The sequence below is a fragment of the Plectropomus leopardus genome, chromosome 9 (genome assembly GCF_008729295.1).
Source record: "Plectropomus leopardus isolate mb chromosome 9, YSFRI_Pleo_2.0, whole genome shotgun sequence".
Lineage (NCBI taxonomy): Eukaryota > Metazoa > Chordata > Actinopteri > Perciformes > Serranidae > Plectropomus > Plectropomus leopardus.
The window spans coordinates 3,704,241-3,776,329 of NC_056471.1; the positions used below are offsets into that span (position 1 = coordinate 3,704,241).

At 40.6% G+C, this 72,089-nt stretch overlaps 1 protein-coding gene across 3 annotated transcripts; it reads right to left on the reverse strand.

Moving 5' to 3' along the window:
• Positions 1-5,830: 5,830 nt before the first annotated feature.
• On the reverse strand, positions 5,831-34,019 carry pcdh10b (protocadherin 10b). 3 transcript variants are annotated; one of them, XM_042493821.1, is made up of 5 exons: positions 31,201-34,019; positions 29,343-29,401; positions 29,119-29,225; positions 13,590-13,952; positions 5,831-7,254 (listed from the first exon to the last, which is right to left on the reverse strand). In XM_042493821.1, exons 1-5 carry the CDS (start codon positions 33,547-33,549, stop codon positions 7,235-7,237), a joined length of 2,898 nt encoding a protein of 965 aa, XP_042349755.1. In that variant the 5' UTR covers positions 33,550-34,019; the 3' UTR covers positions 5,831-7,234. The 3 variants fall into 3 exon arrangements, with proteins under 3 accessions (XP_042349755.1, XP_042349756.1, XP_042349754.1); XM_042493822.1 differs by having other exon boundaries at positions 13,795-13,952; positions 31,036-34,019; XM_042493820.1 differs by having other exon boundaries at positions 31,036-34,019.
• Positions 34,020-72,089: the final 38,070 nt, after the last annotated feature.

Here is a 72,089-nt window from a genome sequence, read left to right on the forward strand (position 1 = left end):
AGCAGACAGCAGGACACGACAGAGAGAGGACAGAATGTGAGGATGGTTCTGGAAGAAAAAGTCATGTGGGAGACTTTTCAATTTTGTGATTTTTTCTAAAAGATCTTTGATAGGCCACATATAGAGTGCGCCGGGGATAAAGTTTGTCTGGAGGCTGACGCAGAATTCATCATCATGCCTGGTTCCCTCATAAAAAAAAATCTTTGGGATTTTTTCATTCTATTTTGGATTATTGCCCTAAATAAACTCTGCGGCAAACAAACGTTTATTATATTTACATCTTTCTTAAACAAGATTAACTTAACAATTGAACACCACTTTCAGGATTTTCAAAGCCTGAGTGCATAACCAGAAGTAAAAAACTAATGGTAGCCTTTAAACAATCTACACTACAGTCACATAATTTAACATCGCCACCAAAATGAGGCTGTAAAACCATGTTCGTCGCAGTTAAGCATGATGACCTTCGGTAGTCTTATTCAGCCACTTGCTAGCAACCACCTTTTTTAACCCCTTCAAACATGAATCAACATCACTTTTCTTGTGCTGCATTCAGACACCATCACAAGAATTTAAACCTTCAGAATCTGAGCAAATCAATGCGCTTTCTTTTGAAAACATGGGGGGGGGGGATGCAATGAGCAAGAAATTAGTAGGTTTGGAAGACACGTTTTTAAAAAAGATAGGGAAAAATATCTCAAAAGTTATAAATGTCATCTTTTTTTTTTTTTTTTTTTTTACAGAATAATTATTTTTTAAGCATGTTTTCAGATCTATTTTTTTTTTTTTTCAGAACCTCAGGGGCGTGTCCTGTGGTGTCTGGCACTAGGCTGTTGGCAATGGATCCTTTGAGTCCTGTGGGTTGTGAGGAGGGGCACCAGAATGTCCCTTATGCTCCATCAGATTGGGATCTGGGGAATCTGGAGGCCAGGTGGATACCTTGAGCTGTTTGTCATGTTCCTCAGGCCGTTTCTGAGTGCTTTTTGAGGCGTGGCATGCCATATTGTCTTTTGCTATTACTCCACCTCACAAACCACAGTATTCAAATGATCTGCCACCAACATCCTGATGCCAAATACACCCCCCAGAGATCCTGTGTCCATGCCTTGACAGGTCAGAGCCAGGTACGATCCACAAGGGCCCCACAGTGGATCGGTCTTGGCTCTGATGTACCATCACAGATACTCGATTGGATCGGGATCTGGGGAATTTGGAGGACAGGTTGATACCTTGAGCTCTTTGTCACATTCTTTGGGCCATTTCTGAGAAGTTTTTGTGATGTGGCATGGAACATTGTCCTGCTGGGGGGACCACTGCCATCAGGGAATGCCGTTGCCATGAGAAGCTGCAACAAACAAACATTGCATTGTAATGAGATGAGCAATGTTATTCATATCACTGGTCAGTGGTTTTAAGGTTGTGGCAGAGAGACAGTTTTGGTAAAGTCCTGTCTCTCCAAACTTGCATAAAGTAGCTGTGTGCTAAACACTCTTTCATTCATCTGCTGTAAAGGTAAGCCAAAATATTGAGACTCTGTGTAATTATGGCGAGCAACAGCCAAATCATGCAGTGTATCTTGGCATAACCATGACTTAATAGGAAACAATCAGACATGAAGTTTGCAAGTTACTGTAACAACTTAAAATACCTGCCAGGGCCATTTTCTTAATTGAGCCACTTCAAACCAGTGGAAAGACAAAGACAAAAACACAAAGACAAATCTTTTGTGTAACTACTAAAACTGTTCCAACTTTCCAACATATCATCATAGAAAGCTTCATATGATATGAAAATGCATAAACAACAGTTTGGATGATATCCCTCAAATTAATGCCCCACAAATTATGTTTTATCCTTAACATAGTTAAGTAATTAAAGTAAATTTATGGGCAATTGCGCAAAAGGGTTGTTTGTAATTTAGTAATTCATTCCATAACTAAATTAAAATGACCAGAACTGAGACCCCTCCCACCCCCGTGCACTAGGCTTTGTCTCAAAACATAACTTAAGGTCAGTGAGTCACTGCTTGTGCTGCTGAAGCACCATTGCGCACAAAGGGAAATCAGGATTCCAAAAAAGAAAGACAGAAAGGAAAGAGAAAGAAAGCAAAGCAACTTTGTAAAAAACAAAAAAGAAACAAAAAAAAGTTCATAAGAGAGACACTCAAGTTGGAAGGGTTGGGGGGCCCACAGAGAGCATGGCCCAGAATTTGGTGCCATACCTCTTCACACATGCACTTACATGCACGTGCAGCCGGGGCCAGTTTACCGCAACAAACAACAGAGAAACTCAGATTACAACCACAGACAAGATTAGATTACGACATGCACAGAGGTAATGTGACTGCCTTCTCTGCTCAGGACACCATTACTCCACTACATCTTTATAGCAAATAATGGTTTGCTGTTATCTTAACACTTTGAATGTCACATAAACAACCTTTTAGAAACCAAAATGGGCAGCAGAACACAGTTTGCTCTCTAAATTTCCCATTCTGTCTTTCTGCCTGAGATTAGTTCAAAGTCCATCACTCAGTCATCCACATCTGAAGAGCTCATAATCAACCTTCACGCACACAATCCACGCCCGCCCGTGGCTTTATTTCCCTCCGCACTGACCAGCGGGGAATTCAAGCACCAATTCACCGTGATGACGCTTTTTTATGTGTGTGTGTCTGGCGGCATCTGCGAAAGAGGGGAGCTCTGACATGAAAAAGTTCAGCCTCCTATAATCCGCTTTGCCTTTGTGAAGTGAGTGACTTTGAAACTCGCTATCACAATTACCCCCCCCCCCCCCCCCCGCTCTCCTTCCTCCCAGCTCACCGGAAATAGAAAGAGAGACGTCGCTTTCTCTATTTCACCGTCCGTCTCTCTTCAAATCCTCCCGTTTGTTTGGGGAATTGTAAGTCTCTCTTTCTTTCTTTTTTTTTGTTCTTAAATTATCTTTCATTATACTCTATTGGTTTTTCTCATTTGAAGCCTGGTGTGCATAAACGCACATGGAAATTAAAACTTTTTGGTTTGTGACAGAGATTAGCGTCGAGTGGAGGTCAAACATAATAGCTTCTATTTAACAAGAAAATAGATATGATTATACCGCGCTTGCTCTCCGCTCAACTTTTGTCCTCAATCTAAACGGTGCTGCTCCGATAGCTCTGCCCTCATTACGCAGCGACAAAAGGGCCCGGGCTGATGGTTCACGCCGCCGCCCCTCGCTATTTGTCATCCTATATTTAACATCAGAATGGGATTCTGAAGCCAGAATAAGAGAGAAAGACGGAGACATATCATGAGTGCTTTTTTTTTACTCCTCCTCCCTGTTTGCTTGTAATATTTATAGTGTGCACCAACAAAAGACTTTTGTTGGCATCAGATGAACAAATCGATGGATATTCAGTGTGTACAGGAAGATTAAGCAGGACTACAGATGATTTAGGGTGTGTATCTGAACTCTACCGCGTTATTGGTTCATCACCATCTGCAGATACCATAATCTTCCTCGGATTACAGCCCCAACATCTACTTCAGACAGATAAAAACACACAACAAGATCTCCTAAATCTGCATGGCTGGTGTAAAAAGGAATTACAGAATGTGTGTTACAAAGGAGACGGTGAAGGGCGATAAAGATTATTTCTTCTTCTTGAATTGTAATTCAACATATTGAGGTCATGTTCTCCCATTAAGACATGTTTTGGGGGAAGTAATCACAAATGTTCATTTCATGCTCAGATTAGCGCGCTGCAAGGCTTTAATCACTCGCCTCAATCAATACGCTGATGGAGAGAATCAAGTGCTTTTATTTTGCTACCTTGTACGGAAAGCCAGAAGGCTCTTAAACGAGCTGCCTGAGTGGAAGGCTCCAAATAAAATATCAATTTGTATGAGGTTTACAGCATCGAAAAACCTCTGCAGTATAACCCAAACGACAAGTCTGGGCCTGCAATAAAAGTGCCATGTGTTTGTCTCCGGTGTGTAGTAAATGTTGCACTGCAATATCATCTGTCAAAGAGCCACAGCTTCACCCAGCTTCAACTGATTTGTTATGAACATAATGACTGACCATGAATGCACCGTGACAGCTTAGTGACATGAATCAAAAACTTGACCTTATGGGTTTAAAAAAAAATATGTAGATTTTTCAATTTAGAAAATTCTTTCTCATTATTCTGAGATATGCATTTTAAAGCTCAAAAACTAAACAAACTAACATCCAAATGTCAAAAAGCTTCAGACAAATTCAACACCTCATAAATCCAAACACACTGTCAGAAAGAAAAACATTTAAAATACAACTTGGCTGCCCTTGACCAGCCACAGTATGACAATGCTGCTTACATGTTTATGCAACACTCACAATACTGTCAATACTGAAGGCAGTACTTTTACTCGAATATGTCTGCAAACATCTTTCATCACCACTACTAGTTTAGAGCCCTTATGCGCTCCTGAATGACAAATTTTTTTGGCGCTACAGCTGCTCCCTGAAATAATGGTCATGTTTTCACCAAAAACTTTAGATATGGTATGTTTAGAACCAAAAGTAACCCCTACAAACAGGTACCTAAACCCAGTTCTGTAGCGTTCCCACTGCAGACAGTGCTCTTACATGTGGGTGAGATTGTGGTCATTCACTGAAGTCTGCACCTTGTTTATCTTCCACAGAACAGGGTTGCGTGCAGACATTTTCAGAACAAAAAAGAGCAGGCTGCATTGTGAGCCTCTCTCAGTGGGATATTTATAAATAGTTTTCTGCATTGAAGCCTTTTTAGGCAAGAGCGAGGGTTTTGCACTGTCGGAGTGCACTGGCATGGGGTCTGATGCATTTTTTTTCCACATGTGAGGATTAGAAAATGTGGAGTTAACATAATCTGCTCGAAATCCATATTTTTTGTTTTTAAACACTGCAGGACCAACTCATTACTAAGAGTGTATGCCATTCAAGGGAGACAATAAAAACAGATGGAGTGGTCAAAGTTGTCACATTGAAATATAAGGTGTTTTGATGGATTTACATCCTTAATTCATGCACTGAGTAACATTACAAGTAAATGTTCCACCTTAAAAGTTGCCAGCAGTCGGCTCAGTGAATTAAATAATTGTTTCTCAGTCTCCAGTTGCTGCTAGAGGCTGCACACATCCTTTCATTTTATAGTTAGAGTTTACCAATGGAAAGTGTACTGATGTATAAATACATGAAAAAAAGCAGCTCAGCCATGTGCACAGAGTGTAAAATCCACCTTTTAGTGCCAGAATAGTGTGCTAGGTACCCCAACAGAGGGGTGACGGAAAAATGGGAACGACAAGGAATGATTCCATTGATGTCATCCACAATTTCTCACAAAAGAAATGCAAAAACTGCATACCGCACAGAACTGGACTGCTTGGTGAATCAGAGTTTAACTTTTGTAACACTGCAGTCGCACCGCACGTCATGTGAACTGCAACAACCAATCACAGCAATCACAGCAGGCAGATATCTTTGCCTTCCTCCATTAATATCAGTCTGTGGTACAGACAATTTAAGCTGAATACACTCTCAATATCCACTCAAAATACAACAGCTGGAAGAAGCTCAGCTCTGCACTGAGGATTTTTGGTAAATAATCCAATGATACGGAGCTGGTTATGGTTGCTTAGCAACCTCAGACACGAACCTGCCTCCACGCTCTTGAAAGTTGGCACACAGTAGGCACAAGAGTAGCACCCAGCGCCCTAGTTCGTGCTTTCCAGACGGTTAAAGACGCAGCGTGTGTTTCGGCCCTAAATCTGTAACAATGCATTAGGATATCCATCAAAATAAAAGCACATAAGACCTTCCTTTTCACCATTTTTCAGTTTATTGTTGGCATATTGGTGTGTTTGTAAATGTGTGAGAAAGAAATATGTGTATACTTGATTCCACTGCATTGTGTACAACACCTTTAGCTTTTGGCCATGTTCTGTTTCTTTATAAATGGACCCTTAAAGTTTTGGTTACAATGACACAGAATTACCATGGATTTCAATCTAAATTATTACCTCCTTTTTATTTATAGACATGATCTTTATCAATATCCAAAAGTGGAAGAAGAAGAAAAAAAGGTAGAATGAAATAATGTCAAACAATGAGAACTTGAGTTTTACATCTGCTAAGGCTGTTCTGTCTCTCTTCATGTCTCCCACTGTGGAAAAAAAACAACAAAACGCCTTCATCAGGGGCACTTAAACAAGAGTGGAACCTCTGAATCAGAATGTGGAACCCAGCAAACGGATAGCACGCCTTCAGAACAAGTAGATATAGATAGATTTATATATAGAGTTTTATATTCAGCTTGAAACTTTAAAAGAGTACAGTAAACACTTCTCACACATGATAGAAACTACTTGACGTCTCAGAATTCAGGAAAGTGTAGGTCAAACATTGTCCAAGCCTACAGTGTGATGACAAACCAAACCCAAAAAAAAAAGAACAGAAAAGAACTGAGAATAAAAAAAAACAAAACATAAATTAAAAAAATATCCTGCCCACAATCTTTTCTTACAAAGTTTGAAGTAGATCGGAATAGAGACACCTGACCACACGAACAGAATAGAAAAATCTAAAACAGTGGTATTGCATTTTGAAATGCACAAAGATTCTTCCTGTACAATTTGGCGTCTCTCAGCGAGTACAAACGCCTAAAGGGCTCAGTGGCGGTTTTTCGGGGTGGCTCTCGTTTTTGATTTGTCTTTTTTCCCGTACACATATGTCGTCTGTTTTTTTTTTTTTTTTTTTTATTTTTTTCCTCAGAGATGTATACATCAGTGCTGTAAACAGGCACACGCAGATTGGAAAAAAGGACGGAGAGATCAGTGTCCCGTTAATATCTCTCCGTCGCTGCTGTCCTTCCTCCTCCTCTGTTAGTTTCTCAGTCCTGCTGAGACAATGGGCTCCTCCTGGTAAGGCTATCCATCTACCTGCCCGCACACATCCATCCCAAACCCCCCTTTCTTCTCCCTCCCCTCCCCTGTGTTCTCCTAATCCCCAGAGTGCCTCCAAAGCCCGGCAGTGCTCCAAGGAATTCCAGAAAGGGGGTCGTTCCTCATGTGGTGTGTGTGTTTTTAGATTCAAATATTTCGCTGGGTGAGGAGGGATGAGGGCAGAAATGGGTTGAAAACTTGATGCTTTTTCTTTTTTCTATTATATAGCCTTGGTCGTTGAGGGAGTGATTGTGCAAAGTCACGCAGTCTCCGGTATATCCACGCGGAACGAGCTAGCAAACCCTTTTCCTCGCTGCAAGAGAAACACAATGTCTGGTTAGGTGTGTGTGTGAGTCAGTACGTTCACATGATGTTAGAAGAAGTCAAATGATTGTGTTAGTCTGACTGAAAATTGACTTTTAAAATACATAAAAACATGTAAATCCAACTGAAATCATACCCTGTAAGTACATATATACATGCACAGTTAAGTGGAGCTTCAGTTATAGCTTCATTAGAGAACAAATGTTTTTGTCCAAGTACAAAAGCACCGGGGAAGAATCTATTTATTGATAGAAGTATGTCCAACTCCTGCATGGCAGGCAGGGTTATACTGTCTTTCAGCTAGCTGCTATTGGACCTTCTTCCGGTTGACCTATTACATCACATACCAAACAAGTTAGCAGCCACAAATGGGATGCATATCAAACAGTGACAACTTGGATAACTTTTGGGCGCTGTACATCTCATACTTTTTCTGCCTTTTACTTTTTACCTTCATCTTGTTTTGTTTTCTTCTATTCTTTTTCTTTTTGTCAGCTTTCTTCTCTGAAGTTATGCTGTTTGACTTCCAGGTCAAAACCTGGCATGGGGATTATGGAGCATGCGCAGAACATCTAGGCCAGTTCAAGTCTGATAGAGGCGTATAAATGAAGGAGTAAATCCATTCTCAAACAAGTTATCAAGGTGTCTTAGTCCGACTTCAAGAAATTCAACTCATTTTTCAGTAAGACTAACATGTTTACATGTGTTGTAAAAGTCCAGTTTTAATTGGAAAAATGCAATAATTCAATTTCTTTTAACAGAATGTAAGGGTACTAAGTCATATTTCTTGAAGTTGGACTAACACAGCTAGATAATGTTGTTGGGGCTCCGTATACACCTCAATCAGAGCTGAACTTGCCTAGGTGTTAGTCCCCATGCCAGGCTTTGACTGAAACTTGAAACTGTGCATATTTGTAGAAAAAAGCAAAAGAGGAAGAGGAGAAAACAAAAGGCAAAAAAAAAACCAGAAAAAGCATAGAGCACATACAAAATGTACAGCGCTGAATAGATTTCCATGTTCGTACTGTTCAACATGCAACCTGATGGTATGTGACATAATCGGGCAAACTGAAGATAGTCCAATAGCACCTAGCTGAATGGGGACATATCAACACCTACCATAGTGGAGTCAGACATTCTTCCATCAATAAATTGATCATCCCCTCGTGCTTATATACATGGACAAAGACAGTATTCCAATTAAATGGCCTAATTGAGCTATTACCGTAACTCCCCTTAATCCTTTAAAACTTGAGCAATTTGCTTTAACTCTTAAAAAAAAAAAAAAAAGAAAAAAAAAAAAAACATGGAAAGAAGGTAATGAGCAACTTAACAGGGAATGACCCACAATTTAGCAAGGAAATAATAAAAAGTCATAAAATTATTCCCCAAAAAATGAAAAAAAAAAAGTTAAAGTAAATAGGACTTGATAATTTAAAAAAAAAAAAACAATTTTGAATGTAAACACAGATTTCCTGGTAAATTGAGTTATTCGATTTGATAATTTCATGATGATTCTCTCTCTCTCTCTCTCTCTCTCTCTCTCTCTCTCTCTCTCTCATTTTCAGGTAATTTTTTTGTCACTTTTTACTGATTTCTTTTGCAATTTGCAGGACATTTCAAGTTGATGTTTGCTTTAAAAAGAAAAAAAAATCTAACATTTCAGAGGTTTAAATGATTGCAAAGGATATCAGAGCACAGCACAAGAAAACAATCCAGGTTTCAAAGGGCTAACTGTGCATATAAACACACTGAGTGTGTAAGTTGGGGGGGGTAAGTTTGTCTGAGAGGGACAACAGCAAACAAAAAAAGAAAGAAAACAGCATTTAAATGGCCTCATTCACACGGAATTAGAAGGTTCACACATGCACAACAACGGGGTAGGAAGTGTCACATCCCTCAGCTAGGCTGCTCCAATTCACTCCTGTGAAATGGCTCATGGATAATGTGTGTGTGTGTGTGTATGTGAAGTGGGGTGTGTTATGGGTTAGTGATGGGGGGGGGGGCTGGTGAATATTGCATGGCCACTTTTTTTTTTTTTTAGGACAACAACAAAACACAGAGCTAACTCTCATTCTTGCCCCCTCCTCCTCTTCTCTCCCCGCCTCTGTGTTGTCTGATGACGGTAATCACTCAGCTCTGGTTATAACCCCCCCCCCCCCCCAACCCGTCTCTCTCCTCCCCTCGGCACCCCACCCTGACCCGGCCCCAGGCCGGCCCAGGCCAGGCCCAGGCCTGCACCTCAGGGACAAAAGCGTCTCTGTGTATCACTGGCTGACTTGATCAGATTAGGAAGCTTCAGCCTCTTGGCATCATCATTCTATCCCTTCCTCCACTCCTCCTCCCCCCTCCCTCCCCTCTCCTTCTCTCTGACTGTTGTTCCCTCTTTGCTATTATCCATCCCCCCCTCGTTGCCACCCCCGCACTCATTAACATAATGGCCACAGTGATCTACTTTGAGAGAGGAGTGAGTGGCGGTGTTCGTGGGAAACGCGGCGATATTGTGAGCCCTTCACTTGGAGAGCAGCATCATAAGCGCATAATAAGCACATCCATGGTAACTATTAGAGGCCGAGCAGCAAACGCAATTTGAGTGGAATTGTCGGTTGGAGAGAACGAGGGGGGAAAACACCGAAATGAGAATCATTTGAAACTTGTTTAAATGGTTGCTGCTTAGTGTTTGGTTGCAGGAGAAGTTTTTTTTAGTTGTTTTACATCATGTCTATTACTGGAATTTAGAACAATAAGATTATAGCCTGCACACGCTGCTGTGTGGAAATCACCTGTGTTGGTGCTTATATTTTTCAGATTAGGATTGCCTGCCTTTAAAATGAACAAACCCTTGACATTGAAGCGATAGTTCAGTTTCTTTTGATTTGTGTGGACTGCTTATTCATAGATGGTGTATTACATGTAATAGATGTCAGTCACACACCACTAGTTTTGAGAAACAGGCTAGAGTCTGTTACGGAAGCTATCATAAATGTAAAATACAGATTCCCATCTATTTCTGTACTTTACGTTTATGCTTTCACACTTACATACGGAGCATATTTACATAATTAAATGTTTACAAACTGTGCCAATTGTTTACTATTACTGTATTTCTATTTTCTATTTTCTATTTCTATGTAATAGTGTTGGTGCTTATTTCTACCTGCAAAAATTCTCTATTCTTGGCATCAGAGCAACTGTAATGAACTGCATTTCCCCCCGGGATCAATAAAGTATTTGTGATTCTGATTACAATGTACTGCTGTGGAGGGGTCAGCAACAGAATGTATTTTAGATACCAATAAAAACAAAAAAGTGTTTGTTTAAGTGTTTACTATATTGAGAGTGTTTTTACTGCTTTACCCTAATGTTAGACAGTGATTTCCATCTGGCAAATATAGCTGAACACACGGGCTGCTGATCTACCACTGTCTCAAGTATTATGTTTGTTATTGTTAGTGTGTGACTTAAGTGTTAAAAGGGGTTAGTTCAGATTCACCAAAGTCACACAATCACAATAACTAACTACCTGTTTGACGCAGTGGAAGACTAGCAGGTCCCGTATTCAGTGAGTTAAAATGACTGGTTTTGTTAATGGAGTCCGGTGGCCTTGATGAGAGCATAGATGGAAAACTGAAGCTACTAATAGCTTTCCTGTCAAAAAGGAGCTGTCTGCAATAAAGGTAAAATGATGAAAATGTTAGCGTCCACTTCAAGTCAGATTGGATTTTTTAAGCTGAACTTTTTTTCCAAAACATGTTTTTTGCTAAAACATGTTGTTGCTGCCTCCATCCATAGCAGATCATTACTTAGCCTCTGTGTCGGACTCCAGTCAGCTTCTCCAAAACTATCTCTTATCTGTTTTGAACTTTCTGTCAATATTAGTGCATGGTTTATTGTCTTTATTTATCATTAGGTATTATTGATACATTCTTGCCATTGCTGAAAATAGCTTTAAATCACTGCAACTAGGGTAGTCTTGAGTTCTTTTGCCCTCAACCTCATTCTAAGTAATTCAGAGGATAACTTCAGCATTTTTCAACCTGGATTCTATTTTTAAATGTGTTTGTGTGTAACTGACTGATACAAACAACATTTTTTGAAACTAGTCTGTTATTAAGTTAAAGGGCAGCTGCACAACAGGCTGCAATGTAAACTAATGGTGCAATTAAACACTTTCATTATTTCTTCATTAAAAGTGGTTATTTTTTGCCACAGACAGGCTCAGATTGATATTATAAGTGGCTGAAGTGTATCTTTATCTTTCACTAGATCTGGTCTGTTTGTCAAATAGAAGTTTCGTTGTGATGTGACTAGGAGAGTAACCAGAGAAGCCTACAGAAAACGGCCTTGTAGCCTCTTGTTCACCCTCCACTGCCTGTTGTGCCTCTGCTCTTTAGATAGTCAACGCTTTTCATCCCCATACTCCGGTTTAAAAAGTACAAACACCCAAGTTAAAGGTCACATTGTCGAAATCAGCCATGACATTAAAAATGTTTTCGATGACACTAAACAATGACAATTCTCTCTCTCACATTCACATTTCCATGTTTATCTTCCTTCAAACAACATCTCAGAAGGTAAAGAGACAATTCTGCCACATATAATCTTAATCCAATAATACAGTGACAGTGTTCGACTGCATTATATGTTTATGTTTGTTGTGCTTAAAAAAAAGTATTGGATCGGTCGATCAGTTTCTATAAAGCTCAATATAACCAATGATAGTCAGTTCAAAACCGCCTCAATAATCCTCAATGCTGATCTTATCTTTCACAGCTGTAATACTGACTTTTATTTATTTATTTATTTATTTTTAAATTACATTTCTTAAAAATGTTCCGCTCTTCCGCATTGCTGCTGTAAAATACTTCAAATCCTCATTATAATCAACATTATATTATTATAACCACTTTCAGTTTTAGTTTATTTCAAGTCTCATTATATGTAATCACACCGTTCTCTTCTATTGTCACAAAGTATTATTACTGTATTTTAACAATAATTCTGTTAGTTAATTTAACATATTCTGTTAATCCTATAATGATTTCTTACTCTGCAGCATCACAGTAAATCCTCACAATTATTATTCATAAATGATGCTTTCCTTTTTCACAGTTTTAATTACTTGTCCTCTCCTCTATGTGTATTCATATACTGCTAAAAAACATAATACTAGTGCTGTCATTTCTAATCTTAATCAACCCAATCTTATCAAAACCTGCTTGAAAAGTTGGCACAGTGTGCTACAATGCAGCCTTTTGTCATAAGTGAGAAATTATAATGTGAACAATTGGTAGCTTGCTCGACATAACTTTTTGATCCAGGATTAAAGAAAAAATAAAAAGCCCAGCAAATGAATAAAACATTAATTAACGGCGGGAAAAAAAAAAAAAAAATTCCCTGCTGTTCCTAACAGCACGCTGCGGTTTTAAATGATGGCGCTGGGGAAGCAGCGGTGCTCTGACAGTCTGATAATTCCAGCTAGCTGTGTCGGATGATGAGAGAGGGGGGCCTCTTCAGGCGCTGCTTGACAAAATTATAATTAAGCATTATCACCAAATTGCAGTGATTGAGGATGTATCTCTTTGTGGCCTTTGAATGAGAGTTTAGAAACAGTAATTCCTTGGGAGAGTAATGTTTCCTTCTTCTTTTTTCATGTTTCTCCACAAATATCTGAAACTGTTTTTTTTTTTAACACGGTGACGTCTGAGAGGAGAGCTCACTGCGCGCGGTTGTTCTTTATTGACTGAAAAAAATGTGAAAACAGCTATTTTTTTCATGAACGTGAAACAGACAGTTTTGATTGCTGGGCTTCGTAAGAGGGTCGGTAGTGCTTGTATTCCTGCAGCCATTTTTTTCCATAATGAGACAGAACTATCTTAATTCTAACATCTCCACCCACATCATATATATATCATAGACCATAATAGCTTTTGGCATGTTTAATTTGGAAAGGCCCACAGGCCAATCAGTGCTGAAGGCTTCTCTGTATGTGTGTGTGTGTATATATGTGTGTGTGTGTGTGTGTGTGTGTGTGTGTGTGTGTGTCGGAATGAATTGAAACGGTAGGTGAGGGGAGATAAGATCATCACATGCAGGAGATAATGGAGATGCCTGAGAAAGAGGGAAGAGTTAGTTAAACACTCTGACAGGAGGGCCGGGAGAACAGGGGTCAGACTTGAAATGAATTTCACACTTCCTTCCGCCAGCCAATCCAGGGAGAAAATTTAATTTGGAACCATTTTTTTTTCCTTTTTCACCTAATTCGATCACCAGATCAGAGAGCGGGGCGGGCCCTAATAGGCCGGAGCAAAACACAATACTCACTTAAATAAGCTGGGTTATAAGGCGCTCTGGAGCTAGGCAGAAATGCTTCCAACTCTTTCCTCTCTAGGGAGCCCTGCTGGTGGCTGTGGTGATGGTTTTTGAGAAGATGGTGGTGGTTGTGGTGGTGGTGAAGGTGACTGAGAGGCGTCTCTTTGCCAAAGGTGGAGAATGACTTATCGGCCATTTGCTCTGGGCTTTCAAATACCTCTGTGTCCGGGACTGAGTCCATGCCGGGCACGTGGAGGTTGCTGCGATAGTCCGGGCCTTGGCGCCCGTCAGAGGGCACGAAGCTGGGCATCCAGCAGCGATCCGAGTGGCCCAGGGCCTTACACTCCTCCGTGCAGTTAGAGAAAAGATCAGCGCCTGGAGAGGAGGAGGGGAGGAGAGGAAGAGAGGGAGGGATGGAGGGAGGGGAAGAACACAAGAGAGGTGTTTAAGTCTTTAGCATTTCTTGAACAAGCAAGACAACAGGAAACATGACACTGTGTTACACACACACACACACACACACACACACACACACACACACACACAACTCGATCTGACGCATTTCCGCAAGACTTTCTTTCACAATATGTATTTATACAACCTGCTTTTTGATTCATCATGTCAGGGCTTTCTGTTTCACCGCCGTTAAGATCAAAGCCGCATGAACAATGGATAGAAAAGCCTCTCTGCTAACACACACACACACACACAAATATATAGGCAGACACACACACAGACACACTTATGGTAAAAGGCAATGGAAAGACAGGGACTCGTGGGACTTCTCATCTTCCTTTGAGAAGTCCTTGAAGTAATTTAACATATACAGTATCTACTTTATGCTGATGTACATGTGCTGAACTTGAGGGTTTTCATGTCATGTTATTTTATACATCTACCTTTAGCACGATTCAGAGGGAACTATTGTGCATTTTACTCCACTACATTTATCTGCTGGCTCCAGTTATTAATTGCTTACTTCTTAATGTAAGAACAAAGGAGAGTGAATGTGGAGTAATAATCACAACAATTAAATAAAACCAGAGCTGTGCTGTGGCTATTTGCCTTTGGTCAACTGAGACAACTGGCACTATATGACAGATGACTATATATGTTCTTTATTTGATTCTTTAAATTTGGAATGCACTCTACTCCATAGAATCGATCTCACAGCTAGAGTTACTGATAACTTACTTATTTAACCCTTCGGGATAGTTCAGCGCATTTCACACACTTTTCAGTCTTCATTTTTTGATAATTTTGGCTATGTTCATGCATATATTTTGGCAGGATTGTGTATTTTTGTTCAATCTTGGAATTTCCAGCTCAGCTTCTACAATATGTCTAAAATACACTGTGAAAACAAACGTGTTACACTCATACTGTTAAGTGCAAAAAAATGTGCCACTGAAACCCAGTCAAACTGCAATTTTTGATCCCACAGCCATCAAAGCATAAAAACATGCATTGTATTATTTCTTGGTGTCATTCTGGGCTTTTGCCTTTTGTAGTTTTTACTGTATTACACCTGATGATGTGTTTTATTTATTTATTTATTTATTACTTTTGTTTTTTAACATCACAATCAATGCAGCTGTAATAATAATAATAATAATAAATAATAATAATAATAATAATAATAATAATAGTAATAAAAACGTACTGAGGTATAGTATTTTTTTTTCATCAAAAAACATAGTGGCATCATGACAAGAACCTGGCATTTCAAGGCTTAAAATTCTAAACAAAATTAATGAATAATATTGATTGGAGTGATGTTTAAAAAAAAAAGAAAAAACTTAGTGAAAGTTGAAAATTATTTTAATGTATAATATTTTTAAAGCCTGTTTTTGAAAACGCATTTTGTGTGCAGAGCGATACGAGAGTGGTTCATATTAAAGCGGGAACTAAGGGTTAAGAACAGTGGCGATTTAAACCATTAAATACAGACATTAGTCGACTTAGACAGTAGTACTATATAATACTTGTTTTTTATTTGATTATTTTCCTTTGATGATACTTTTAACTTGAAATCCACTCTACTCCACTACAGTTATCTCCCAGTTACTAATTACTTCCTCATTTAAAATCAGAGGAGAATCGAAACAATTAAATATTGCTTAAATATTGCAAGTTGTATTGTTGTCATTTCTCTTTCGTTGATGCAGACAGTTGGCACAATATAATATACTTGTTCTTATTGATCACTCACATATGAAACTTTAAACTTGTAAACTGCTCCACCATATGTGTCTCACAGCTATGGTTACTAATTACGTACTTCCTTATTTAAGAACAGAGGGTAATGGGAAGTGATGATAAAAACAATTAAATACAGCCATGTTGTGGGCTTTCCTCAACAGGACACTCAGACAATTGGCATTATTTAATGTGCTTGTTCTTTCTTTGATTATTTCTGGATGTTACTTTATAATTATAATACTGTAATCCACTCTGCTCCACTACATTTATCTCACATCTCCAGTTACTAATTACCTACCTCTGTATGTAAGGACAGAAAGGGGAGTGACAATCATAACAATTAAATACAGCCAAAGACATGCTGTGGACATTCATAAACTAGATTCATCTAACAGCTGCATGTACTATGCAGACTAAAACAAAACACAATCAGTTTATATTTCAGCCTGTGAACTGGTGGGACACATTTATTGTTATGCAACACTACACTACAGCTGTGTGACAGTCATCCCGTACGCACCTGTCTTTATTTCACACCAGGCTGAGCCGCAGCCGAGCATTTTTCCTGTTTTTATTTATTTATTTATTTATTTTTTTTTTTACGTTTCAATGCATCAAGTTTACACAAGTAGCATTACATTTTAGTAAATGCACCCAAAGCAATTGGTTTTAAAATAGCTTCACTGCCGAAAAAATAAAAATAAAAATCTGTCTGAACAAGGCATTTAGATTTATTAAGCATTCAGAGCTTAATCCAAAGCAGGAGTCCTATAACACGTGAGTGAGGGCTGTAATTCTACTGTTTACGGGATGTTCTGGAAAGTGTCTTGAAACAGTAGAATCAAGAAAATTAAATTCATAAGCATTAAAAATCGGGAGATGTTTTTCTTTTTTGTTTTAAGAAACTGGCATTTGTTGTTGAATCTTGGACTAAATGGTTAAGAGGACAATTTCTTGCCTTGAAACTGTTGAAAAACATTTTTGTTTTTCTTTTTTCCCCCTTAAACTATTTCAAGGCTTCTGTGTTACAAAAGTCCTCCAGCACACAATGAGACGTCTCTGTTGTACAAACGGGCCGTACACTTTAAGGGCTTGTCATTTTGTATTGTTTCCTGGTGAAAACTATCAATGCACTTTGCAAAATATTTTGGGGTTTTTTGAGAAGATTCAAACGACTCAAAGAATCCCAGTTTGTGATGCTAATGAAGTCAACTACCAGAAATACATTCCCAACCGGGGACATGCTCACACAGTCAAGAGTAAAGACAGTTTTATTTATAGCACCCAGACTTGCAAATGACAAATTTTCTTCAAAGTCCTTTGAATCTGTAGAGCATGACACCATCTACCCTTAACCCCTCTGCTCAGATAAGGGAAACATCCCCAAATAACCTTAAATGGGGAAAAAGGAAGAAACCTCAGAGAGCAACTGAAAGAAAAAGGGAACAGACATACAGAAATAGCAAGAGTTAATAAAATACCAGTAATGCATGCTGTGAAAATACTCTGTTACAGGTAAAAGTCGTGAATCACTTAGGTAAGTAATTACAACCAAGTGTAGACAAAATATAAAAAGTATTAAAACTTTCTCTGTGACTGTTTAGCAGGTGGCTTTCCATCAACCCTCAAACTGAAATTGTGAATATAAATTGGAATGGAAAAAAAAAAAAAAATTGAAAAAAGTCTTTACGATTGCATGAGGTGGTATTTCAGGCAATTAAAATAAGCCACATTTCGTAAAATTGCACTGAAACACTTTTTTGGCTTTTCTAGGTCACATGATGCTATGGCTATGAGCTTGTCAGTAGGAACTGGCTCCCTCATGATGCAGCAGGAGCTACGAGAGGAGTTATCACATCACATAACTCTTCAAAAGTTGAGCAGATCATCCAGTTTTGAATCCACAATTCCTCTGTGAAATCGTGGACTATCAGCTCCCAGAAATCCCTCGTACATGGCCGCTCCCATGTATAAGGGGCTAGCCTTTCCATTATCGCTCACATAACGCGCCTACGTGGCCTTGGGTTGGAAAAAATGATGGCTAGTGCGGTGGCTGCAATAGAAATAAACCTGCTAATGTTTTGAACATCCATCGCCATGCTTCCTGGAATGTTATCACGACAGCAAAAGTTGCATAACATCTAGAGAGAAGTCGCACAACATCATTTAATGGAAATGCATACACCTCACAATCATGTTTTATCAACATTTTGAAAATATCACTTAAGTTTTGCGCAAATCTGTAATGGAAACTCACCTAGCTTATTACTTATTTCTAAAGCAGGATTTTACTGTTGTAGTTGGTTGAGGTGGAGCACATCTTGACCTACCAAACAATGATTATTTTTAATTGTGCATTATTTGCTGATTTTTCAACTCTTTTCTTAAATTCAGAAAACAGTAAAAATAAAAATCCACATTATTACAAATTAGGGTTGCAAATTATAAGCAATTTCCTAAACACTTTGCTTCTACCAAATGAATGCATTTTTTCACTCAAACAAGGCTCAGAGCAACATATTGCATACTCTAACTGATCTATCGATTGAAATGTACATGTTCAATAAAATTCTTAACTACCCATTAAACAATCATCAATTACTCGTTATTATCCCTTGAAGATAAGTTGAAATTATTGCAACTATTAAAAGGAAAAGCAGTAAATCTTCACATCTGAGAAGCTGAAGCAGGAAAGGTTTTTACATGAAAAATGTCCGAATGAATGTCCAAATAGTTGCCTATAACTTTTCTATGCAATTTATTTATAGACTCATCTTTTAGCTGTACTTGTGCAGCGTAATGTAAAGTAATGCAATTGTAAGGTAATTTTATGAAGACAAGGTCAGTGCATAATAAAACATTGACCTTATATGAAACAAGGAGACATGCACTGTGCCAGCTTTTAGCAAAATTGCTACTTTCCGCCTGTAGCCCCTACGCAGGTAAGTGGCACTTTGTCATGTTTGTGTGCAAATTATTTCATTTGTTAAATCACTAGTAACTAACGCTGCAAAATAGCCCTAGTGATGTAAAAAGGAGTTCCCTCTGAGAAGTGGTGGAATAAAACTAGGAAGCAGCACGAGAGGAAAATACTCAAGCAAGTACCACAAATGAATGCAGAAGTTCACCGCTTGATTAAATGTACTTAGTATGTACTTTAATTGCTGAATGTAAACTCCCCCAAGGTTGCTGCTGAAATTCCAAGAACAAAGACCCTGAAGCAAAGCAGCAAAGAAAAAAACGTCAGTGTTTGGCTCTGCAGACAGATAGCCTGTGGCTATGACCTCACACGAATCTACAATCGGATGCAAAACATCACAGGTCATTCTTTGTTTCTGTGTGTGCTGCAGGCACTTACACGCACCAACATGCATCTGACAAAAAAAAAGTTCCCGTGGAATAGGTGGGTGGAATTAATATGACAAAGTGAGAGCGTGTGTGTGTGTTTGTAGGGGTTGAGAGGTGAGTGCAGTCTTCAAAGCCATTGCAAGCACACTGCCCGCGCTCCCTTTAGCCCGGCCATTAGATTAACCAAACCGCAAACTCAATAGTATTGGATTACCCCGCCTGCCCCTGTCCTGGGCCCTCAGTCTCACCCCATTTACTAAACCTATTGTCCTCCATGAAAGGCTGGCTGCAGGTACGACCGAAAACTACTTTGACAGGCTTGCTTTCATGTGGAGTAATTATTTGCAAGGCTTTTTAATAGCTGGAATTCTCTGTGAGAAAATCACTTTTTTTTTGTTGGAGAGCAAAAGGGGAGCCGAGTTAACAGCAGCGCTCGCTGTTCGGCAGCTATTCAGGGCGAGTGTAAGCCTTAAGCCAAATTGTGTTTTCATTGGCCCATATGTTTTTTGTTTTTTTTTTGCTTTTTTTTTGCAGTAGAGCCTAGATTCCGCATTTGCATGTATTTTGAAACCTAAATCCGCTTGTTTTGTGTATATGTGTGTCTGAGTCGCTACAATCTGAACTGTCCAGCTAGGGCTATCTGCTACTAATCCCTCTGAATACAGACTGATTAGACTAAGGTCTGCTGCCATCCCAGTAAGCACAGTGTGTGTGTGTGTGTGTGTGTATGTGTATGTGTGAGTTTTGTTGTGTGTGTGTCTGTAGCGGTCAGCAAAGGGGGAATTTGCTTTGTTACAAAGCGGATTAATTTGGCTTGCCGTCACTAACAGCTTGGAAAAGTGCCCAGTCTCCTAACGAGAGGGTTTCTTATTAAATATTAACCAACATGCCATAAATACACCATCACATTACGTTTTAATACGGCCTCTTACATGGGAGGAAAACGACTTGGCTGTACAGCTTGATGGGGGGAAGCGAGCAGGACGCACGCTGGGTGCTGACATACTGTATGGGCGCACCTGGATGTGCAGCGAGTACTGCATTGTGGGCAGCACACGGAGAAAAAAAAAAGTGGAAGGAGGACACAGAGCTCTGCTTCCATTACAAAATGGATGCTGTGTTAATTCTCAAAATGGGAACGGGAAATGTGGCATTTAGACTCAGTCAGAGAGATAAGACTCTTTCTCACACACACACACACACACACACACACACACACACACACTCAAACACACACGCACAGAGAGCGAGAGAGAGAGAGAGAGAGAGAGAGAGAGAGGGGAAGAAAGACAGAAGGAGAGGGCGGGTAATTTCAGCCACAAAGCCAGATTAAGACATCTTGATATTTCTTGACATTTTGGCAAAATGAGATGTTCCCCTGGCACATTAGACATTCTCTATCAAATCACGAGGATAAAAACATTTCAGCTGTAAAATTGAACCAATGGCCACACACACACACACACACACACACAGACATGGACACACACATACAGAGCCTGAACCATGCTTAAAATGTGAATAAAGGTTGTGGGTAATGCCCTTATCTCTCCACTACGTGGTCCTCCAACAATTTTCTCAGAGCAAACAGTCGGCGTGAGTTGTGAGGCTTCGCCCGGCTGCTTAGTACAGTATCTGCCTTCCACTTCAACGGCGGATGAAAAAGAAGTGTGTCAACATGTCTCGCACTAAGCCAAAAACAAGCAGAGCGAGCGGCGAGGAGACACGGGGAGGGGAGCGCAAAGCCATCCTGAAGCGCACTGACCCTCGTTACTTCTAGCGCCTCATCTCATCTTTAGCATTCTGCACGGCGCTCGCACAGGGCAAACGCAAAGTCTCGATAATAACCTTCATTTGGTAATTGGTATGCAGAGGTCTGAAAAATGAATTACTGATCAGCGAGCTGTTACCAGGGTGATAACATGAACCGTGGGCCTAAGGAGGAATTCATCACGACAGCGGGGAAAGATGGGAGTGGAGTGGGGGCTTGGCAGGTAGAGTGTGTGTGTGTGTGTGTGTGTGTGTGGGGGGGGGGGGGGGTTGAAAAGTGGATAAGCGCCTCGACTCAATCTTCTCCAAGTGTGTGACATTGGCTATATTGATAATATGTACTTTACACATGTAGCAGGACTGGAAATGGGGTCCCAGAGGGGACTCCCGGGGCCGCAGAAGGGGTCCTGGAGGGTTCAGCAGCAAATGAGGAGCACTCTAATTCCACAGGAAAATGTACCCATCACACAATGTATGGAATGACCTTTAACTCAGAGTAAGGTCTCAGAGTTGTCTGATATCGAACAGAATTGTCAACTCATTACACTCTGTTTCCATCTTCAGTCTGACGTTGCCTCCACTCTAACCTATTACTGGGAGGTGAGGGGGATTCGATTTTCTCTAACCAATGACTAGAGACTTGGGCTGGGTGTCAGTACTCAATACCTTCAAACTGAGAAAAACAGACTGAAATAACCAAACATACTATCAAAACTTCTCTAATACCCGTATTTGATTCTTTTTGTATCCAGACCTAGAAAAGTGGCATTTTACGCAACTGGATGCTTTAATTAACATGATGGGTATCAAGTGAGGTAGAAATAAAAGTATCGGAAGAAGTATTATATTGGTATCTGTATCATTTTATGATCCTGGTATTGGTACTGGTATCATGATTGTTTAGACTAGTGGTTCCCATCTGGTGGTTCGAAAAGAGTGTAAAGTTTGGCATTCTGAATTGGCCACAAGTGATTTTGAGCGTGCCAAGTTTGTGAAAGACCAACTTTATTTTGAAGCACAGTGAATTTCTGGCACAGAGCTTTTAATTTGAAGGGCTGTTTCTGTTTATTCTTGCAATATGATATATTTCTTTGTGTTCTAAGCCAATGTGTTGTTTACATTTTGAGAAATGAAATATAATTTTTCTAATGTGTGGACACTGAGCCAATGACTAAGGTGAACTCTGGACCCTGAGGCTGGACCCGTTAGGAACCATTGGTTTGGACAACAGCCAGCCCTATTAACGATCAACTTGTCCGCCTGGATCTATTGTTATTTCAAGTCCACACTTATACATAGCCATGGGGGAAAACTGCAATAAAAAAACCCATGGCAATGAAGTCATTATTACTTCTCATTGGTTCCTCCCAGGCCCCCAGGCAGTGCAACAGGCTTTGAAGCCAATTTTTACTGTGTCCAAAGAATGTAATTACAGTCCTCAAGTCCGTCACATGATTCCAATGAGCCCAAAAATACTTTTTCCCACAGACTTACTTTGGGAGACAGAAGTCTGTAAATCTGTGGGTAAATGACTTGTTTTACTATCATGATTTAATCCACTTAATCAAACAACATTTGAGAAGTCTAGAAGAGCTGCACACTATCCACATCAAAGCCAACAGAGCGCTAAACCTGACGTAGCCAGCTCGTACAGCTGAAGTCCGTAGTGCGCATCCTCTGTGGGCCCAATGATGCGCGGCACATCCAGGTAATTTCATACGATGGAAATAGAACTTGTTTGGCTTCTTACACCACTGAGCAGCTTTCATAGGAATACATGGGGTTCCACCTCTAAAGGTGTATCCAGGTCCCTTAATACAGGCATGGTTCCAAAAGTGTCACTTGAAAATGCTAATGTTAATATTTATATGTACAGAGTTTAGTATATACCGTCAAATGATGCCACACACTACAGAATTTATAGCCTAAACTAAATTGTAATACCTGTCCCTAGATTTGCTAATTATCCCCCACCCCACTGTACTTATTGTATTGATGGACTGTCAACCAAGAAAATACTGTTTGATCTCTAAAAGAGAATAAGCAGTAAATGCATTGGGGTTGTCAGATTCAAAGTTCTGGAGCCAGACAACTCTCAGAGAACAATAGCCCCTCAACAAAAGTCTTCCAGTACAAAACACCAGAAAAGCTTGCAAGTGGACTTTGAGTTATTATTTTCAAGATCAAGGGGGAAGTTTCACACTCAGAAGTTTAAAGCTCCTGGGACTGAACATAATTAAATAAAGATCCCATTATTGAAGTTGAAATTGGAGTTGAAATTAGTGAATTTCGTGACAATTGCACAAAAAAAAAAAATAAGTGACAGTATGTAAAACTGATTATTCATTTCAATCATTTAGTAAAATTTGATGGTTTGCAGTTTCTAACTGAATATTTCAATCTGGTTGTATTTTCACTCCCATTATATGCCAGAAAAAAATATGGTACTTTTTACTCCACAACAATTATGTGACAGCTATTGTTACTAGTTACGTAGGACACTAAGATTTTACACAGTGGAAAAAACATATGTTTTTTAAAAAATATGATGCATTGTAAAACATGTCCTACTTTGACCAGATAAAATGCTAAAGTAACTCAATTCTGCTTATATGTTATGTATGTAGTTTTATATTATTTGTCAGCGATAATGTAATAAACTGTATATGCTCTGTAGTAACTGGACAAGAGCCTCTTCCTGCTTGTAAATGACCTTTCATGTATTTCCTCCTACATATAAATGAGTTACTGTCTTACACACAGTACACATAGGAATATACTACATGCACATACATGAGAGTGCTAAATATGGAATGGAACATATGTACAGTTCAAATTGAAGTTTCTATGAGTGAAAATATGTGCACATAATAGTTAAAAATCTTTACCGGGAAAATATATGCATATGAGGTACAACACATATATGTAAAGCTCTCCTCTATGTATTGTATGCATCAATGCATTTCCATCTTGCATGCATATATTCTCTATAATGTCAAATTAGCGTGTCTGAAAGTGAAAATAACTCAACATGGGAGTAAAAATCAATGCCAGTAAGGAGGCAAACGGTGACAGAGTAATGATATATGGATGTGAAGGAACAATGAACATATGTGAGAGGCCCTGAATAAATTATGGCCTGAACAGCTATGCATAGTTGTGCCTAATGAGTAACATTTTGAATGCAGGAATTTAACATTTAATGAAGTATTTATTAGTATGTTCTTTTCTAGAATATGATATTTTTACTTATCTGAGTTTTATCAACACTTTGATTCATTAAAGAATCCCTTTGGACATTATGAGCATTAAATCAACAGAATCATCACCTTATGAGGCACATTTGTCATGATTCTTGACATTTTGTAGGCTAAACATAATACCATTAAACACTCGTGAAAATAATGTTTTAGCTTCTCTTACATGTCGGTTCTTTATCATTTCAAGATCTCTACAGCTCTGTACATGTCGAATATGTAGGACCACCAAAGTAACCCCAAGTTTTCTAGGGTTAGGGTTGTTATTTTTTTACAGTCCTAGAGCATATTCTAAAATACAAAATGGGTGATTTTGAGATTTTATGTGGTAGCACATGTTTTACAACAATATGTTCAGTAGCAGCAGTAGCAGTACTAGTGGTAGGTGTGATAGAAATAATAGCAGCAGCAGTTAGTACGTATAGTGCTAAATTTATGCATTTCTCACGCCTTTCACCAAACAAAAACATGCATCCTCGATGAAATTATAGGGCCATCACATCATCACTGCCATAACTCCACACATATCTGCACTTCGCGCTGCGTAATGGCACATAATGTGCAGTATTTGTTCATTTGAATCCCTGCTTTCGACCTTTAATGCAAATCCTCCTCCTCGCTCTCACACGCTCTCTGTCACTCTCCACCACACACCGAAAATGCCTTGAAAATAATCTCAGCACTGAGCCGCCCAATATAGAGGTTGTTTCTCACAAGATCAAACATTTTGTAAAATCTATAATGTTTCATCTTGTTTCTATGTCCTTTCCAGGTGATGTCTGGACTCTTTGTGACTCTTTAAGTGTGTCCTTGATGAGGAAAAAACGGTGTGGTTTTGATCAGGAAACAACAGAGCACACACAGCCTGAAGCAGCAGAAAATGTTGGCACTACAACGCAGCCGACAGCAGGGGAAAAAAAAGAACACAAATCACTATGTCAACAATCTCGTAGCGGCGGTTGTCAAAAATACAACCAACGCTAGGGTAAAAAAAAAAAAAAGGAAAAGAAGACATGACAAATGATGGGGCAATGAGAATAAACAGCACCATCCTCCTCTGTGACGCCTGTTTCCAGCATGTCCAACACGTTCACACACCAGCATTCATCTGTCAATGTGTAATGTTCTCATAGTTCAACAAATTTAGCCCAAGACAAAAAAAACAAATGCTCCAATGAATCTGATCATGTGGACAAAAATGTCTCAGTGGAAAAAAAAAAGGAAGTTCAGATTCCCCCCCCCCCCTTACGTCCCCTGTCAAAGTCAAGAGAGGAGGCTAACGCTCCGCTGTGATGGATGACATGGACACGTGTTTATTTAACATTAGCATTTATTAAACACTGATGCGCTTCGAGTGCACCCTTGCTGCTGACAAACTGAATTAACACGCAGAGAGTAAAGCCTGTGCTCTTTTTTTATGCAGCATTGTGGGAGCTGAATTGTGGGACGCTAAGCCACGCTATCAATTATCCTAATCAAACAAAGACTTAATGCACGGCAAATAATCGGTTTAAAATGGCTGATAACTCGGCAACAAAGTAACTGTATCCTATTTGCAACACCAAGGGTACTCAAAGTCAGCCGGAGAGTGCTGCTGCATCACAACTGGACAATACAGCACAGCGTACATGAGGGTGTGTGAAAAGGCAGGCCCGCGATGAAACACACTGGAAATAGGACATAAAGCAGCTGCTGGCTCAGGCCCGCCCCACTGGGAATGGAAATGTCCCGCAGTGGTGAAAAAAACTAAAAATTAAGTCTCAATACTTTTGTGGCACCAACTGAAATGTGTCCATAGCACCAAAATAAATGAATGGCTAAACTTTTGTAGTCTTCCTTAGTGAAATCAATGATTGATATATTCTTTGATCACACAGTTCCTGATTTAAATTTAATTTAAATAGAAAATGTTCCACAACTGTGAGAAACAAGAACTGATGCAAACTACAGGTTTGTTTGTTTTTTGGGGTTTTTTTTAGCAGCATCACAATACGACTAATTAGATTAAGAATCTTGTTTTGGAGATTTAGACCCTCAGAGGCCAAAAAAGCCTCTAAAGGACTTTACATGTGGTCATTTGATACATTGCTAAATATGACCTGAAATAGAGGATTTTTAGGCTTCTCCAGCATTATCATCTAATATCACCAGCTTTAGATATAAAAGTACTGGTGTCAAACTCTAGTTTTATTACCTTTAATCCACACATTCACATCATTCTCACATGGTATACATGATTACTTAACTTAGTGCTGCTGCTTTGTTAATGAACTGTGTATGTTATGTGCTTTTTGTCGTACCTATGTCGCTGTTGGTTTTTGAGGTTTTCATCATAGGAGGCGAAGATTTCGTTTTAACTTCGGGAGCTGGGTGTTGGGGGCAAAGATAAAACAGAGGGGTTTGGGGCTCCTCTGCCTCTGCTTTCTGTTGATGTTTTGCATCACCAGTTTGTGATTTTTTTTCTGCATTCATTAATAGTCTTTCATTTTTTTTCAAAATAAAAGTCCTTTACTACTTTCATGTTTTCTTATGTGGGGACAAAGTCACATTTTCTAAATACTGAGTGGGATGTTGCCTCTGCATCCACCCCACAGAACTCTACACCGATGTTTGTGTTGGATGCTGCTATTTGATGCTATCTTGGGGAGGTTTTCATCCCAATGTGACTTCCTACTTAAATAAAGGTTCTATATAAGGTGTGCATTCTTGAATAGTTTTACATTTAATCTGCTTGTAATCAAACTATGCTGCAGGACATATGGGACTCAATTCAGGCCTGCAGGACAACATCCGACATTTGACCCTGCTGGTTCTTTTTGTTAAAAGAGCGAATAAAATAATTTTCTCTTCTTTCTTGTTAAAAAGGAATGATAGGGTTTCCACACAAATCAGAGTGTTAAAAGGTTACATTTAATGCTTTTTAAGATCTTTCCAAGATAATTTAACCAAATCTAAGTGACAAATTGTTTCGTTATTCAAGCATTGCAAGTTAGTATAAAAGTAAGTAGTATATATGAGAAGTGCAGAGGTGGTTTTTGTGTTGGGATATGGTTATTTGAGTGAGTCAGTCTACAATTTGCCAACAAATAAGTGCAAGTATAGAGTACAAAGACAGTATTAGGTTTTGTAACATCAGGAATGTGGACTTTGATACAGAAGAGCTCGACTGATTTTTTCCAAAAAGAAATTAACGCTAATGACAGATAAAACATTGGTGGCAATTAAAGGTTAATAAATTGAAAATTAAGACTACTTAATGAATTTTAAGGCCCAATATTTATAAAATGAATAGATGAGACTGTTGAAGGACCTGCAGACACCCCAAAAGTGCTGAAAAAAGGACTAATCTGTTCACATTCAGCAACCAGCCGGGGTGCTACAGTGGTGAAAAAGACAAAAAAAGACACTGAAACTGTGAAACTAGTGCTTAACAATTGTGTCCATTACACAGAGTTGGCATCAAATGTGTGTTCAGATTCACGTTTCTATAGAGCTTTCTTTTATCAGATAGATTAGATTTCGGTAAAGGTTTCGCACAGCCTCTTATGTGTGGAAATCATCTAACATTTGACACCTTTGGCTGATTTTATTTTTATGATAAAAAGGGTTTAAATTCCACAGAGCATCAAAAAGTGTCTCTGGTTTGGTACTGAAACTCAGGTACACATTTCAAATGCTGCTCAGCCCTACTTTTGATAACAGAGTGTGACTATTCATGACAGAATATGAACTCTGGCTGGCAGCGCTCACACGAAATGCTAATGCACTCAAAATAGGACAACTCCATCCACACAAAGCAGCTGGCTGCCTCAGTCCCGATTAGGAGAGAAAATCTTCCACGCTGGTGAGAAAAGAGAAACCTGGAGCAGTTGTGCAGGTCTAACGCAGAGCTCCTGAGCTAAAACGGGGATCAGGTCTTTGTGTTTCTGTTTACTTGTGGTCTGTGTGACCCACCAAGGCCTACTGGGGTGACAGTGGAAGTGGCAGGCAAGCTGGGGGGGGGGGGGGGGGGGGGGGGGGGGGGCTGCTGTGGCCGACCAGACACGATGACAGTCTGCAGAGAGATGCAGCGAAGAAAGCTCGCCACTGAATAAAGACATAAAACCGGCATTCACAGCTCAGTGGGGCCCCATTGTGTGAGCTCAGATAGGAGGGGGAGATTAAAAAAGGAAAATAAAAAGGATGGGTATGGAAAAATGTGGTCAGGGAGGAAGAAGAAGTGCAGTTGGAGAGTCGCTGCATGAATGACCGCGTTAATTAATGTAATGAACGGATGAATCGTCTGTTTTGTTTGCCGCGGCCGCAACCTATTTGGTCCACTTCCCAGCACTCCAGAGCGAGCGTGGCCTCATTAAAAAGCCTGTCACGTCTCATCGAGTGGTCTCCAGCACCAAGTGACCGAGCTCACAGGGAGCTGGCTCCTCATTAACACCGCCACATATTTACAAACAACAGTGCCGGGGCTCGCTTTCTGCCCGGTGACATTAAATCATCACGTGTTGGAAAAAAGGCACAAATATTAAGAGATGTGTTCTCAGCGAGGGCGAGCACTCAGAGGCACTGTACCAGGATTCTGTTTAGCCATCCTAAGCATTTTCTTCTTATTTTTTTTCCTTTTTTTTTGAGGTATAACAGGAAATCACAAGCCACAGTGTCACTAGAGAGAATGTCCACACCATCAGCATTAAAGCTGATTGCCGGACACAGTGCTGACTCCGGCCATGTGCGATGCTAATTAAAATGAGCTTTCATTTTTCCAACCCCACACAACTGAGCAGGAAGATTTTCTGGAGAGACAGGCAGCAATCTGCTGCTGCTGGACCCACACCGCATAGTAACCACATGCTAATCAGCTAACTCCAGTCCTATAGAGGCCAGAGAGCACATCGATTCGCCCTTTTAACATGCAGCTTCAATCAAGTCAAGCCGAAAGCGAAGAAAGGGGCACTCGCAGCAGCTCTTACCAGAGGAATGGCCTCGGTTAGTGGCGTCGTGGTCGCTGTCACCCTGCTCGCTGTCCCCGTGGCCGCTGTCTTTGGAGCTGACCATGTCGGCCTCCTGGAATGCCGAACTGGAACCAAAGAGGACATGAAATCAACCTTATTCCATCTCGATCTTGTCATCAGCTTGAATATCAGTGTATGAAATTCAAAGAGGTTTATGTGACAGGCTGATAATCCATATTTACCTGTTGACACGTCTCGGCCTGTCCACCAGGTAGCTGAGTTCAGCTCGCTGGTGTTTGGTCTGAAAAGACAAGGGGGGGGGGGGCAATTTTGAGCTTCTCGCAGGAGCAACTTGATCAGCACAGAAAAAACAAAACACCACTTTTGAAGCAGAAATGATGCATCACAGTTGATGTTAGCTACACTATAAAATCTGACAAGTTGATCTTACTTAAAACAATCTTGGAGACCGGTTGTCTTGATAAAAGACAGTAAATATCACCATACATCTTAATTCATGTTTTCTTTGTATATAAAATGTTAAGTTCACTCTAAATTTAGCTGTATATGCTTAATTTGTGAATTTGTTGCGACGTAAAATGACAAGTGGAATTACCTTGTTCTTTCTAAGTGTTAACAACTTAAGTAAACTAAGTTACTCTGACTTAACTTGAAGAATATGCAAATATGATTGACTTGTTTGCAAACAGCAGAATGCATATTTATAGCACAGTAAACTTGGTTTACTGAAAATGCTTAAACTTAGAAAGCTATATTTGATTAAACTTGTCATTTTTAAGTTGTGACAACTGCGCAAATTAAGTAAATATAACTACATTTTAAGTAAACTCAACAATGAGATATAAAGTTAACATAAATCAAGGTTAAGAGTTGTATTTACGTATATTTACAAGTTCTGTTTATTTAACATGCTAAAGAAAATCAATATATGATTGATTAGTTTGCAACAACCAGAATATAATACATAGCACAGTAAACTTGGTTAGAAAAACTTCCAAAGAATGAGATTAAACTTGTCAGTTTTAAGTTGCAAAAACTTCCAAAAAATTATGTAAATATTACTAAACTTTAAGTTAACTTAACAATTTGATATAAAGGTAACATAAATTAGGATTAATATTTATATTTATGTACATTTGCAAGTTGTTTTTTAAACATGTTTAAGTTCATACAAATATGACTAACTAGTTTGCAACAACCATAATATGATATACAGCACAGTAAACTTGGTTTACTAGAACTCATTGAACTTAAAAAGACTGATTTATAAAGTTTTCATTTTCACGTTGCAACAACTTCCCAAAATTATGAAAACAGAACATTTTTTTAAGCAAATTTAACAATTATATATAAACTTAACATAAATCCAGACTAATGGTTGCATTTATTAACATTTTTCAAGGCAAGGCATTTTTTAAAGTAAAATCAATTTGTCAGATTTTACAGTATATGAAATGACCCTGACACATATCTGGTGAGGAGTGTGTGTTCGAGGTGTGCTCCCCCCACACACGAATACACCCACAGATGCACCCACAGCAACCAGCAGCCTCTGAGCCACCATACACACCTCTTCTCTGATTATTTTTTTGAGATTTTTTTCAACATAAGCATGCAGAGAGTGCTTTTTCAGGGGCCGGGCTCCCTGAAGGCAACATGTCAGCTAATCATTGTGCTTGCTTTGAACCTGGAAGAAGTCAGAGGATGTGTGTATTAGCACTCAATAACAGCCATTTGTAGAGCTGGCATGCCACTGAATTGACAGGGGGGAAATTAGGGGGATGGAAATGGCTCTTGGATGAAACATTTTGAACCTGTCATGTATCAAACAGGCAGGGGGGTCCGGGAATCAGGTTTTAGACATGCTCTGAGTAGAAGGGGGGGTCACACTGTGGGTATGAGAGGGACTCTTACCTCGTTTGATAAAATGCTGCCGTTTGATATGATGTCAGGCTGCTGGTCTGTGTACCCTGTCACTATGGCCCCGCACGGGTTGTGATCGGTGTCTGTGCTCCTAGACGGACTACACGGCTTTAGGAACATGAGGTCGGTTTTGGCAGACTCTGGAGTCAGACATACCTGGTAGCAATAGTTCTGGTTTTGATGGTGAGAGCCGAAGCTCCCTGACTCCTCCACGGGCACTTGAGCCGTACCGGCCCCGCTGACGTTACCGGCGCTTTGCACCAGCATGATATCCGACTTGCTGAGTTTTTTCTTACGGGCCCGGCCCTGGCGCGAGCAGCAGGACCTGCAGCCCAGGCAGCAGTCGCTGGTCAGACAGGTGTAAATGTTGAGCTTTTTGTCCTTCTGGCAGCGCACGGCCAGCACGATCATGACCAGGAGGAAGATGAAAGAGACGGAGCCCAGGGCGATGATGAGAATGAGGGTGAGGTCCAGGGTGCCGTCTTTGGCCTTGGCGTCGCCTCCCCGCTCCCCGCCGCCGCGGCCCTCAGCCACGCTGTCCACCAGCATCACCAGCACGCTAGCGCTGGAGGACAGCGGAGGCTGCCCGTGGTCTCTCACCTCAATCAGCAGGTCGTACAGCTGGTGCGGGTCCCGTTTGGCCGACACGCGCCTCGCAGTCCGCAGTTCACCCGTCCTCCAGTCCATCCTGAACATGCCGTTCTCGTTCCCCCTCTGGATGCTGTAGGACAGCCGTGCGTTCTCGCCGTCGTCCGCGTCCATGGCCACAATGCGGGTCACCAGGTAGCCCGGCTCGGCTGAGCGGGGTAGCGGCTCTTTGGCTGTGCCGTTCTTCCCCAGGGGAGCCAGCACCAGGGGGGCGTTGTCATTCTGATCCACAATGATGACTTTCACTGTGGCGTTGGAGGAGAGCTCCGGGGTTCCCGCGTCTCTGGCCTGGACCATGAAGGTGAAATCCTTCAGCTGCTCGTAATCAAAGGACCTGAGCGCGTAAAGGTAGCCCGTCTCCTCATTGATGGACACGTAGGTTTTGACTGACATGCCCTGGATGTCACACTCGAGTATGGAGTAGCTGATGAGCGAGTTCTGCCCGATGTCCGGGTCCAGAGCCGTCACAGCGTGGATGTAGGCGCCTGGCACGTTATTCTCTGTCACATACACATCATATATGGGCTGCGTAAAAGTGGGCGCGTTGTCGTTCTCATCGGACACCTGGAGTCGGATGGACTTACTGGCAGCCAGCGAGGGTGTCCCTTTATCCCGTGCGACCACGGTGACGGAGTAGGAGTCCGCTTGCTCCCGGTTCAGCGGCCCGTCGGTCACTATGGTGAAATAATTCCTAAAGGAGGATTTTAATTTGAACGGGACATCACCGAGGATTTCCACGTGGATCTGTCCGTTCTCCTCCGCGTCGCGGTCCGTCACACTCAGCAGCGCGATGACGGTGCCGGGAGCCGCCTTTTCGCTCACCGACTCGGTGACAGTGCTGAAGGTGATCTCCGGTGCGTTGTCGTTCACGTCGGTGACTTTTACGAGCACTTTACAGTGCGCGGGCACGGCATTTGGCCCCAGATCCTTGGCCTGGACGAAGATCTGATACAGGCTGCTCTCCTCGAAATCCACCTCTCCGCGCACCTCGATGCGCCCGGTGCGCGGGTCTATGCTGAACAGGTCCTTTACGCGGTTGGATATGTGGTTACTGAAAGAATAAACAATCTCCCCGTTAAGTCCCTCGTCCAGGTCGGTGGCGTTTAGCTGGATGACCAGCGTGCCCACCGGTGCGTTCTCCGAGAGGCTCACCGTGTACACGGGCTGGTCAAACACCGGCACGTTATCGTTCGAGTCCAGCACTTTGACTACGAGCAGTGCGGTGCCAGTCCGGGGAGGCTGACCGCCGTCCACCGCGGTCAGCACGTACCTGTGCGCCGCCTGCTGCTCCCGGTCCAGCGGCTTTTCCAGAACCAGCTCCGCGAACTTGTTTCCGTCCGTTTGGGTCTGCACATCCAGGTAAAAGTAGTTGTTAGTAGTGATATCATACGTGCGTAAAGCGTTAGAGCCAACGTCCGGGTCGAACGCGCTCTCCAGGGGAAAACGGGTGCCCGGAGTGGCGCTTTCTGAGATCTCCACTGTGATGTCAGTCTCCGGGAAGCTGGGAGGGTTGTCGTTAATGTCCACCACTTCGATTTCCACCCGAAACAGCTCCAGCGGGTTCTCCAAGAACACCTCCATGTTGAGCTGACAACTCGCGCTCTGCTTGCAGATATGCTCCCGGTCGATTTTTTCGTTCACGAACAGCACGCCGTTCTCTAAATTTACCTCCAGGTACGGTGTCCGAGAGCTGGGCACCACCTGGAAGCGACGGGAGGCCAGTTTGGTAAGGTCCAGTCCCAGGTCCTCGGCAATATTTCCCACCAAGGTGCCATGGTCCGCCTCCTCCGGCACAGAGTAGCGTATCTGAGAGAACACTCCATCCGTGATGCACAGGACAATCAAAAGCACAATCATCGCCGGAAAAACAAGTGCACTTGGGTAGAAAATATGATAAACCGTTATTATCCTCTGTTAGTGGCCAAAATGTCCATTTCCATCACCCATTTCAGTCGGGAGACACAAGTCTCCAAAACGCGTAAAAGTCTCCAAAAAGGCGTGATGCGAGCGGAGAAATGTGCCCCATTAAAAAGGAGGCATTTTGATGTTTTGAAAAGGAGTTTTACTGACTGCAGAAGCTCTTTTCGATTCTGTCTCCGTTGTCGTGCGTTTCAGACGTGTCCCGGAGAAGCTACAGCGCACATTCCAATGAAGCGCAGTGCTGCCGGGGTGATGAAACCAGCCTGGAAAGGAGTTGGGGGAAAATCCGTATCCATATAAAAACAGAATGAAAAGATTTCTCTTCTGTGATGCTCCGTAATCGGAAAATAAATGTCGGACTTGTCCTCCTGTTTTCTGGCTCTGTGTCTGCTCTTGGCACCCTGCTCCCTCACTGCGGTCCCCTCCACTCTACTCTCTACTGACGCTGTTCACTCAACTATTTGCTTTTTTTCTCCCCGCATCGCGCCTCCTCCTCTCAGCCCCCGCGGCTGTAAGTCACGCTGAGAGCTCTCTCCTGATTGGACAAAGGGATTGCCCGTCAAAGTCCGCTCGACCCACGTCTCCCTCACCGCTCCTCTATGTCGCTCAACCACCCTCTGAGCTCCTCTTTAGAATACCTGACGCAAAAGAGGGAAAAAAGATACAGAGAGCGACATTTATGACTTTAACCCATCAGCTGCCACATCCTTATCACACTCTCCACCTGTCCGTCATCACGTACAGAGACGACCTGTGCTGGCACTGAGTGGAGGACTTGTTGACTCGGTGGCGGGGCCCCTGTGTGAGCCCGGGGACAGGCTGGGCGCACCGGGTTAATGCATGCAAATGTTGTGATATGTATGCAGGAAGTCATTCGCCATTCACGCGCTCTTCTTAAGGCTGTGCGCTATAATTACACCCAGTAGTTGTAACGTTATTAACTCTCCTGCAGCCACACGGCAGCGGGATGCAGAGGAAGGGAGCGCGGCGTATCCGCGGACCTCATACGACCCCTAGCGGCGTAAATACAAACCAGAGGCTGATTCAAATCAAGGAAAACATCGGCTGATTGGTATTTCATGTGGACCGGTCAACGATGGAGAGAGGGAGAGGGAGAACAGGTACATGGGTGGATTTTTTGAAACCAAACTCTTAAAAGTATGGATCATTCCTACCTCTTCTTCAGACCTTATTTTCTTCCTCATCACAGTTTTCCTCTTATTCATCATCCATCTATAAATAATGCAAAATCTATGTCAGTCAATGTCTTTAATGCATTTTTATGTCCACTGTGGAGTTTTGATTGCGACAGAAGGACCGTATTCTAAGATAATGGGTCCCTGTGCACAGATAAGCACACACAGGAGCAACACACACACACACACACACACACACACAGACACACATAGTATAAAAATAACACAGACACACACACACAGAAAAACACACAAACAGAAAAACACACATAAAAACATGCATAAAAATGTATATTATTATATATATATATATATATATATATATATATATAACAGTAGTTTAGCCTTGATTTGTGTCGTTTTGCATCTATTTATAGACCTAACGCAGCCTTGTGTGTGTGTGTGTGTGTGTGTGTTGTGCCTCTTTGTGGAAATTTTGTAGCCTTTGGTCATTTTGCATCTCTTTGTAGTCATTTTGTGTCATCTTTGTGTCTCTTGAAGGCCATTTTTTATCTTTATTTGGTGATTTTGTATCTCTTTTTTAAAAATCTTTTGTCATTTGATATATCTTTGCAGTTATTTTGTGTCTCTGAGGTAATTTTGTATCTTTTTTGGTCATTTTGCATCTCTTAGTTATTTTGTGTCTCTTTAAGGTATTTTTTTTTAACTTTCTTTGGTCATTTTGTATCTCTTTGCGGTGATATTTTTATCTCTTTGCAGTTTTTTAAAATATTTTTTTGTAATTTGGTATCTCTTTGAAGTAATTTTGTATCTTTCTGCAGCAATTTTGTATCTCTTTGCAGTATTTTTTTTTTATCTTTTTCAAATGCAGGACATGAAATATTTAATGCTTCAAATTCTCTGGCGGAGGACCCCCAAACCTCATATTTGTCTCCCCCATACGGAAAATGAAACCTAAGCCCACAATGAGTGTTATTTCATCTGAAAAGTCTCATAGAGGCCAGAATCTTCTTTGTGTGAGGGAAACCACAACAAAGAAAAAAAACAAAAAACACTGGATTTATAGTCATTTAGTCAGTCAGAGAGACACGTTTGGCTGTTTAAAGGGGGACTTTGCCCATTTTCAAAATTTATACATGTTATTTCTATGGTCAAAGGCAGTCCAAAAAAATATTATAACTACAGAGCACTAAAACTGAAAATGGTGAAAGGGTAAAAGTGTGGAACTGCTCCATAGACAATGCATGGTGCAAGATGTTCTAGATGACACTGAGAGGAGAGCAGCCAGGGGAATGTTCGGAGTATAAAGAGACATTTTCTCTTTCAGAACTGACAACACTATAACAGAAAAAAAGCTCATCTGGTTGTAAAAAATAAAACAAAATAAATACTTTTTGGGTCCACAAAATCAGACTTCCATTCTTTGTCAATGGAGCAGCTCCATATATATATATGGATACCCTGTGACATCAAAAGTTTTGGACTTCCTTCTCTGGTTTCTGGTCTTTTGAGGGAGTAGCTCATGTTCTCAAATACTGATTTAACTTTCAGAGGTTATGGAAATTATATATTGGAATTGTTCATTTAGGTGGTGTTCCCCTTTAAATTCAGTCTGCAGATGATTTGAAGCAGCCGGAACAGAAAACACAAAACCTTTCTTTCCCATCTCTGTCCCTGCATCAGATTATTAGCACAACACAAAGGAAGTAATTGCACTTTACATAAAAAAAGTATTTTTCTTTTAATTGGTTATTTATAATTAGTTTATTACAGATACTGAAACGGGCACTAATTGTGCAAGCTATTCTGGAGCTATACACGGAAATTGGATTCTTAATTTTAATTCCCTGATTCTGATTTTTTAATGCTGCGGAAACTTTACAGTTCTAAGGCTCTCATTCATGAAAAAAATTACAATTATTGACTTTCCCTCCCTTTTATCTCTTTTCACTCCTTCAAGAGTGTAATGTTGTTTTGGTTTTTTTTTTAAGATTTTGTTTTTTAACCCTTTGAAACTGGGATCGACATCATTTTACTTGTGCTGTTTTCAAACACCTTTCACAAGTCTTTTAACCTTTGAACTCTGAGCAAAATGGTGAAATTCCTTCCATAAACATGGGGAAAAAGCCAATAAGCAACTTTAAAAAAGCAAGGGAAATTTATCAGATCATGGAATGTTTTTCTTTGTTTTTTTGTTTGCTTTCTTTTCCCAGGTGATTTTTTTAAAACAAATTTTTTGCTCATTTTTGGGTAATTTATTTTATGATTTACAATTTTATTGGGGTTCCCATTAGAGCTAATGCTTAACATCAGCTGCACATCCTGAGATCCACACAAAACATAAAATACATGACAACAGATTAGACACTTAGGGGCAAAACAAACAATTGAAACCAAAACTCGAAAAGTATAACAATCTTTTTGATTTCATGATCTCATACATTTTATGCATTAACATTATCCATACTTTTATTAAATCATTTCAAAGTATGTATTAATATACACTAAACTGATAAGGACTGAAAGAAAATTACAACAACATATTCCAGTACACTGAAAATAGAAAGAAATGAAAAAGAGATAAAACAATGCACAATAAGGTGCTGCTTTACTTTTTTTTGTAAAGCTTGCTTTGGTTTGTTAGTTCTTTTCTAGCTCATTGCCTTCTTCCCACATTTTGTTAAAAGAAATCTGGCCAATTTGCTCAAGTTTCAAAGGGTTAAAGCCCATTTTACCAACTGAACTGGATGGCAATGTGTGTGTTTATAAGGGTTTTGCTTTCACAGGTAATCTAAATGTTCTCCAGCATCCATGTTGAACTGTGATGCTGTTTCATGCAGCTGATCGGTATACCAAAACCTTGTATATAAATATACCAGCAGCCAGACAGACAGTGTGCAGAATTTCTTTATTTCTAATTTTTTTGTGGTCTCCATAAATCATCTTCTCTGAGCTCTCACCCTCTGAACTTTATGTGACCAATAGGAATATATAGCCGAGGAATGCGAATAACAACTTGTGTTGTTAGGAGAGAAGCGACTGTTATGGTGATAGGATACTGTGCCAGACGCTTCCCATAATTGAGTCATGGCTGTTGTGCAAGCAAGGAGGGGGTTTCCGGCCTGTTCCTCAGAGAGAGAGGAAGAAGATTGGTTAGGCTATAAGATAGGCGAGGAGTGGTAAAGTAGGGGGATTTCTTTGTTGGCTGACAACCCCATCACTTTGTGCTCTGTGACTCCTTTAATCTGTAAACTGAAAGTCTTTAATAATGTAGTATTGTGTTGTAGCTATACCCTACCAGCTCCATTTTGATTTCTAAAACAACCACACCCGTCTCCTTTCTGTGAACTGACACCTTGGCCTTAACAGGAAGTGTGTGTCTTCAGCTCATCGGCAGGTGTGTGAGTGGAGCTGAGTTGAAGGAGAGCAGCAGACCGAGTGCTCCCCCTAGTGAACGACTACAGCGCTGCACCTGGCACGCTGCTGCACCTGGCACGCTGCTGCACCCTGTGCTCTCTCTCCCCTCTCCAACCTCACTCTGTCTCCTGTGCCGGAGTCCAGAATGCCCCACAGATTCACATCCATGAGCTGCAATGAGTGAACACACACACACACACACGGTGGCATAAGTGCATGATTCACGCTGTCTGCAAACTGTCAGAGCCACACAGAGAAGGCCACTGGAGGAGAAACATGAATTGGCTCCAAGAAGAGATTTTCTAAATCAAGTTCCATCAAGCCAGTGGTGCAGTCAGACATGCATCACTGTCTGCTCAGATAGCCAGAGCGAGCCCACACACACACACACACACACACACACACACACAGAGAGAGGTGGGTGATAGGGGGTGTCAGGACTTTATGCATGTGCAAATGCAAAGAGTAATCCAGGGTGAGCACTGACACAGAAACCACATTCACAGTCATGACTGATTTAACTACACAAATATGATTATAGTCCTCTCATCACTCCCCACACACTCACTCTCACACTCTCACACTCTCATACACACTAAAACAGCAGCAAACCGTCCTCTTATCCTGATTTACATGCCTGTAACAATTTATTCCCAAGTCACTTTAAGGGCTAAAAATACAGCATAACGACCAGTAATTGCTGCCTTTTGGTGGGTAAAAATAATGCCCGTCTCGCACATCAAAAAGTTTCCCACACATTGTAGCGGGCAGATAGAGAGGGAAAGAAAAAAAAAAAACTCAAGCGTCTAAAAAGGGTGCCCTAAAGCTATCCCACCCATAAGATAATTAGAGCAGGAGAAACAGCATGTAATCATCAAGTGTTCTGAAGCTACAGGGACCAGAGAGCATTGTCTAATCGGAAAGCGAGCACTGTCTCTCCTCCTGTTAGCTTTAACAAGCTCGCTATCAATTAACACACAAGTGGAGGCGCTCCTGTGGTGTCACACTCGAGGTAAATTTAGATGTTAGGGAAGACAAACAACAGTTGGTCACAGAAAGGACAACTGAGTCTGCTTCTCCAAGTCTTCTACAGACAATGTAAGAACTGTAAACTGCCACTCCTCTGTGTGTCTCACACTGCACAGTTTTTGGTAAAAAAAAAAAAAAAGTTTCTGACATCTGAACAACTCCTGGTACCAAAGAAAAACCTGTGGTTTGCATATGACATGATTTTGTCTACACTGACAGCGCCTTTAAATCAGAGACATGCACTCAAATTTCAAGACTTGAGTTTGAGTCACTCATTTTTCAGTTTTCCTGACACATATTTTTGAAAGGAATTAAATCAAAAAGTTTTAAAGGTTTAAGAAAAAAAAAGATGTTGATCCAGTGTCAGGGCTCAGTGTTTTGATTTTCTTTTTTCCATTGTGTTATTTTCTGTTTCCCTCTCTCTCGTGTGGGTGTGTCTGTCCATTGTCTGTTCCTCCCGTCTTTGTGTGTGTGTGTGTGTGTGTGTGTGTGTCTGTGTGTGTGTGTGTGTGTATCTGGAGCTGGGCGGAGTTGTGGAGTTTGGCATTCGTATCATTAACACCTGTAGTTCATCACTCACCTGCTGCTGATCATGCAATCACCTCCACTGCTGCAGGATAAGAGCAGCTCATTCCTCCTCTCTCCTCCAGATCTTCTGTTTGCCACCAATGATCCACTGTCCAGCTCCTCTTTTGTCCTTCTGCTCCTGTTGTGTTTCCCTCAGAACCCAGCCAAGCCCCTGTCCCCTTCCAGAAACTCACATTTAAAATTAATTTTTTTTAATAAATAACTTCTTGTCGCAACTTACCTGTAGTTTCAGTGTTTCTGTCTGCACTGCGCTCCAGCTGGACATATTGCATTCTGTGTCTATGCTAATGTTAGCATGCTGGAGTTAGCATGGTAGCATAAGCTCCAGCATGCTCGACTTATTAATCTTGTTTGAATTTTTTTTTTCTAAACGTTAATTTTGTCCTCCAAAAGTCACATCCAAACTTTAGCTGGAACTGTATTAAACTTCATTAAAAGACAAGTCACACAAGGCAGGTTTCCATTAACCCTTAAATTGCACAAATTGCAATATAAATATAAATAAAGCTGCTAGTGTTTTGAACATCCATCACCATGCTTATTGGAATGTTGTCGGCAGAGGAGAAGTTGCACAACATCACTCAGTGGAAACACAGTCATCTCACAATTGTGTTTCATTAACATTTTGAAAATATCACTTAAGTTTTGTGCAAATCTGTCATGGAAACCTGCCTACAAACCACACATTCAGAGCAGAATAAAGAGCACAGAGTGTTGTCTCATTGAAGCCTTTGAGTGTTTTCTTTGTATGATTACTTCTCTTTCTATTTTCAATGAATTTCTGCTTCCTCTTTAATGTGCGTGTGTGACCTCGAGTAATTTCTAGATAACCTGTTAAATTGAAGTGATGTTATTAGAAACTCGCAGCTGAGAAAACTGCTGTTTTTTTGACCTTGAATCCCTCCCCCCTCATTTGTTAAAGGTACACAATGGACAACTTGTCAGAAAACTAATTGCATTTAACAGGAGCGAAGGCTGAAGTAATTCACACTTCAACGGGCTGAACTCCACCCTGGAAAACAAAAAAACAGCGTGTCTGCTTGCTCTTCAAGGAGTTTGAACAGATACCAAGGGCAGCGTGTTTTTTTGTCAGAACATATCGAGGTACAAAAGTACTGAAGTGAATTTTTTTTTTTTTTTTAGCAGAAGTGGAACGCAAGTTTATCTGAGCGACTTGGACACAGGGCCACACACCCAAAACGCTATCTGCAAGCCGTTAAAGCTTGTCTGCTACCCCATATTTTCCCCATCACCTTGACTCATTTAGCCCGGCGCCCAATTCTGCTTCACAGGCTGCATGTGACACCTCAAAGACGCATGCTTCCAGGTGCTTTAATTCTTAATAAAACCAACAGAGAAGCAACTTTTCTGTGACAACAATAGCCACTGTCAAAGACTCATCTGCTGCTCTAGACACATATGTGCTCACTCTGCAAAAAAAACAAAAAAAACATCCCTGAATGCCTGCACACACACACACACACACACATACACACACACAGCGTCCAGAATGGAGCTGTCACGGTGGCATCACTCAAGCAGTGGGAGCTTCAGTCAGTCAGTCAGCTGGTGAGAGGCAGACGGTGTGAAGCCAACACGAGCCTCCTCACAGCGACAGAGAGAAAGAGAGGGAGACAAGGAGACAGACAGAGGCGAGAGACAGACAGGGAGGAGTGGACAGATGGAGAGAGGAGTTTGGAAGGATGGAGAAGGAGCAACGTGGACGGCAGACAGCAGAGTCAGAGCGGCCGAGCCAGCCTGTCTCGCATCAAACACTTTATACTTGAGAAAGTTTGGACTGCAGAGTGATGCTCAGATAAAATGTGAGGCGAGAGAGCTTCACTTCACGCAGTCAGACCCCGTTTCAACAAGATCAGTTTTTGGGTGTGTTTTCTGAAATTTAGACCCGGAGTTACTGTAATGTGTTTTCTATTTGTTTTAATTCTGTTGCATTGTGAAGGTTAAACCTAAACTGGTTCATATCAGTGATTTCATTTGTTTTGGATAACAGTTTTTAAAGTACAATGGCACAAAGTATTACTAAAGTACTAAAGTATTACTAGGTGTCTGAAAGCAGCACAACAAAAAAAAAATGTAGCTCCAGGTCTTAAAGGGTTAAGGAATCTATATAAAAGTTGAAATCTATCAGAAAGAGATTTATATTTAGGGACTGGATGGAGATCATACATGGTCTTCTCTAATTTATTTGAAATGAGATCATCTACACTGTAAAAATAAACTATTTGTTTTAACTTAAAATAACCTTAGTGTCCAGACCGCCTTAAAATTTTAACTTGAGAAGTTGAGGTAATTTTTTAATGATTTAACTTATCTTCTCAAATTCAGCCAACCTAAAACTTTAAAGCAACCCGGACACTATTTATTTATTTATTTTTTTAATTAAAGGAAGTAGTTTACTTTTACAGTGTATGCTGTATGTTGAATATTGATTAATTGAATATTTATTTTAAATGAAGGGAACAGTTTTTTTGTGAGGCTGAACTTCTTTTCTCAAATGCTTGCTTGTATATTTTGAATCTGTCATTTTTATTCAGTCACAGGCATAACTGAGGTAATGATGTGTCATTCAGGCGATCAGCATGCTAATCCCCAGACTTTGTTTTAGTTCCCAAATATCAGCAGTTTACTTGTTACCCGGTACAGTGTGATAACCAACATCAGTGGTCAAATACGTCACTAAAATGAGACCAAAATTGTAATAAACCTGAAAAATCCTGTAATGAAGATTATGATTCTAACTGTCTTGGAATGAAAATGCCAATATTTGGTTGAATTAGATGAAGGTATATACAAGCTGCCTTTTCTTTTCATGAAACAGTGATTCTATGTGACTTTCTTTGTGCAGACAGAGGCGTCAGACAGCTCACCGCTGTGCATTTCAGTGTACTGGAGCTATTATTTCTTTCTTTGTAAAAGTATATGATTGCGGTGGAGTCTACACAGCATGGAGGGGCATTTAGATTGCTTGAAATCCCACTGAAAACTTCAGCCAGGTATACAGTCTAGTTAGAGCAGACAGGCATTCTGCAATAATCCTGAATGAGAGTAATGGTGCGAGTGAGTCACGGCTGGATTGGATTGGAACATAAATAGAACGGCCTGCTGAAAGGCTCCATCTGTGAGGCAGGACAGAGAAATTCATTCTTATTCACTGGCTGAGATTTAAGTTTGCTGCATCATTATTTAGAGGAGAAAATGTGACACAGGAGAGAGGAGGCAGGATAGGCGGGACGTGTGTGTGTGTGTGTGTGTGCGTGTGTGTGTGTGTGTGTGGGGTGATTTAGGCTACTTTTGGGAACACATTCCATATTAAAGGCCAGTTATTTGGTGACACCTTGTCATAATGGGGACAAAAGCTCCCCAATTGGGTTTGATTAAGGTTGGGTTTAGGTTTGGGTTTAGGCGCAGTGCTATGATGGGCACGAGCACAAGGAGACCACAAGTGTAAAAGAAAAAAAAAAGATTCTCTTCTTCTAAGAAATGTCCTTCATAAGTCAAAACCCCTTATAAGTTATGTCAAAATGCAAATGAATAAAAATAAAATTAAAAAAAAAACTAAAAGAAAAAGAATAATAAAATCTAAAATTATTGAAAAAAGGCTGGAAACAAGGAGGGGGTGGAGACGACCACAGGCCAAGACGGGGCAGCGGAGAAGCTACAATATTAATCAAATTGTTCCCAGCACTCGTTGGTCTCAATCCAGGGAGTCCTTTAATTTTGAAATGACTGAAATAGTGAAATAGGACAACTTCTGATAAAATAGAATTGAAAACCCAGATCAATATCTTAATGAATGAATAAATAAATAAATACATAAATAAAACTGATTAAATAAAAACAAAGGAATAAAAACATTTTCATAACATATCTCTATATACACCTGTTTTGGATGTGTGCTTAAAGTGCATAAAAATAGAGAAGTAAGTATCTAATATAGGCAATAAAAGCCCCCAAAAATATATTTACAAAAAAATCACCAGCTACTACAAAAATCCCATTTAAAAAAAATCCATGTGAGAGAAGTCACATCAGTGGAAATGGAGTCATTTGGAGTGGTGTTTTATTGATGTTTCGAAAGTATCACTCATCTACGTTCAGGCTATATGTGGCAATACGACACGCATTTCCTATATTTTTTTTTTTTTTTTGAGCACTGAAGCTCTGCTGCAGTCAGTCTGCTTCCTCCTGCTTTCAGTTGCAAGAACAATAAGCAGGTTGGCTTCAAAACAACTGTTGGTTATCAGATTAAAAAACTCCATAGTTATGAATTTTAGAAATACTAATGTTAACTTCCGCTGTGTGGCTGATGGTGATCTCCTCACCTGCTCTTACCTGTGCAGATTTATTGAGACTCCTCTGACTGTGAGCCAAAACCACCACAGTTTCTGAGGTGATGATTTAAGCAACACTCCACTGCTTTCATATTTTTGTCTGTGAGTCCCGAGGCCCAAATTTCTGCGCTTACACAAAAATGTAGTGTGCTTTTCTTTTTTGGCAGGGAGTAATATCAGAGGAATAAGTGGTGCCAGGTTATGACTAATAACTACTATCGGAGTTGTCTGTTTTCTCTCTTTTTAACTCATTCTATTTGAAGTTGAGTTTTCTTTCGACAATAGCGCTTGATACTGTTCCAATCTCTGACATCCAACAAGATGGTTTCATTTGTCAGAACATACTGCTGTGTTTCGGTGTCCTCTCTCTTTAAATGTACAAGTTTTTTTTTTTCTGCCTCTGTGTTCCATTTGTCCTCTGACACCATTGTAAGTGGCTTCACTTGCTCTAGTTCTTTCAGGGCAAGAGGGGAGGGTGGAAATTGCCTCCCTTAATTGAGTTACCTTGCATATCTATTCCCTATTCCCACCCGATCTGATCACCCTCTCCCGCTCTCTCCGTCTCTCTCGTGCCGTCACATTATCATTTGGCTTGTCAACAGATTTGGAGGTGAAGCCGCCTTCTGCTCTCCCAATTTTCACTTGGAGTCTCTCTCGTAGACAAACCTTCCATTTGCCATCCACATACACTTGAACACACAAGGAGCATAAATGAAACCTGCTTCGCTGCCTGACAGCAGAGAACCGTCTCCAACACCAAACATTACAGATTGCCCTCCCAAAAAAATGTCAGTAAAGGTCATACAAAGGTCAGCTTACATCACAGAGCTAAAAGGGGGTGAATACTGTACTGAAAGAATCTATACATAGAGGACGTACCTATCGTGATGTCACCTATTGGTATGTGGACTGCTGTTCCGTGTAATGCAGGTCAGCATTACAGCAATCATTTTCTTTTTTTTCTTTTTCGCAGCCAGCACTATCAGCAGACAGCCTGCCGCTCAAGCAATACGTGTAACTTGCAGATAAGATATGAGATAATATAAGATTAAGATAAGCAAAAAAAACCCCCAAACAAAACATATATATATTATATATAATGTAACTGAATTTTAAATATACAATTAATAATATCATATCATCAATATATTTTTCTGGACTTTTTTCCTTTTTTGGGGGATAATTTTCTAATTATCCTCCTATTTTTAAAAATAAATAAACTAAATCAAACCAACAGGCACAGGTTTCAAATTGTCAAAAAGCTTCCGAAAGCATTTGACCGCAATACAAGAAAACTGATGTTGATCCAGGTCTCAGAGGGTTAAGGTGTTTACTTACATTATGTGTTGGAATATTTATACTCCCAGTGCTGTTGTAAAGTGGTGTTTGCGTCAGACGGACCACAGAAAAACAAATTCCACCCTTGTGGGCGATAAAGATGTATTGTATTTTAGAGGTCTGCGGGCCAGGTGTCCACATTCCCCTGCTGCTAATCCAGCCCAGCCTTAATTGCTGCAAAAGTGAGGGCTCAGGCTCTTCACATTCCTCCGCGTCCTTGATGTAGAGAGGAGGCACGAGGTAAAAGCCTTGTGTCTGCTCTCATTGTAATTATCAGCAGCAGCTTGTCTGAGTCCATCCAGCTGCAGTCCAGTGTTAACTAGTGATTCAGTGCTCTGATCAAAGACGAGGTGAGCACGGCTAGGAGACGGGTTACACCAATCAATAGGCACTCATTAGTAAGAACACTGCGGAAACACTTTGCACAGCTTGATCAGTGAGAAACCCCCTTCTTCCTCTTCTCTTTCTCCTCCTGTCTATCTCTCCATCTTCCTCCATCTCTCCTCTGCTCCTCTCCCCTGGCCTCCTGTCTTTACATCATTATCATCATCACCTCGCTCCCGATCCTAATTACCAACACATTTAACATTTATCTTAATTACCCCCCAACGGCCTCTTACCCCCCCCCCCCCCCCAACTTAATTAATATCAATAATTAATTTAAATATCACTTTTTAAATTAATTATTGTTGCATTGCGGCTAATTAGCCATGCTAATTAACCGAATGTGTCTGTATCCCCTCTGCGTATGTCCACAGATCAGATTCATAAAGTGTTTCATTGTTTACAGGCGAGTCCTCATTATCCAACCAACTATCCCAAGACTGTCCTCGTCTCCTTCGCCGTTTGTTTGTTTGTTTATTTGGATGGAAACACGCGACCATCCCGTCGCTAAGCCGCACATCAGTCAGGAGCTTTAATTGTCTTGTCTTTTTGTCGCCCCTCCTTGTCCGAATGCTTTATTATTTATAGGTCACCGCACCTCGAACCGGGCATCATTCCTCTCATTTTTCTGTTTCATTCCGTCATCATTCTCCTTTCTATCATCTCTTTCTACCCGTCCCTGTTTCTCTCCGTCTTGACATTTAGCCGTTCCACAGAGAGGACTGTTGTTGTGGCGTGTTCCATCACCAGCACTGCAAACAAGAGATGGTATGATGACACAAAAAAGAGGAAAATAGCTGTTTGATTAGAGGATCTGCTTTGCATGGTAAACAGGAAGCTGATATACAAGTGGTTTCTTTTCTATGAACAAAACTCCCCCGTGCACAGCCGTGTGATTGTCAGGTGCAGTTTGGTAGCTTTATTGAAAGAGAGCAACGCGTTTCGCCTGTGGCTTCTTCAGGTTCCATCAGTGAAATTACATGAACATTCACAGTTGTAATAAATACACGAGTCACATGACTAATTATCAACATCACCTCTCTTGCCTTTATTTTTTTTTAAGTGTGTAAATAACATTTTCAAAAGTGTCTTAGCTGTTGATCCCCCCAGCTGAGTCCAACCAGGGCAGCCGCTGAATCTGGGACACCTGAGCTGATCACGCCATTCAAGTCTGGTCAGTCTTCCGTGACCGCAAGAAAGTTGAATGCAAAAGGTGTAGAGTTGTATTTCTCTGTTAAATAAGGAAAATAGGTGTGTGTGTGTGTGTGTGTGTGTGTGTGTGTGTGTGTGTGTGTGTGTGTGTGATTTGGGGAGGGCTGGTGCATCATACACAGTTACACTGTCATATATCATATACTCCAGAGAATTTTCAGGAAGGTACAAGGTTTAAATGTGCACAGAAAATGTTAGGCTGATTGGTCCAGTAGTTTGCAAGATTAGCTGCAGACAGACAGATACACACACTCTCACACACAAGCATTATGATGATTATAATAAAGCATAAATATCACCTTTGTTTGGCTTGTTAAAGTTTTTTATAGAGTGTTGCTGGATTGGATTTACTGAAGCACCTTGTAGTTGATGAGAAAGACAATGCCACTGTAACAGTAGCTCTGACCAAATCCCTCCCATCCTCAGGGGACAGGAACGTGCCTGTTCCAGCTGGGCACACCAGAGTGAGGTGGAGGGGACAGTATTTTCCAAAACTCCAAAGCCGAGATTTATGCTTTACTGGTGAAGGCTTCAAAACTGATGACCAACTGGTTGGTTTGGCAAACATAGTTCTGGTGAATTGTCCCACCTCCGATAAGCTGCTTCCTGAAACTTTTCCATGAGAAGCATCCAAGACCATCTTCCAAACAGTGGATGTGACGGTTCCAAACATGGCCAATGCCAGATGAACCTTGTGGTGTGATGTGCTACACTGTATGTCATCTCAGGCTACACTCTGACAGCTTTGTAGAATCAGGCGCTCCTGAAAACAGCAAATATCTTTAGTCCTTGCCACGTTCCAAGGCCCCCACCACCACCACCATTCAGCATCCCTGCTCCAAATATGTGTTATGAGAACCTGAAGCAGGCTGTTGGCAGGAAAGAGCACTGAGCTCAGCTGACTTCTATGGGATTAGGAAGAGAACGGTTCAGATGCTTGTCAGATCTCCACAGGGGAGGCCATGGTTAAAAACAGGTCTGATCCCAGCAGCCCTCCCTGAGCAAACGCTGCTGGATGCCTCCATTTAAAAGGCCATTACTTCTCATCATGTCAGACACAGAAAAAGACCCAATATAGAAAAGAGGGCATTTGCATGTTGAAGCAATTCACTAAAGCTGAACTCCCCACAGATAATAAGACTTTTTCAGCTTCTCACTTTAAGTAAAAACTGACTGTTGTCTGATGCCAAAACAGGACTTTTTGAAGATTTTAACAATGCGACAATTTGATTTATTACAACCTAGTTTCTGAGAAATCTGAAATGTCTTTTTTTAAAATTATTTTATTGAGTCTGCGATTGTGTTCACATTAGCCAGTTGTTTGCTGAAAGGGTATTTATTTTGTCTTGTTTTACTTTAACCCTTTGAAACCTGGATTGGCATCAGTTTTGAGACAGCTTTCACATGAATTTAAACCTTCCAAACATAAAGCAAAATATAAAAAAAAGGCAATGTGCAACTTGGATTGTCCAGCAATTTGCAAAAAAAAGTAAGAAGTGAAAAAAGTAAATTAGCTTGAAGAGAGAGAGAGAGAGAGAGAGAGAGAGAGAGAGAGAATGGTAGAAATTATCAAATAATTAAAATATCAAATTAAATATTAAGAAATCTAGTTTTATAATTATTGTTTCAAAATTAGGTACTTTTTTATTGTTTTAATTTTCATTCCCTGGTTTTGTTATTTTACTTCTTTTTTTTGTTCTCCAAATTTCAGGTAATTTTGTGTTAAATGTTTTGTGTTAAATGTAAATGTCATGTTAAATATCTGCCTTACTGTTATTTTCAGTCAACACAGAAGCTGGTCGCAGTTTCTGAGAACAGTTAACTTAATATTTGTCACAGTAGAAACAAGCTGATTTAAGAACTGCTCTGTGAGTAGACTAACAACAACCTGTACTGTGACACCATGCATTTGTGTTTTAATTTTTTTTGCATTTGGGAGAAAGTTGTTAATATTTCTGAGTGGTTGTAGATCATAAGAATAACACGCAAATTTTGAAAATGGGTGTAGTTTCTCTCTAAGCTGCAACTGGAGGTTTCTCACATCGTGTTTGGTACAGCTACAGTTTTGTACCTTTGACTTTTAATCAAAGAACCAGAAATGTTACTGTGTAGATGATCCCTAAAACTGTCTGTGAAAGACATAAGCAGGACTCTTTTATGCCATCTTGGATGGACAAGAAACGAGCAGTTAGATGATCAACCAGCTCGCAAGGAGCCAACAATTTAATTACATGATCTACACAATTTTATTTGGAAGTAAAACTGAGTGTGTGTACACCTGATTCAGGGTAATAATGTTTACCATGCTTTACAGTTTAGAGTTAACTTAAGAGTTTTTAATTTACACAACAAAAATGCAAAGACACAGCACTCCAAGACATGACACCCATGGGTGAGTAGTGTAGGAGAACAGAAAAGGGAATTGTAAATAAAGAAAAGGACAGGATGGAACAGGATATAAGGAAGGTAGAACATATTACAAAGGTATGTTCCAGTTCCACCAACTAGTAGGCTTAGCAAGTAGGGTTCATCAGTATGCTGCACACACACACACACACACACACACACACACACACACACACACACACACACACATATATATATTCGGGTTACACTTTGTAATTGTGTGTGTGTGTGTGTGTGTATTCAAGTTCATTTGATATCCTACAAAAGTGCACACACTAAAGTTTGTTTGATAGCCCATATATTAGCGTACCACGGATTACATTACGTCCTTAACGTTAACGTTAAGTAATGGGGATTAGGTCATCAACGTTACTCTGGTTAAGTTTAGGTAAAGAAACATGTTGAGGATGCACTTTGAACTGACTCAGTTCACTTAAAGTTAACATAGTTCTGAACACCTGTCTGGGGGAAAGTGTTTTGCACCCCCCCCCCCAACCTGCTGATGTGCAGACCACTCAGGACCGCTCTTGTTTGCTCCCACCACCACATCGGTCACACGATTGCTACCTTCCAAAATATATGATTTATGCATGGAGTACTGGCTCATGATTATGTGAAATATGTAAGAATTTAGTGACATTGCCATTTTTCTTGACCTATGGACACTTTGGCAATAGATCACATCACAAGAGGACAGGGGGAACTAGGGATTAAAGCCCTCATGAGTGCAAAAAGTGGACCAACCCTGCTACTTCCTGAGCCCCAGCCAGCAATATTTACAAACCTACCTACACATTTACAAACCATATTTAAACATAGACATTAACTTGTTGAGTGCCATGTTAATATTAAAAAGAATGATGGATAAAACTAGCACAGTGATACTCAAGTTGTAACACTCAGCATTTGTCCTTTGATTTGGTGTTCACCTGAACACTTAGACAGTACATCACGCTTACACACACACACACACACACTCACAAAAGGCCAGTGCATGCAGATATCAGTGGCTGTGGACCCTTGTACATGGCTGGCTGAAGAAGCCTGTGAAGCGCAGCCAAAAGCAGGCTGAATTTAATGACATGGAGGACAATTATTGTGCATCCCGTGGAGACCGACACTAATTTAATAAGTTATGCGTTTGTTCGGTGTGCCTACCCTCCAGCCTCATCAGCGAAAGGCTTTCAGAGGGACTGCTACCAGACTCCACCAGACTCATTTTTTCTCTCTCTCTCCATCCCTCCATTATGATAAGCTGGGGTTTAATTAATTTAATAGGGTCAGGAGTTACTACCACCTCCACTGCACACACTTTATTACCAGGCAGCATCACCTGCATTATGAATTTTTCTTTTGCAGCGCAAATATTTTTTTTTGAATACTCAAGTCTCAAAGGTATGCTGCAAGATGAGCAGCATATGATGTTATGTGTACATGTACATGTTGTGCATATTTGTCATCTCATGCATTGTCCCATTAGATCTGACACAGGGGAATTGGGGGATTTTCGAGCAACATGTGTCAGTATGCTGAACGGAGAACAGAAATAGAGAACAATAAGGGCCAAGTAATTTCACCTCCAGATAATTACAAATAATTGGTAATTTCAACCAAAAAAAATCCTCATGTTCAGAAATGTTTGAGTCTGCACCTAGGGGCACGAAGGTGCCCGGAGACGCCTGCGACTGCCCCAGCCGTGAGGCATTTCCAATTGATGGCAAAGCGACCCTCAGACAGACGTGTGCCTGTGTGCGCCTTGTCCATACCTACATCTACAGTTGGCCCTATGGGAAAAAGAAGACATAATTTCACTCTTTAGAAGATATTCCTTTTATATCTTGATCATAATTTTTTCATTTTAAGAATAGATGAGCATGAGTGTTACAGACTAAAATAATGAGCAATCTGTTTTGGAGTAATTGCAAAATATAAACCCCCCAAAACATGACTGAAGTATTTTTCCATTGGGTTAAATGTTTATAACAAAATAAGCTACAATCAGAGCTAAAGTTTGGAACAAAACATTGGTTATTAAGAGTTTCACATACAAAAACTTAGTCTGTGTGGTTTGATTTTATTGGCTAGTAAGATGATTTGGCCTCCAATATTGCTACTCCTTTTGGTGCATGGAAATGGTGACAGCACCTTTTTTTCCAACAGAGCATTGCCTACCAACAAGCAAGATGTCATGAAAACAAGTCAACTATTGGTAAATACTGTTGGTAATTAGGTGCGTTCTTATCGTGCAACATATTCAAAATAAAACACCAATTGAGGGGACGGGTTTTCAGACCTTTTAGGGATAAGATTGTTGTAATTTTATTTTTATTTTTCCAAAAACAAATCCTATAAAATAAGTAATACCAATGTTCATGTTTATTTATTTTATTTAGGCCTATGTGAAATGACCACAACCTCTTAACATTGCATTGTGTGGTGGTTGGACAATTTACGTTGTAATGATGCGGTGGCATGGTTGGGTTTAGGCATCAAAGCTGCTATTTGACTGTGGTTTATGTTAAAATAATGACATTGGTTATGTATGGGATATATGTATGTTGTGAAGTTATGTAGGTAGCCTAAAGCTCTGAAAAGCCACGGGGAGCTGTAGATGCTCTTGATGAAGTCTCTGTGAGCTCATTGCTATCAGATATCTCTTTCACATTTGGTGGGTTTACATTACAGACTTGCGCAAATATTTTCAAAATGTCGATAAAACACAAATGCGAGATGACTGTGTTTGCATTGAGTGATGTTCTGTGACTTCGGCTCTTGTAATAACATTCCAAGAAGCATGTTGATGGATGTTCAAAACATTAGCAGCTTTATTTCTATTGCAGCCACTGCACAAGCCATCATTATTTCCAAACCAAAACTTGTGGATCCAAAACTTACGAGATTTGTGATGAGTGAGAGTTATGTGATGCAATGACACCTCTAGTAGCATCTGCTGCATCATGCCCAAATATGACATGTGACTCTGTCGTGCATCATGTGACCTATAAAATAAAAAAAATAAAATGTTTACATTGCAGTTTGGTGGAATGTTTTTTTTTTGTTTTGTTTTAAAATGTTTTTTACAGTAAGTCTTATCAAAAATTGATGCATTTCTATTAGACATATGTTTAATTTTTTAAAAATATATATTAATATATAATGTAATATAATATAATATAATATAATTGAATTTGAAAATATATATGAATTTAATTATATATATATATATATATATATATATATATATATATATATATATATATATATATATATATATATATATATATAATATATATATATGTATTTATTTTTTTCATTTGGCCAGTTTGAGGGTTAATGGAAACCTGCCTATCGTAACATAGTTTTCATCATCATTTGATACATTGTAATTAAAAAAAAAAAAAAAATGTATCATATACATTACGATGGTTTAAAATAAGCCCAGAACAGTCATCCACCACACCTCCGCTGTTTGCAGCAGCCATGCTGATTGATTTCCACCAGACTGGTAATGCAGAGGAAAGTTTCCCTCCATGACTTGCATGAGGATCAAATAGCTGGCTTAGTATCCCTTCATTCAGCCCTCCACTGTAGATGTGTCTAATCACAGCTGTAAGCTGATGTGCAGCCTATAAGCACAGCCAGGTAATACAGGATGAGAGCAGACTGTGTGCCTCTCCTCTCCTCTGTCTCCTCCTCCTCAGTGCAACTTCTTAATCCTCTTAGCATTCAACTTGCTGCTGTAGGGTGACAAGACGTCAATAAGCAGAGAGAAAATGCAAAGCAGGCCCTATACAACAGCTGCCAGAGGACCTGCGCTCAACACACAGCAAACGTTTCAATTAAAGAATCAACGGCATTCATCCGGAAGCTATAAAACAGACGGAAGTTTCTGATCAATACAGGAGATAATTGATTCTCCCTTTTCTCCTGACACGCTCTAAAACGGGAGGATGAAACGACATGATCGCCACTGAAGATTGCAGTGGCTTCCCGACAGGGAAATATGGATTCTTACTTCCAGCATCAATTGTTCACAGAGGGGAATATTCCTCTGTTTTTTCATTGTGGTTTTTTTATTTGTCTTGTGATGATACTCACAAGCTTATCTACTCAAATAATTCTCAGCATGCGGCACTATGATTTTGCAGTTGTAGCCATCGGCTCCATCAGTGATGAAAACAAGCGTGAATGGTCTTCAGTTTGGCTGCACTGGTCTTAACATCCTCATAAGTTACTTATATGTTGCAGGCTGTGTATCTGCTGGCATGTCAAAAAAGATGAAGACAGTTTTAAATCATTAACTGGCTCCAGAATGGAAGACGATGCTAGACTGTGAACAGACCTTCAAAGTCAAGACACCCTGCACACTGTCACCAAATGTCTTCATCAACATACACATGTCTTTTTAAGTCATAAAGGTGCACACAATGAATGGAGTTGTGAAGCACAAGAAGCTATTTTTGGATGCCCTTTGTTCCGCAAATAAAGTTCCATTCATTTTTTTTTTCCAATAGAAGATGTTACGTGACTGGTTCTTTGATAAAAAGTCAGAGGCCTTTTTTCTATTAAAACTGAAGAAGAGACTCCCAAGGTGCATATTGGCAACGAAATCCAATTAACAAGCTAAAAATGTCTGATATGTTTGCTGCTAATGGCCATCGGGAGCTAAAGTTTTCACTGTTGAGTCAAGTGTCGATAAAGTCAGCAAATACAGCAAAGATGAGCATTTTGAATCTGCTCTGATTCATGCCTCTAACTTCTTTAGCAATGGCAGCTGAGGCTTATGGGTATGGTAGTAATCAGAACAGTCTGAAATGATGAACAAAACCTAATTTCTCAGGAAGTTGAAACATTTGACACTTGGGTTTCTATTTAAATAGCATTGACTATATTTGATTTGCACACTAATATTTCCACAATTATTAGGAATATGAAGATATTCAGGATTTTATATGAGTTATGAAAACACTGTATTATGTTTAGAGATTTAAAATTAGACCTTGTTGGTCCAAATGTGGCATTTTCCAATTACGACATTTGAATTTGCCAATATTCAAGCCCATTCCTATTCTGAAGTCATCAAATATTGCCACTTTGTCAGTGATTTTGGCATGAGATACCAACGGCAAAAGTTACCTTTCATGGCAGTATGGTCCTGAAAAGGGCTGAAGGACAGGTGGTTGGATCCAACAAACCCTAGACTTTCACCCAGGAGCCCGATGTTTGCTTCTTGTATGTATGTTGAGCCAGACCATGAGATGTTTTTTCTAAAACTAACTATGTACTTTTGTTGAAATTCCAGCATTGATTTCGGCATCCTGGAACATCAACAGCAGATGCAGGAGGATGCTCAGAGCATAATGTGATGACTTGGGATGGGAGCGCGGTGGTTATTATTAGGGCATATTAAGTCACACAAAATGCCAGAGTAAATGTTGGCACTGTACATTACTGCAAACCATCGACATGATAAATTTCTGTGTATCTTTTTGCGGACCTGAAAAACATCTACATTTGTTGTCTAAAAAGCTGCTATAAAGGTTTTTTTGTGTTTTCTCTGTCCCTTTCCCACCGCGTTGTGTTTCTCTCTCTGCAGTGTGTGTGGCAGGAAGCGTGGCGGGCTCCCTCTCTCTCCTGAGTTGGCAACGAGACTCACCTGCTCTGAATCTTCAGCAATCAGTTCCTCCATAAAAGCTGCTCTTCACTCCTCTGCCAGATCATTCTGACTCGTGCGGTTGTGCTTCTCAGTGTTAACTTCCTCCAGTGTTTTTCCTGCGCTAACCTTTGTTTATTTTCTGTGTTTTTGCTGTTTGTTTGTCGCAACTGTTTTTCAGCGTATGTTGCTGCTGAACTTACCAGTGTTTTTGTGGTTTTTTTTCTATGTGTGCCTCGCTGCTTTACCAGTGATTGTGTGCCTAGTGCATCAATGTTTTTCCTGTGTTTCACCTGAAGACTCACCTGCTCAGCTGCTGACATCTTCCAGAAATCTTTGCCCATGTCAGCCTGCCTTATACCACCATCACCTGTGTTTTTTTATTTTCTTTTTTTAATTTAAAGCTTTTATAACTGCTCCTAAATCTGTTTAAGCCATTTTGAGTCCATAACACAAAAACCCATACACCACAACCACTTGCTTAAAACAACTGATAATGTTGTTTGTTGGCCTTGAACAATGATCTGCTGTGGTTGTAGGTTACACGCCACCACATATACTGTCATATACTACCTCATTTAAGAAACGCTGTATGATACATACAGGTAAATATGCAATGTATTCCTGGTGTGCAAAAACAGGCCATTTTGCGACTGGGCTGACATAAGGGGTTTTTTTGTGTGTGTGTGTGTGTGTGTGTGTGTGTCTAATCTGCCTTTTGCTGATTTGGCACAAACCCTTTGTAACCCTTCGCAAGGTTGGGGTAGAGATGCATGCCCGAAAGAAAAGCACATATGTTTTGGTGGGAATGAGTAGACCACCTTCTTTCAAACATCATGAAAGAGTTGGAATCAACAGGTTTCACTAACCTTATCCTGCCCTTACATCCTCAGGGGTCAGAAATGTTTAACAACATAGAAAACCCCCTCAGTCATCTTTTTTTTCAACTCAAAATTCTGTGACTTTTCAGAGAATATCCCCAACGTGACAAGTATAACATTGCCCATGTTAAATTTCCTATTAAAGCTGTACACCAAAAGGATAAAAATCTTGTCTTAGGGATAATTTTTGACCCGTCAACTGTAAAAAAAAATTTTATACAACAAAAAAAAACAAAACACAAAAACCTCTCTTTCACACACACATGCAGAAATACATCTGCAAAGTCCATGCAAACAAACTCGCATACTGTCCTTATTGTACAGCATAATATACTATGTTGTTAAGACTATTATTGTTTCCCTATAGTAAAATACATCTATTTTTTTTTTCACATTTCTTCTACTTTCTTATGCTACACAAGTATGTTTACACTTATGCAGTACCTTTAGTAGAAGTAATAGTAATAGTCTTCTACTTTAGCAAAGAAAACAATTATGACAGGTGTTTTGTAATAAAAATGTGTGGGTTCCACTGATTAAACACAGTCTGTCTACACTGTGAAGAGAGATATGCATAAAGTTTGTGATGAATGATGGGTTGTTTCTTTATCCAAAATAGATCTGGGATTTAACCTTAAGTCAAGCTACTTTATTTTGGGGGGGTTTAGTGAAGGCAGGTCATTTTTGACCCCTAGGACAAGTGGTGTTTAGAGAAACTTAAGACAACACAAGGGTGAGAAGGTGGTTGATGGGAGGAAAGAGGGAGGCTGTGTTCTCACAGTCAAACAATTGCACCACTGGTGGAAAAGACAGCTTCATGTTAACATAAATATTAGTGTAATATTCTTTTTCATTGGCCCATGTAGTTTTTTGTTTTGTTTTTTTATGGGTTTCTTTTAGAATAAGGGCAAAAAAAAATAATATTTTGTACATGTGAACATAGTCATTGATGATATCTCTACCTGCTCCAACTTGCTTTTTCCTGTTCCTGTACAGCCAGGATGCCACACACAACCTAAGAATGATGAAAAGTTTCTATTTCTGTTATGGTTACATCCTAGCCACATACTGTATATCCCCCAGAGTACCACTTGTACTACTAGCTCATTCACTCTCACTGACAAAGACTGTGCTAGTACTAGAAGCCTATATTACAGTAAGTCACAGGTATGCCCCTGTGATGAAATTCTTCCCATAAAGAGCATGTGTGTTATGTATACAAAAATACATAACAGAAGCTGAATGAAATCAGCTTATTTGCATTTCCACTTTTGCAACGTAAACATATTGACTGTTTGAAGCATCCAGTGTTTATTTTACTGAGGTAACAGCGATACTGAACTTATATTTAGAGTCTAAAAGTGTGCCCTGTAATTCCCAATTGGACACCCCAGCAATACAGTGTAATTAATTACTTTGTTTAGCAGTTAATCCAATAATGACAGTCACTATAGGGACCCAGTCAGTTTTAAGAGACCTCAGCTGCTGTTGCAGAAGGACAATAGCTGGAGAAGAGTGAAGAATGAGTGTTAAGCCCCTTTCCCATTGGACAAAAAAACCTACCAACACCAACTAACTTCTGGCTTGTGTCAAAATTCATTCCCTGGACAAATGGCTCTGCAGTAGATACAGGTATTTTTTTTCCAGAACTGATCAGTAGTGATAGAAAGATGACATCTGTTGGACATGCTCATTTTTGCCCCTTTGTCACTGTCACTGTCCGTAACTTCTGAGACTCATTGTCATCTTGGCCCCAATTCCCATCTGTCCAAGCAGCACTCTTTCCAAATTAGTCGGCACCAAGTCCAAAAGAGGCCGCATGGTCGCTCCTCCACAGCCTATGGCAGTGATCCACAGCAGGAACAGGACAGCACCTCAAATTTTTAGTGTCACATCAGTCCTTATTCACCATAAAGCACACCACTCCTCCCCTGCTCTTGCCAGACTTGTCTGCTCTCTTAGATCAGCATATAGAAAAAGAGTCACCTGGTTGATTGGCACTGTCTGGGTTTCAGTGAGTCAAAGGGTATTACAGTTCTTGATATCCCGTTGGGAACTAATGAGACACAGATGCTGTCCAGTATATTTTTCAATGCTTGTGCTATGGCTAGCAGGATGTTAGTTCAACTGGTGCCAATCTTCTTCATTTTTGCCTGATATTTACTGATTCAAAAAAACTCGACCTGGCTAGCTGGCAGCGAGCTAGCTATAAGTAAGCAGCAGGAAACTGGTGAGATGATTAACTCATCCTGATGAGTTACCTGCAGCCACAAACTACCACCATCTACAGCCAACCACAAAAAAGCACTAACAGACATAAGAGCCTAGATTTAGCTGAGCTTTAGCCGAGCTGACATAGAAGCAAAGCTGGAGCTCCAGCAGCTGGAAACATACATGCCTACAAAAAAGTGACAAAACAGGCATACTTTTCATTTACTGGCAACGGGAAAGGAGTCTATCACTTTATTTTTAGCAGGTTTCCCGCATTTAATAGCCCTGCTAAAAAAAAAATAAAAATAAAACAGCTAAAAAACAGCCTATGCTGGTAGCTGGTTTTAGCTGGTGGAAGATGGTCCTGATACTCAAGTACATTGATTTGGTTTAAATTTTAAAGGAACTTCGATGGATAAATCAACTTGAGTGACCATCACAGGCTGATATGACCATCTAAACCATCAAAAATTATGCAAAAACATATCTTAACCAGCTAAACCTTTTTTTTTCCATCAGGGAGAACCTGCATGTGATTTTGATGACAAAAAGGGTAACTAACTCTGTTCAGATGTGCCCTTGCCACTTGCAGGTCATACATTTCCATCTGTCACTTGGAGCTGAGTGATTGCTATGCATGCTACTCATGCATCAATGATTAGTAGCTCCAAGGAGCTCTGACTGAGGGCTGGGATGAAGAGAGAGGTAGGGCACACTTCAAGAAAAACACCTTATTCTTTCTTACATCTTTGAGTTTTCTCAAATTATACATTTACTGATGATTGAAATGTTCAACATGATTCCTTACTCTTTCCTTTCCTCCGTGGCTATGATACATTATTAAAAATACCACAAAGAATAGGACCTGTATCTGCATAACTGCTATGTTCCAGCGTCTTTGAGTGGAACATTGTGGCTGGGAGCTATGACTCTCTGCAAGAGCTTTATTCTCTTCTCCAGGGACTGTAAAGGCCCACATGAAATAAACTCATAACTCAGTTTGAAACCACAGACGGTCCCTGGCCACCGGTCACTGGTCAGGCTGCAAATGTTCCTCCCAAATGGCAGCCTCACAAAGGCCATAGATCTGGCTCCATCACCGCCGATTTGAATGGCATTTGACTAGGACCTTCATCGTGTGTGGTTAGGCCATTATGACTGGAAATAGCACTTCAGATCAAACAGCAGAGTGACCTATAAGTTTTGGAAAGGCAGGTAGAACTAAACACAACTCTCGCAGGCTCTGGCTTGGTGCATTTCAGGCGAATGGAGATTTGCTGTTTAGATGCCTCAGTGGTGGTGAATTGTGCAGTTAAGATGATGGCTTTATAAAGACACACAGAGCCTTTTATTCCGCTTCAACATGCACCTAGTTGGCTGCATATATATTTTATTGTATACAATATTGAGTTTCTACCTCCCAGACAAGCATTGTCTTCATTAGATTTAAGTAAACAAAAAATTACTTTAATAGAAAATAATAATGCATGTCAGTTACGCTTGATTCATAGTTCGATGGTAAGAAGTAAGCTACTGACCTTGGTCTACTTTGACTCGTCTTTTCTCCTACATGTTCCAATGTCCATGAGGGCTGTTTCCAACACTGTAGGTATGTACAAAGGGACCACAGTTAATCCCGTGTTGCTAGTATAAATCTATCTTTGAACATGTGTTGCAGATAAATGCATTTGTGAGTAAAGACTGATTTGATTACACATTTTGATGTTGCGTATTCTGCCATCTGGGTTCTGAGAGGTAGCTGCTGATAAAGTCGTATTTTCATAGAACGAGTCACTTTTTATCCTACAAATTAGTACCCCATGGATGATGTTACGTCCTTTACATACAGTTAGGTAATTAATGTACAGTTCAGGAAGTGGGTTTTGACAAGTAAAGTTACAGACAGAAGATAAGAAATCATTAAGTGCAATTAATAAGTGCATATCTGTGATGTGTGTTTACACTACATGAGACATGACAACCAATGTGACAGTCACAATGGTTAGAATTTGGCAACAATGTCACAGATAGTTAGGTTTAGGCACACGGGAAGCGGACTCTGGACACAGGAAGTGGACTCCAGAGTCCCGCACGATAGTGGGTTGTTTGTGGGACTCTCTCTATAAGCGCACTTGCACCCCTTATATTACGTTGTTATCGGCAGTGTTATTACCTGATGCTGTCCTTCAGCATTTCAATTTCAGCATTGCAATCAGTTCCGTCCAGTCACGTTCTCAAGTGACACTGCCCGTGCATGTTGCATGTACACACACCCGGTGCCATCCGGCCATTTATACGTAGGTGTATAACAATGCCACCAGGTCTGTCTGAGCATATTCTCATCTCACGCCGTCTAGCCACGTTACGGTTGGACGCTGAAGATGGCTTTTACTGTCACGCTCGTGAGCCAAAAACACTGACAGAGTGGACGTATTTGATGAGTATGGAGAGACAACAGGTTGGGATTTCCATAATCTTTCAGCGACCAATCAGAATAGTTGTAATTTTATTAACCAGAGAGGTGTGATGACACATCAGTACCTATATAAAGTGGCGAGCCTTCTCACCATGCTCTGTAGAGCATAGAGGGTATTTCAGTCTAAACAGAGATGTTTCCTCCAAAGTTTCTCCCCCTGCTATACTTGATCTTCATTTGTGAGAGCAGCTCAAAGGAATGTGTGAAGGGTGTGTTAGTCTTTGTTTTCCAGCTGGGACAGGTGGAAGTGGCGAGGGACAGGACCTGTCACTGGATCCATTAGCAGGCTGACATTAAGCAGAGGAGTTTAGGCCTGGAAGGCCATCATGGCCTCTTCTCCTGTCAGCTCTGCTTTTCCACCAACTCCCTGACAGCCCACGCTCACACACACACACACACACACACACAAACACACATAAACCCTGACACCAGGGCATGCTTGTTGTCTCTCTCACTGTCCTACACACACATACATACACACACACACAATCCCCAGCCCACAGTTTCCATCCATCCCACTGATGGGCTATGAATCGGTTCTTAGTTGGACACATATTAGGACAGATGGATGACCTTGGCCCTATTCACAACAATAACTCTGCCTGCTGGACAGTGTGTGTGTGTGTGTGTGTGTGTGTGTGTGTGCGTGTGTGCGCGTGTGTGTGTGTGTGTGTGCGTGTGTGTGTTTTGTCAGCAGCAATCACACCACACAGTAATGACACTCCAGCTGGGTGGACACAAGATGGGCTGCCACACACAAACAAATACACGTACTCTCAGTTTGGCTGCTCGCTTAAACCGGCTCTTCATCTGTGCAGATTTACATGAGAATTTGGGAAACACATGTATTACAGTGGGAGGTACATTTGCATTAATTCTGCATAATAATGCTGCCTTGTCATCTCTTTCAGTAGAAATAGTGTGGATTCAACACATTCAAAAGACTGACAGATGTGGTTTTACACAGCTGCTCTGATATGCCGATGAGTTCACACTGAGAATGCGCAACGCCAACCAAATGTCTTGTTCAGTTTAATTTTTGGTTCTAGTATAGGCAGCAGTAAAGACCAGAGGGTGCTGTGACTGACCAACCTGTTTTTGTTCCAAAGTTGTCAAATACTGCCGCTTCTGCAATGCTTTGGCATAGATCCCACATCAAAAACTACCTTTCCTGTCTGCATGATACACCACTGAATGGTACTGAGAAGGCAGCCAGACAGAACCTTTCATAGAACTATAATATACCACCTGATATATTATAGTTTTTTCTTTTTCGTTTTTCTTTTTCTTGTGGATGTGACAGCACCTGTCACATCCACATGATATGCCGATGGACGGCATCAGGTTGAAATGCTGCTGGTAACAACATAGCTTAAGGATTGCGAGGGTGCTTGTAGGGTGGATGGGAGAGGCTGGTGGCTGGCTCAAACAGACCCTGGACTTGTATGTGGAAGTCCTGTGTTTGCCTCCTGTCTGAACGTGATTTTTGTTTTTTTCAACATCTTACCATATGCCTTTTTTGCCCAAACCATTGTATTAAGGAAAAACTACTATTTTATAAGATGTGCTCTCTTTTATTATTTATTATTTCTGTAAATCATTGGTCTTACCTGCCTGTTTGCACTATTGTATATTGTACATTTGTACATTTTTAGTATGTCTATTGTTTTATGTGTTTGTATGTACCTTTGCTGTGCTTGAGCAAAGACAAAGACAAATTTCCACCACGGTAGACAATGAAGTCGTCCATCCATTTATCTATCTATCTATCTATCTATCTATTGATAATATTGCTTCACACTGGGAATTTGTTTTCATACTTTTAATGTAATAATGGTGTCTGAGTGCCTTAAGAAAAGCATCAAAATAGTTTCATTTTTTTTTAATCAAAGAAGCCCTGGATGGGAACCCAAATGTTCTCAAATCCTAAAAACACCCCTGCTTGCACCATACCTATTTGGGACTTTTTGTAACTGGTCCGCTTGCCTCCTGTCATTTTGCAAAAGTAGCCCTCGGGCAAAGAAAGTGGAGTATCCCTAGGCTAAACCTCAACATACGTGCCAGCATGTGCTTTTGTTGAGATTCTGGCATTGTTTGCCGTGTGCTTTTGTTGACTAAACATAACCATATGCAGCATGATTCCACTATGTGTATTTCTTGACATCATGGTAGCAGCTTCCCAGAACAGCAGACCTAGAAGGATACAGAGAGCGTAATACGAAGATGCGGAAGTGTACTGCAAAGTGGCAGAGCGGCACAACGTGAACACACAGCAACAAAAAGCTGTTATTTCACTTACAACAAGAAGACCAAAATAAATTATAAAAACATAAAGCTGATTCTATGGCTGCACCAATCTGACTCTTTCAGTTTCAACTGTATTGTATGTTAAGTCATAAATGGTCAAATCACACTGTAAAATGCGACACAGCAGCATTTGCACCATTATTATATTTAATGATAGAACATGAGAGGTGTGTGTGTGTGTGTGTGTGTGTGTGTGTGTGTGTGTGTGGTTGTTCTGCAGCAACCTAGTGTGCATGAGATTTAATGAAGCTAAACTCTGTGGGCGGCTGTGTGTAATGGCACTGGGCTCTGACACGGCACCTCTCCAATCAGAGGCTGCAGATTCATCAACGTATGTCTCCTGATGACGTCTGTGGTTTTTCTGTCCCACTATAAATGAAACCGCGCCCACTTACATATGAGGAAAACCTCGACAGCTGCTTTCTGATGAATCGCTCATGTTCATTTAGAGATCAGTGCAGACTTATTTACATTCTTGCTTAAACACATTGTACGTTATTTTTTTTATGCCACTTTAAACACATCTACCAGTTGGTTTGTGTTTTATTGAAACAGGTGATATACATTATAAGCATTATTCCATAACTGATATGCATTTGCTCTGTCTACTGTTTACTGAGGTTGTGAGACAGACAAAGTTCTGAGATCTCAGACCACAGGTGGCCTCTGACTAGATATGTGTTATGCAACGCAATTTCTCAAGAACACACTGAGGGGAGTTCTTAAAATTTGGCACAAACATTAACTTGGACTCAGGGATGAATTAATAAAATGTGGGTGTTAATAGGTCAGAGGTCCTAAAATGTCTTGCTCCTGTGGATGCAACATTTCAAGAGGGAATTTCTTGACACAAATGTCCATTAGTTTAAGCAATATACAGATCAGAATTTGGAGGTCAAAGGTCAAAGTCACTGTGACCTTGTGTCTGTCTTATTCTTGTGAAAGCAAAATCTGAACAAGGCCTTAAAAAAAATTCCTGAAATTTGTCACAAATATTTACTTGGACTCAAAAATGAACTGATTAACTCATTGATGTATATATACGTCATTCAAAAGCCAACTTTTGAGTGCCATTGATGTATATATACACGTCAAAGTGTGTTTTCGGCGGCTGGCACAAGGGGGCGCTCTTACGCTCCCTGTGTGTAATTTTGGGGCTGCTGGGATTCGTAGTTGTAGTACAAAAGACAGTAGATCAAAGCATGAAGTGGAGTAGCCGGGATCAGAGAGCAGAGTGATGTGTATGGAGGTGATTCAAAACGACAGCAACAAAGCTATGTCAACTCAATATCGGCATAAAATGCCCCCCAAAAAACAGAGAGGGTCAAGTGGCCAATTTCGCTAGCGGACGCTGGAAGAAAAGCTGGCACAAGCCACTTTACATTATATAATAGGGCTGGCACTCAATTAGTTACAATTTGGTGATTGAAGGTCACCAATCACCAGAGCGCAATCCAATCTCCAATCCAAGCTTTTTTTTTTTTTTCAGACCATAGAAATCATAGAAATTGATGTCAAAGTGTAAGTGTAAGTTTTTCTATATCTTGAAAAAAAAGTTTTTGAATTTGGCCTATTTCAACAATTCTTAGTTAGAAGCGAGCCCATCCTCCTTTAACTGCGTTTGTGGCAGATGCAAAATAAGCGTCCTGTAAAGCAGCATTCACATGTTCCAAACCAGGACAGCCAGGTAACAACAGTGTTTGTCCTAAGCCTTGGCATTGTATATAACTGTTGTGAAATTAAACTTCCATTAAAACATCTCAGTACATGCTACAGATTTGGGCCTTTATTGAAAGGTGATATAATCATTGACACATTTAACAGTTGTAGCAGAAACAGAGAGCGGTTGAACTGATATCTCACAGTGAAACACTTGCTTATACAATGCTGGTTATCTCCTCAGTCTTCTTTCATGAGTGTCCGAAATCCACAGTTCACCAGTGGAGCAGCCTCTGTGCTGACAGCATGCAGCACTGATGTTACAAGGGTGTTTGAGGAGCTCGCAGGGGAGTCTCCACTGCCTCTGTACTGGATCATTTCTACATTTGACTTTTGTCTCTTTTGGGAATCCAGCACTCAAATCCTGTGGGATTGTTTCCTAAAGTAGAGCGCAATCCAATCTCCAATCCAAGCTTTTTTTCCTGAAGGCAAAGGATTTATATGGTGTACTCTTTCCTTTTTCGTTCTGAATCCTGCCTGACTTTGGACAAAGCGGTGCTGGTGGTCGTGGGTTCATTCAGTGGATGTTTTAAATATGACCAACTCAGAAGCACATAAGGGTTATGACAGGGACTAAGAAGTGTCAATTGATATAGAATTGTACAATGTTTAGTTCAACCACAGTTGAGGGCAAAAGTCTTTATTGCTCTTTTGGAATGGCCACACAAGAGGGACAGTCTTGTTGCCATAGTCTCTACTGAGTGGATTTTTAGGGGGTCAAAGGGTACAACTGACGCTGACCCAGGATGGAGGGCCCTTGCAAAGGTCTATGGTTGACCCCAACATCGCATTAAAAACAACAAATTACCTATTGTCTTTTATCACAAGGTGAATGTATTTACACGATACATACATTAATTTATATCATTTAAAAAATCTAATAAAATATATCTTTTATCCCAACTCCCATGGAGGCGTAGGACAAAATATATGCCCCCTTGTCCCGGATTACTATCCTTGGGACCCATTTCCGGCTCTCAGTGGCCTGCTCAAATGGTGGTTGGTGGTCTCTGACCGAATGACTTTGGGCTTTTCCCAGTCCACAATGTGGTTTTCAAGGCAAAAAAACAGTAGAGTGTATACACAGGTATCTATGAAACTAGATGACCTAAGGCCATGTTATTTTGTCAGGTTGGGGCTAAATAAAGCTCAAAAGTTACGTTTAAGACTCCATCTCCATTTAATCAAATACCTAATGGCCAACAGCTTAATGGAAATTGCCCATGTTGGTATCTAGGACTAAGGGTGGGCGAGTGGTAGAACATTTTTTTTAACTGACATGCGGCAGAAAGTAGTGTCATGTGCCCATTGCAAAGCAATTAATTTAAATATGTTTGAAATAACTGCTTTTATTTTTAATACAGAGGAGCCTCTATTTCCATCACCGTCTGATTCCAATAAAGACGCCTGTGTGCTCACCAGATCATTGTTTCCCATCTGGCAGAGAGGAAGGAGGCGGAAAGAAAAGCAGCAGCCTTGTGATTAGCTTAAACCTTGAAGGACATGCACAGAATCAACCCCACCTAAATCACATTGCTGGTGAGAGATATCATTTCCTGCTTCACAAAGTTTCTGTGAGATGTACGTGCAATAATAAAAACTTTGTGTGTGTGTGTGTGTGTGTGAGTAGTCAGCCACCAAGTTTTGCTGCAGGGAGAAGAAACACTGAGACATGAAGAATAAAAAAAATGTATTAAACCACCATTTTTTACAGCCACACTCTTTTGCGGCAGTCCACCAACATCTTTCATCTTTTGGAAGAAGCAACATAGTGAACAGGAGATTTTCAAGTCAAATCAGACTACTTTGGTCCATATGGCCCATTGGCTTCAGACAAGGTAACATCTAAGTCCAAAACAAGTCTAGAGAAAGAAAGAAATGATTGGTGCTTAGCTTTCTCACAGTGGCCAAATAAACCTACTTTTACGAAGAACCAAATGTTCACAATTCTATTTATTTTCTCAGAATCCATTTCTGTATTGATGGAGGCACAATGGAAAGCATAAAAGAATTAACCACCAGCTGTGAACCTCTGTACTGTTAGTTTCAACTGGATATCAGGAACCGAAATGTTTCCCCAAAACTTGGAAAAATCCTGGAATACTGGACAGCACCAGTCAACCAGGTGACTCTTACTCTGTATACAGAGCTAACAGTGTAGAGAACTCTGTCAAAAAACAGAAGATGTCAGCTTTGTGGTGAATAAGGACTGGTGTGAGAGTAGGAATATTTAAATGCTATCACATTTCTGCTCACTAGTTTAACTCTGGTACTTTCCAGAGGTCCTGAATCATCTTATTTTCCCTGTAAAAGATGGTGTTTATGAGTGTTCGGGGCAGGATACTCTGCAGACTACTCAGCCCATCAGATGTACTTCCAGCCTTTTAATAAAATATAACTTGAAATGAAAGGATCGCCTCTGAATAATCTTGAACAAGTGACTAAGAAGCCTCCTCTTCCTCAAACAGCCTCTAACACACTGACCAAGTCTCTAAAGTCAGCTGCCCCACTGCAACAGTGTTGCAACTATCACATGTGCTGCTTCCAGACAATCAATCAGAGACATAACTTTGTCTTCCGCAGCGGTCGATCTGCAATATTTAATTACTTTCAGTGGCCATTTATTCCCCTTTGTACAGTATATGCTGTGGCTTAGCGTGAGAACAGCCTGAGTAGATGACACATTGCATTATTGTATTGAAAACTGTTAAAATTAGTCTTTTTTTTCCCATTTTGTCAGAACAAAAGTTTAATGCGGCCATACACACTTACAGACATTTTCACAATGGCAATGCTTACGTCATTATGTCTGGCAAGAATTCTTAAACATAGTCACAATATTAGTGTAGTATTTTGTCAAATCTTTGGACGATTAAAAACTTTGAGCTGAAAAGTTGCCAGAGTCATTAAAAATCCTTTGGTTAGGACCATAAACGGATTTTTTTTTTTTTTTTTTTTTAAATCTAGCTGTTGTTGAGATATATCAGCCTGAAACAAAGTGGTTACTGATGAAGAGGTTGGCCCAAACTGCTCTCCAAACTAGCAGCATGGCTCCACTATTGAATACTTTTGGTTAACACTGGGTCAAATGACTATGTGTCATATGAAATAAGTCTGCTGGAAGAGACAAACCAACAGACAATTATCACCATCTCTGCACATCTCAGCTAATGAGCCTGACAACTTCTTTTAGCTCAATGTTTTGATTTACAGCCTGTTCTCGCCAACCTTGTTCCCAGCAGCAGCTGTTTCACTGAAAGAACTCTAATAAACCAACTGTACATCACCTGCCTAGCTCCACACAGCAGGAAGATACAATAAGAGACTAACTTGGGAGCTTTTAAAACACATTCTCATCCCAAGTTGTCACATACTGCTGCTTTGAGGTAGATTTCTGTGTCTTCTCTTTTAGTTCTGGGATGCCACTGATGTTAACACAAACTCATGGTGGGATTACGCTGCATGTGGTTATGTTTAGGGAACAAAAGCACATAGAAACCAACACGGAGACATGAACAAACACACATGCTAATACAAATGGTTCGGATTAGGGGAAGAAGGCACATGGTAAGATGTAGAGAAAAAAATAGAAGAAAAAAAACATAATATTCAGATGGGAAGTGAACACTGGGCTCCCTTATAAAAGTCCAGGGATTGTTGGACCCATCCACCCCCCCTCCGAGCCACCCTGCAAGCACACTTGCACTCCTTATATTACATCACTGCCAGCAGGGTCACAACCTGATGCTGTCCTTCTGCATTTCATGTGCACCTGACCGGTTACATCCGGCCTCATTTTCAAGTGGCGCTGTCTGTGCGAGTGTTATGTGAACGTGTCTGGAGCTGTCTGACCATTCGTGAAATAACAGCGCCATCGGTTCTGTCCGAACGCGTTCTCCACTGATGCCATCTGGCTATATTCCAGTTGGACGCTGAAGGGGACTTTTGATGTTACACTCATACACTGAAAACACTGACAGAGCAGACGTATTTGAAGATTTCGGAATAAGAACAGACAGTTATATATTACGTTGTTATGCCGTCCTGTCACGTTTCATGTGAACTAGACATGTTCCATCTAGCTGTCCAACATACCGGAGATGTATAATAACACCACAACAAGTTCTGTCTGGCTGCATTTTCACCTGATGCCATCCAGTGTCATGTTATTGGCACATGAAAGGTGGCTTTTGGTGTCGCGATCTTACGCTTAAAGCCCTGTCAAAGCAACAGTATTGTATATGTTTAAAATTAAAACAGGCTGAATTTTCCCATCCCAGTGAGCCACCTGCAGCTACACGCTGACATCGTCATGTGCTGACAGGGCTGACAGAGTGGCAACTGGAATAGTAAGCGCCTGCATCACAGTGTTGTGATGAAATACAGACGGACAAACATAAGAGCTGAGATTTCTTGTGTAGATAGCAGCAGTACATATCGTGTTTGAGTGTGATATGTAATATCCCACATTTCCCTATTCTAATTAGTAAGCATGAGCAATTTGCTGCCGAGTAGTCACAGAACCAGCAAGATCTGTTGCACGTTGGATGTGTTGTCAGAATTGGGCAGGCTTTTTCTTTTAGTAAATCCAGTTGTTGACAACTTTGTCTTTGTTATAGAATGGATGATAAACATAATAATTAGTGGGGTTAATAAAAAGACTATTCCCCATCTGACAAGGGTGACAGCCAACCAAGTCTCATCTCATTCTTTTGTTTCTCCAAATGACAAGTTTGAAAGTGGTACACATGTAGTTTTCAAGCACAATCAGTCAATGGAGCTGTCAGAAATGTCACACAACAAGGATGATACAGTGACATTTTCTGTGTTGTCGAGCGGAAAGGAGAGAGTGATAATGTCAGGCAGATAGTTGCCTGGATGCGCTTTCTTGAGTCGCTGTCAGTCATTCCCAACAAGTTCAGTTAAGCGAGGAGAGACGCAGTTAAAGTGAAGGTAAAGCTATAAACAACAAGTATTGTAGTGATGAGTTAGATAAGAACCTATGCTGTTTGCTGCTGATGAAGAGAAGCTTATCTGGCAGCGGGAAAAAGTCAGCTCATGCCGAGGCTTCTTTTTCTCTTTTTGTTACAGAGAGGAGTGCACACCTGACAGGATCAATAGCTGCTGAAAAAAAGTGGAGGCTGAGTGCTAACATAATTGCAGAGCAACTTTCACACCTCAGCTTCAGCAATTATTATGTGTTTGGCTGTTGTTCTGTTCCATCTGTGAGAGGTAGCAGTGTGATATTCATGGCTACCAGTTGCAGCTCGGATTCAAAGAAAGCAAGACTCATGTCATGAAGCAGTCTGTTCACAATGCGCATTTCTGCCCCGTGTTATTTGCATGAATCTGTCTGCTAGATTAGTTATGTTCTTTTACTAGAAACAGGAAGTATAGATTTTATGCAGACAGAGCTAGCTTGTGACATAATTTATCACCACATATTGACTGCTTATGTGACAAGGACTACCCGTTGTTTTGACGATGATAATTCCGAAGCTCCGATAGTGCAAGGAATGTAAACACTGGACCGAAAGCCCATTTATCCAGCACATTATCCAGCATTATTTTGCAGAATCATAAGACCTTTCTTCCATAGTGAAGGCATGACACATCCTGCTCTACTGTTAATAGACCAGAACTCATTCCCTTTGTTGGGTTGGTTAGATAAAGGCACGAGGAGTGAGATTGCTTAAGGTTCAGGCAAGAATGTCCAACGCGTTGTCACCCCAACTCGTCACATGGTGCCGCCCTGTCAGTGACCTTCTGCGTCTAATTATGACATTTTAGGTATCCTTCTGCATCAGCTGTTTACGCAACAAAGTGACGTACAATTAGATTTAGTCAAAAGAGGTGCATGATTAGGTGTAGAAAAAATAACAAAAACAAAAAAACCCTCTACATGGGAAGCAAACTCCAAACAAAATCCGAAGATCAGTTGTTTGTGGGACCCATCGACTTCCCCACCTGCCTGCCCTATAGGCGCACTTGCACTCCCTATATTGCGTGGTTACTGGCAGCGTTATTACATGACGCTGTCCTTCAATGTTTCGTGTGCATGTGACCGGTTCCTTCCAGCCGTGTTCTCAAGTGAAGTTGTATGTGGAAGAGCCCGTTGCCCTATGGCCGTCGGCTGGTGTGTAATAACAACGCTGCATGTTCTGTCTGAGAGCATCTTACACCATCCAGCCGCGTTGTGGTTGGATGTGAAAGATAGTTTTTGGCATCATACTTGCAAGCCGAAAGCACTGAGAGAGCAGCCCTATTACTAACAGCTAAATTACTGCATTAATGAAGTCTTTGTATCAAAGATACAGAGCTGGCTGATGCTACTCTATGACTGGTCAGTCTGTGTTCAAGGGGTTGGACTTAATGAAGGCTCAGTTACAAGCAAATTGAACAAAGGCATGGCACCTATATGTGAGAGCTAAGACTCTGACTGGTCCCAGAACACCAAGAACTCCAGTTCTCTCTGTTATTTTCTTCCAGTGTCTGTCCTTTTTTCTTGGTACTGTACACATATTAAGTCATGCAGACTCAGGATGAAGGCAAACCTTTTGTTCAAACTAAATCATTTTTTTAACAACTTGCATGAACAAATTTTCGCCTTAATTCATGCCACCCGGGGTACATTTACTTTTCTTAGATCCCTTTGGTTGAAGCCCCACTCTTCTGGGTCGAAGCAAGCGCTGTTCACTAAAAAGGAAGGCAAGAGAAGAAACAGGATGACGATGAAAAGCTGTAGATACAGGCTGGCGATGGCAGAAAATCAGAGAGAAAGGACACTGAAGAAAAACGTAGAAAAGGAGCTTCAGAGAGACAAAGAAAGTCAAACGAAAGGCAGAGACAGACAAAAACACCTCTCCATCCACTTCTCTGCCCTCCTCTTTTTCTCTCTGTCCCCTTTTTCTCTTTCATTGCCAACAAATTGAGCTGTGCAGCAGGGATAGGGAGACTGATGGCTTCCTTATCTCCACTTCATACACCTAAATAAACCAGACAAAGGCCCTGTGAAAAAAAAAACACCCAATTCATTCCTTTTTAGTTATGATTTATTAGATCCATTTGACCTGTGTGGTGAGCGTGGAGGAAAAGAACACTTTATGTATGGATTGGCCTGCCTCCCAGTTGAAAACACACACAGAGAAACAAACACACAGTCGGTGGGGCAGGTCTGCAGGAATTGCTCAGATGATTTTATTTTATTTTTTTTTTTTTATCTTTGCAGAGGAAGGTGACCTGTTGATGTGTAATCTGTTGATGGGGCGGCCATTGTTTCCCATCAGCACTGCTGGTGAATATTGAATATTGGGACACACTTGCAGAGTTCACCAGTGTGCATATTTG

Bases quoted from the DNA above. Each gene is read 5' to 3' on its own strand.
- pcdh10b (XM_042493820.1), bottom strand. From the start codon at position 33,549: ATGATTGTGCTTTTGATTGTCCTGTGCATCACGGATGGAGTGTTCTCT. The intron at 29,402-31,035 runs GTAAGAGTCCCT...TTGTCTTTTCAG, and splicing joins GCAGCATTTTATCAAACGAG to ACCAAACACCAGCGAGCTGA. The intron at 7,255-13,589 runs GTGAGTATTGTG...TTTCTCTTGCAG, and splicing joins TTATAACCCAGCTTATTTAA to CGAGGAAAAGGGTTTGCTAG.